Source organism: Anabrus simplex, chromosome 4, assembly GCF_040414725.1.
Source record: "Anabrus simplex isolate iqAnaSimp1 chromosome 4, ASM4041472v1, whole genome shotgun sequence".
Taxonomy (NCBI): domain Eukaryota; kingdom Metazoa; phylum Arthropoda; class Insecta; order Orthoptera; family Tettigoniidae; genus Anabrus; species Anabrus simplex.
Genome location: NC_090268.1, coordinates 426,905,218 through 426,977,306, shown reverse-complemented (window position 1 = coordinate 426,977,306; position 72,089 = coordinate 426,905,218). Strand labels below are relative to the sequence as shown.

Genomic DNA, 72,089 nt, shown 5'->3' with positions numbered 1-72,089 from the left:
GGTTGAGAGGGGGGTGAATTTTTAAAATGAGTGTATCTATATCTAAAACTTTCAAAGTTTACAGATGTAAAAATTGGTACTTAGAATCTACTTTCAAAATGAAGAAACACCCACTTTTTGTTTTCTGTAAATCCCAATAGGAGGGGTGAAAAGTGTGAATAAGTGGTTGAATGTCTTTAATGAGGATACTTATATCTCAGAAACTGAAGACATTACAGACCATACAGTTAGTATATGGAATCTCCTTTCAAAAATCACAAACATTTCTTTTGGAAATCTAATTATTGGGGGTTAAACAGGAGTGACAAATTGGGGTGAATTTTTAGAAAGACTATATCTACAGTATATCTCAGAAACGTAAAATGTTACAGACGTAAAAACTGGTGTTAGGGACCTCCTGTTAAAGTAAAGAAACAGGTATTCTCAGAAAATCCAATGAAGGGAGGGTGGGGGTGAAAAATGAATTGAATTAATTGTATGAGGATACTTACATCTAATAAAAACTAAAGTTGTTACAGACGTGAAAATTGGTATTTATATCTTCTTTAAAAATAAAACTACTCGTTTTGGGGGAGGGGGTCGGGGAATCATATTTGGGGGCGGGTGCGAAACGGAGTTGAATTCGTTTCATGAGGACACATATCTCAAAATCTGAAGATAATCGGTATTTATAAGACCCTTTACTATCAAAGAAACAATTATTTTTCGCCGCAAAATTCACTTAAGGGGGTGGTTGGGTGTGTGAAAGTAAGTGAAAAATATTTAATTATTTTTATGGGAATACTTATATCTCAAAACTGAAGGTAACCCACGTGAACATTGGTACTTCGAATCTCCTTTAATCATAAAGGAACACGCCTTCTTTTCTTGGGAGGGGTGTAAATCAACTTAACCGCGGTGGGGTGAAAACGGAGGTGAGACCAATTGATTTTACTGTTCCTAATGCACTTATAAGGAGCCTCTGTGGCTCAGGCGGCAGCGCGCTGGCCTCTCACCGCTGGCTTTAGTGGTTCAAATCCCGGTCACCCCATGTGAGATTTGTGCTGGACAAAGCGGAGGCGGGACAGGTTTTTCTCCGGGTACTCCCGTTTTCCCCGTCATCATTCATTCCAGCAACACTCTCCAATATCATTTCATTTCATTTCTCATTCATTAATCATTGCCCCAGAGGAGTGCGACAGGCTTCGGCAGCCGGCACATTTCCTATCCTCACCGCTAGCTGGGGGCTTTATTCATTTCATTCCTGACCCGGTTGAATGACTGTGGATTTTCAATGTACTTATTCTGATCATAAACCGATCATTTTTAATCTTTCCTGGGTTCGTTTTAAAGAGCCATCTTTTCCTTTAGAGTACCTTCTTAGATTACAGTAGATTCTTCTGGCATATAAATAAAAATTTAAACACATTTATAATAAACGATAGGTATAAGATTGACCGTGCAATTGTTCACTTCTATAATAAGGTCAATAATACACGGAAGTATGTCATTCGTATCGCCAGAAGTCCTGCGCACTTGTCTACGGGCGACAATGGTGCTGGTCATACTGTCATCAATGACAATGGCAGCAGATGTAATTTACCGCCAAGTAGAGGTCTTGCATTTTGCTGTGGGGTCCAGAACATCAATGATAATAATAATAATACCTAAATTCAATTAATTTCACCCACCCTAATAATAATGATAATAATAATAAGGATAATAATAAGAAGAATAATTTTCTGGACCGTCGTCAAAATGTGCGGACTGTACTGGAAACGGGTCCTGGACGGGTAATGACTACGATTGCAGTCCGGCCGCCGGTTCAGGACCGCCAAGGCACCCAAGACGACACTATGCTGGATCTCCTCAAGGATTTGATCCACATTAAGAATGCTTATAGGAAAAAATGGTAAAGATTTAGGGACCCAACTGACCGGGTGGAAGTACGAAATCGATTGCCGGAAGAAAGATTGAAAAATGGAAGGTACGTTGCCGTAATCTCTCAGAAAACGAGTCAGATCGCGAATATCGGCGGGTTATATATAAAACGATAAGCATTCAATTATAAATTTCAGTTTAATACCGTAGCGAAGCACGGGTATCTCGCTAGTATGAAGATAAAGTTGGAATTCAAGAGGACAAATTGGGGCAAATATTCGTTTATAGGAAGGGGAGTTAGGGATTAGAATAACTTACCAAGGGAAATGTTCAATAATTTTCCAATGTATTTGCGCTCATTTAAGAAAAGGCTAGAAATACAACAGATAGGGAATCTGCCACCTTGGCGACTGCCCTAAATGCAGATCAGTAGTGATTGATAGATCATAAATATTGAAGTGATTTTCATTTTATCGCAAATTAAGTAATCGTAATTGGGGAATAATACTGAAGAGGGATAAATATATTCGTCTGACTATAATACAGCTGACTGCATGGATGCAGATTATTTTACGCGTTATTTCAAGAGTCTTATGTTAAAAAGTATTGAAACTGTTTAAAATGCATTCATTAAATTTAAAAAGGTAAATAGGAGTGTAATGTACATTGAGAGTCCTTTATCAAGGTTACTAAATTGGTATGCTAAAAGCTCTGTAATCTACAGTTCTAGCACGATGCGAGGCACAACGTTCAACATGCCGCCTCTAGCTCTGAAATAGAGGGTCGTACACAGTCTATTTTTAATGCGTTCTTATGGAGGACATGGCTCGTATATGTTTTTCTCTGCACCCTCCTCTAATGCTTGTTATGGGCTAGTCTCATACTGAAGTGCTGGATCCAATACGTTGGTCACACAGTGCGATAGGTTTATTGCTCCCCTGCTGGAACCACCTGGTGCCACGTTGCGCACTTCCTCCAGATCGCTACGGAGAGGACAACGAACACGATCACGTAGTTCACACATGCTGCAGTACATGACAATGCAGCCTTCATATTGGCGCCGTTTCCTACCTGGAACTGCTTTTACAGCTGATTTACTACAACACATCTTTACAGCGTTCGTCCATTTTGAAGAGGAAAGATCTGTCCGTGTACTCAGAGAGTTATAAAGTTTTATATTTTCATCAAATACCTCAAGTCCTTTATCACTGATCTTGTGGGAAGACCACATTTCAAACTCTCTGTTTATGAGAAGTTGACGACCAGTTGGATTGTCCGTATCGCTATACGGAATATCCAACGCCCAAAATGCAATATGCCTCTCGGTTTGCATATATCGTGCTTGATGGATTTGTACTTCTTTCATAACACATTTAATTACCACCTATACAAACAGCTTTAACACTTTTGGCACGTCTAAATGTCTCAGTGTTTCAGTACATTTCTCCCAAACACATGGAATATTGTTTTTAATCTACTACTATAGACGGCCAAAAAATCTACAAGTTAAGTGATGGACGATGATGAAGTGAAGGCTTAAAGGAAGTACATACATGTTTCTATGGTAGTAGAAAATTTGTTTAGGAAAGACACCTTTGGCTTCTTATTAATTTGAATGAGTTAATTAGGCATGAAGGTGAACATGCATTCAAATTCCACTGTTCCAATGTCCTGCTGAGCTATTTTGTAGCAGTCAGCCTCGAAGATTACGCTGAATATATAGCTTAATTAGACATTTCCTGACTTGATCACACATCAGAAAGTAAGCTAAATTATTGTCGTTGTGAAAGAATTTCCTAAATTTGGCCATGGAAAAAGGCAATATTTCACAAATAATGACAGATCTCGTCAAACGCTTGACCCTGAGAATTACAGATCGTCATTCAAAATGTTAAACGTATTTTAAACTGATTTCACTCATACTCCGGATGAGAACGATTCCCTTAGGAACGAAATCTTTGACTTTTGACACTTTTAGCAGATTTGATAACTGAATGATGTCATATTGATATTTAGGTATCTGTAGTGATGGCTGTCACTGACGGGTTGAAAAAAATGAATAACTATTTCCTGGTTGTACGTTGATGTTAAAGATAAACGTTTTCATTTCGTAATGTGTTTTGGGAATGAATCATTTGTGATTTGATATTCCTGAAATATGGTAGCAACATTTTGTTATTTCTCACAATGTTACAAAATTGTTAATTGAAGCATATATCTTATAGATGTAACTAATATACTCACCGCTACCAGGCGATGACCTGTCTCATTCCTCCAACTGGACACTGAGAATTTCATACTTGGGGACCGGACACACTGAGCGGAGAGGGCCCAGGACTGCGCACCCATCGCGAAGAAAACTAGAGAGAGCAGCATAGTGTTGCCTGAAAACAAATATTTCACTTATCATTGTTCAGGAGGTGTCTGAACCCTACAACAGCGTTATTAGTAATACAGTTAACTATGAATATTGCCAAAAACCTTCTCGGCATTCACAAATCTCTGAAGCTGCCACAAACATCGTTCCTAAACACATACATTAGTGTGCACGTTTGTGCTTATACTGAAGCACATCGTGCGTTGTCGACCTGTGACCTTCTCACTGTCAAACTCTCTTAGACTGTCAGTGTTTAATGCACACCACCTGGCTAAGCTACGATGATGCATCACCGGTAGTGTCTGATTGATTATTACAAGTTTGCAGGTTTGATCCGCGCCGATGTAGTCGGTATTTGAAGGACGATCTAAACACTTGCCAACACTTATCATTGTTAATAGCATGTTAAAGATCTCTGGTGGCGAAATTTGTCACGTGACAAAATTAAATTATCTCAGATAAAGTGTTCGTTCCATTAGAATTCCGCTTGGGTTCATAGATTGCCACACAATCAAAAATAGGTATTTGGGTGGTAAATAATAGAAATCAATGTATTCTAACTTTCTTGATTGTTACTACGACTTGCATAGGCACTGAAGTATGAATCAATCAACCACTACTGATCTTTATTTAGGGCAGTCGCCCAGGTGGCAGATTCCCTATCTGTTGTTTTCCTAGCCTTTTCTTAAATGATTGCAAAGAAATTGGAAATTTATTGAACATCTCCCTTGGTAAGTTATTCCAGTCCCTAACTCCCCTTCCTATAAACGAATATTTGCCCCAATTTGTCCTCTTGAATTCCAACTTTATCTTCATGTTGTGATCTTTCCTACTTTTGAAGACACCATCCAAACTTATTCGCCTACTGATGTCCTCCCACGCCATCTCTCCATTGACAGCTCGGAACATACCACTTAGTCGAACAGCTCCTCTCCTTTCTCCCAAGTCTTCCCAGCCCAAAATTTTGCAACATTTATGTAACGCTACTCTTTTGTCGGAAATCGCCCAGAACAAATCGAGCTGCTTTTCTTTGGATTTTTTCCAGTTCCTAAACCAAGTAATCCTGGGAAGGGTCCCATACACTGGAACCATACTCTAGTTGGAGTCTCACCAGAGAAAAATAAGCTCTCTCCTTTACATCCTTACTACAACCACTAAATATTCTCATAACCATGTGCAGAGATCTGTACCCTTTATTTACAATCACATTTATGTGATTACCCCAATGAAGATCTTTCCTTATATTAATACCTAGGTATTTACAATGATCCCCAAAAGGAACTTTCACCCCATCAACGCAGTAATTAAAACTGAGAGGACTTTTCCTATTTGTGAAACTCACAACCTGACTTTTAACCCCGTTTATCATCATACCATTGCCTGATGTCCATCTCACAATGTTATCGATGTCATTTTGCAGTTGCTCACAATCTTGTAACTTATTTATTACTCTGTACAGAATGACATCATCTGCGAAATGCCTTTTCTAAATTTCCAACTTTCCACGCTCCGACTTGCAGGATGTTATATATTAGCAAAGGCATGCGTTATGACTTCTAACAAACAAAGCAGGTGGTGGTGGGAGTGATTTTTGTTTTAAGAGGTAGTACAGCAATCCAATCATCCTCTATTTGCACCAATCAGACGGAAAAAGGTTAAGGGGAGCGACACTTCGAAAAATGAAGGTATAGGACAAAGAAGGACAAGAGCCACGAAGGGCGTGAAAATGAATGACTCCTTAGGATTCGCGAACATAATGCCGCCGGGTTCAAAGAAGAACAAGGATTGACCAAGTGAGGTTCTACATGACAGGTGAAGGTGAAGAGACTTGAACAAGTAAATGGAAGTAATGCCAAGACTCAGCTAAGTGCCCTTGTTCGCCAACGACCTCTGACAAGTTAAGAGCTACTGGGGATAGAGGTGTACAAACTCCGCATTTAACTTGCCCATGCTTGCCTGCTCGGCTAGCCGCACGTAAACAACAGTACAGGCAGGCTGCTGCACTCCTGGCCAGGTCAAGCTCAGCCCAACTTGGGCAGGTTAAAGGTTAGCTTGCTTGCTTGATTTCTTCTTCCTGCTGCGTTAATCGATATTTGCTCGTTCATTGTGCTGATATGAGACTCGCGTGAATGCAGGCAGGAAAGGGGTTGTTACATGCCAGAATTTATATAGGATTCGTCAACACAAATATTGTTTTATATGGTTATTTAGTATTATGTTAATCATTACAAAGTTATGTTTCAATTTATTTCGTGATTCAGACGTCTTATGCAACTAATTAACAAATAATATTGCTCTCTATCAAATATCGTTACTTAATAAAAAGTAGGTTCTATGAACAAAATATTTGAATATTTAAATAAACATAATGACAGTTGATGGAAGTATGACCATAAATATAATGCATTATTTATGGAAAATGAAAATGAATGGAAACCTACAACCTGTTTTCCAGTCATTGACCGGGTCAGGGATGTAATGAATGAAACGTATATAGGCTGTTATTACAATGGGGTCGCCACTCCCAAGGTGATTTATTAATGAGTGATAAATGCTATGAAATGATAAAGGAGGGTGTTGCTGGAATGAAAGATGACAGGGAAAACCGGAGTACCCGGAGAAAAACCTGTCCCGCCTCCGCTTCGTCCAGCACAAATCTCACATGGAGTGACCGGGAATTAAACTACGGTATCCAGCGGTGAGAAGCCGACGCACTGCCGTCTGAGCCACGGAGGCTCCGCATTACTTATTATTCGAGAAAATTAGGCACAATGATATACATAATGTAGGTACAGGTCGTAAATATCTTTAGAAGAATAATTTTATAGGTAACTTTTTGAAATACATTTAATAATTTAGGAACCCCTTCCTCACAAAACCAAAAAAATAACTACATAACTAATCAGTTTAGAAGTGCAATGTTACCACTTGCTCTCTTAGTTTGTGGTCCCCTCATACTGTGCATAATGCATGGACACATTATCGCTGGTGTGTATTACTATGAGGTCATTAAATCTTTGCACACCAAGACGGGAACAGTTTTTTTTTTTTTTTCGCTGATTAAATTTCCCGAACAGCTGAAGACTCTCTCACTGGAGAGACTCGTAGCGGATATGTTAAGCACCTTTTTCGCTACACAGGCGAATTATATTTCCACCACCGCAGTATATTTTCGTTACTAATAAACCTTTCTTGCAAGTACCTACTGACCTCATCATGTCATCGGCGAATTTTCTGCCCAATCGTCAAATTTTGTCTTCTTACGTTGTACTGAATTTTCTTCATTTGAAGAAGATGGGACTTATTGTCTATTTTGATTGGGTAGCTGCTCTGAAAATATATCTGCCCAAGTTATTTATATTTTATGCTAAGAACAGAATATTAAGAATATCTAATTTGCATAGGTATAATACATAATAATAATAAGAAGAAGAAGAAGAAGAAGAAGAAGAAGAAGAAGAAGAAGGAAGAAGAAACAACCAGAGAACCTTACCTTCAGCACACATTTGGTGAGCTGCCTCGGAAACAGACATTTGTTCTCCTGCATTTAGTTTCTTTAATGTGCGATATTTAGGCACCAAAAGTGTTGCAATTTTGTGTAACATAGTGGCTTCCATTTTGTGCTCCAGGAAGACACTACCGGTTTGTTTCAAAAGCTTCATGTAACGAAAATTTTATTTAGTATGAAGACATGTTTACATTTAAATATCAGGAGACTCACATTAAAATTTAAAAGAAATTAAATATTAGCTGTTCATCGTCATCCTGTGGAGTACAATGGGTTTTTAAGACATACAACCACGGAAGGATCAGATGTAAAGTCGGGACCTCAGCACCCTCATGATCAATTGTGGATTCCTTAAATGGCTTAAGAAATGTTATAAGCAAGCTAGTAATGTCCTGATCATAACCGAGCATTTTATCAGAGGCACCCTCCTTCTCTAAAATAGTTCTCACAGCGTCTATCTGGGAGTGAACTGATTGCAGCATGTCAAAATAACTGTTCCCCCGAGTGGAAACATACGGTTTCAAAGATGATTGTAACCTCACACATAGGCTTCTTCTTTTAAAGTACGAAACCATTACGAACACATTAAGAACACTTTCTTTCAAAAAGGGTTCGCTCAGAACATGCTTCAAGACCGTATTATACCGTAATATGAGCCATGCATGGAAGACGCTTGCATATGCTGAGGGCCTTAACAATATTGCTTCCCTGGCCTGTTACAAATGAAATTTTGCAAATATCTTCATGAGAAACGCCATGTCATTTCAAACTATCGTCCAATTCAGTGCGAGTATTTTCACCAGTTTCTGGACAGTCAGGGAAGGCCGAACACATTAACACATACTTATTGAGAGATCAATCTGTATTTATATAGTGCATTGTTACAGACATATAGTGCACACCCTTGTAATTATCTGTCCACAGGTCAGTGGTACTCGCACAGATACCAGATTTAATAGTACGTACTATATCAGGAAGCGTTTTACTGCGCAATTTGTCCGCGAAAGTTTGTACCTTCCTACCAACTGTGACTCGAGAGAATATAATAATTTTTAATATCCAGCGAGCCATACTTTTTGCCCTTTTCTATCAGCGTTTGCCCTAAATTTAAAAATCCTTCACCCTCAATAGTTGTAAACGGTCTCAGGTCCTTGGCGCACATTTCCACGCACTTGTCAGTCACCAAGTCCTTGTCCTCTTTCAAAATATTTTTAGACTGTGGAAAATTTGGGTCAAATTTGAAGACATGTCGCAACATACTTGAGGTCCGTGAATGGGTGCTGAGTAGCTTCCGGCAAAAATTGCATTGCGAGTAACCTACTGGCTTATTTGATATCTGTTCATAAACACATGAAAATTTTTCCCAAATAGACTCGAGCCCTGCTTTACTACTAGAAAATTTCACCACTTTTTAATTTTTCTTCGACTTCCTTTACGGTTGATTTGTTCATTTTCCCTGCTGGTTGCACCTCTAACTACAACAGAGCTGCACTGGACGCAATACGTAGCTACACTGACATATAACGGCACATTCACGTCGGATCGATAGCAAACTTCACGTTCACTCTTGTCAAGTCCGGCAGACCGAACGGGTCCCAGGTAAAAGCCCACCCTACACTATCCAACTCGGTCCGACGAACCAGGCCGAACAAGGTTTGCTCGAAGTTGGGGCGCACAAATGTTCGGGCAGCGAATCTCCATACACTACCGAACATGGTTTGCCGCTCAAGGCCCCAACCTCGTACGTCAGATGTTTGTTCAACAAAAGTCTGGTGCGTCGCATTCTCACACACTGTCGTACCAGTATCGAACCAACCTTTGTAGAGTTACATACACGTTATCACTTTGTTTTAATTTGTGAGTAATAAATTGTATTGATTGCTACTAGTTTGTGAATTGAAGTAATGGACGCAAAGAAACGTTTGGCTACCGCAATATTACTGTTGGATGAAGCTGGAGTATTTGTTCCAAAAAAAAAAAAAGGAAACCTCGAAAGTGCTGGGTTAAAAGTTGGCTACAAAAAAGGAATGAATACTCACACATGAACTTAATATTAGAACTAAGAGAAAACAATCCGTATGACTTCAAGAATTATTTACGAATGACAGAAGATGAATATAAGTACCTAATTGAACTAGTGACACCTTTGATCCAAAAAAAAAATGATACAGTATTAAGAGAAGCTATACCAGTGGATGATAGGCTTGCTGCCACCTTGCGTTTCTTGACAACTGGAAGGAGTTTCGCAGACTTAAAATTTTCTGCAATAATATCGGCTCAATCACTTGGTAAAATTATTGGTAATAAGATTGTACTTTGGCAAGTTCTCTTCTGAAGCAGCTCCGAATGTTTTCTATTCTTTTCTTTACAAAACACAAAGTGGCCTCAGGAATTGTATTTTTTGTGAATTCTAGTATCTCTTGCATAAGCCAAATCCCTCTTTTGCTTGTTATGATACTCCTTTGACAATATCTGCCATAAACAGGGAGCGTTTCTGTAGGTTTCTATAAAATCTCTCAAAAACGCAGGGTTCATAACTTTAATCACCATCGTCTTATCTGCATCTCCAGCCTTCATTTTCTTCGATTGTTTTGACACAATATTATCTGGTGGCGTTTCTTCATTCACTTCCTCGTGCATAATGTAGTGTTAACAAAAACAACGAAATAAATGTAAACACAGACCACAGTAAGTCAGTCATTCGATTGTCTGCCGCGCACCTCAGGTCCGGCTCAAACCAGTTTGATGCGCACACACACACTGTCCGACTTGGTGCGCCGAACATTTGTTGCTCCCAGGTTGGCGCGTGTTTACGGCCGGAGTGGAAAACCTGAGGTCCGTCCAACCCGGTGCGGTGCGGTTCGCTCGCCACCACACACTATCGAACCGTTGTCCAACCCGGTCTGTCAGCCGACCAAGTTAGAAGAACTGACGTACCGGGTTGGAGAGTGTATGGGGGGCTTTAGGGAAACCCAGGTTTTGGTTTGCTACGACTAGCGCGCTCAGTACGCGTGCACTCTTGCTTCGCTGACGCTCAAGCTAAGCTGCTTTGCTTGTTGCAGAGCAGTTTGGGGCAGGCAAGCCTGAAGTATAATTTGTACACCTTTAACTGGGGACTTTTCCAGTCACCTCTTATTACAGGCAGGGGATACCGCAGTTGTTATTCTTTTGAAAACAAAGCACTGATAATAATTGCACAAATATAATGAATAAATGAAATTCCTGTATAATTGGTCCCTAAATACTTTTTTGCTCGGTTAATACAGTTAAATCTAATTATACTTCACTCACCAGCAAACTCCATGAAGTTGAGAAGTAAACATAACAAACATCTGCTAAATGTTATTTTATATAACGATGACAGAGTCTTTGGGATTCACTCAAGAAGCGAGACAGCATTGGATGAGCGGAATGTTTTATCTTAGTCATATGATAAGGAGGTCAGAGAGTGTTCATGTTTGCTATCCTTGACAGTCTATGCTTCTTGGTCATCTAAATAACCCGTTTACATTAAAATTGGCTACACAAAGGAAAGCGTACGGGACATGAAGGGGCTAGTTTTTGTTTATTAGGAGGAAATTTGCGCAAGGTGCATATACAGTAGGTTATTCTATGTTCAGTTCAGTCAAATACAAAACATCATGTCCTCATCCCGAGGTGGCGCAGTCCATTTTTCAGACACAAACCGAATAGAGGTGAGCTGCATGCACCATTTCAACCAAATACCAGCCTTCCTATCATTCTTAAATTTCTGGCAGTACCAGGAATCAAAACCGGGCCCCGAGGACAGCTAATGATTCATATACGCTCTTTGTCCACTCGATCACTGTTCCTGCATCAGCAGAAGTTTTCCCATATTTCATCCTACTTTCTCATTTATTCCAAAAGTTCCTTGTTGTAACTCATTGCATTGGGCAGATTCATCTGAAGTCCTAAGTATACCTTGTCATTTAATATATTCGTCCTCAACCACCCACGTATTTATTAACTCTGGCTATATTTGTTTCTCTGCTTGAAATTCTGCCTCTGTTTCTGAATATCGTAGCTACAGCATTATTTATATTTATTTTTAATTCATTTCTCCTTAGACCATTTGGTTAATTTATTCAAAGATCGATGTACTTTGTATAGATACTGTGATAATACGACCATGTCCGCATAAAGTAATATCTTGAATTGATCTGAGATCCGGGTGCTAATTGGGATACAGATTTTAGATCCTAGCATGGATACGCCTAAGAGCAGTTCAGAGTTGCAGTATTGTTAATTTTTTATACAACCTTCTGTAGTAGGGGAAAATCTGCCTGCGAATTCAGTTCTAACTGGATACATTTCTATTGTTTATGTTAAGCTGTTGTAATTAGGATAGAGTTATGCACAGTTTAGAGTGGCGTTGTAGGTATTTTATTAGATATTCCTTCGCCTTCTTTATTGTTGTAGAATCCCTGTGTAGTTCTTTTGATACTTCAAGGTAGCTTTCATTTCGGTTTTCACGTAATAATAAGAATAAGAATAAGAAGGAGAATAAGAATAATCTGTCTATGTATTGACGTATTTAATGTAACAACACATGTCTTTAGTTAGATGGTTTCCTATTTTATTTTTATGTTATTCCTATGAGTTTAAAATTTGGACGCACATAAGTAGAATCGTATTATAACTATTTTATCAGTTTATATATTGCTTGATTCATTGTCGTGAAATTCTTGTGTACTACACAGTATTTCTTTCCTCATATATACATTTACTAGCACCCGTGTGAGAAACCTCGCAAGTGTAAATCGACCACCTCCCTTTCCCCCACATCCGTCTGAAGGGCAAAATATTTGTGCGAAACAGGTTTATTTGTATTAAAAATATAATCAACCTCTCTCAATGCTCTTAATTATTATATTCCATAAAATAGTATCCATTCTGTTTCTCTGCTTGAAATCCCACTAAATCGAATTATGTGAGCCAATGTGTGTGTTGTGTGAATGGGTTTTATTTTACCTGTTATCCACTTCGGTCATCATTATCATTATACCTTTCCTTTTATTACTAGTACTAGCAAATGTACCCGTGCTTCGCCACGGAATTCTATATTGTATACGAATATCGAAGTAAATTACTGTACATCAAGTGAGTAAGAATTTTTAAATTGCATGTCTCTTGGCGTTATCCGATAAAAAGCATAGGTAGGTCAGCAGACGTTGTTTCCAATGTAAAGTGCGAGTTGCGGAGTTGTGATGATAACGACAGGTCCACTTGTCTACCGCAATTCACTATGCGTAACGTCAGTCATATTTTGATGGGTAAATTTGTTTATAATCGGGGGCACCCTTGCAAGGGGGCACCTATACCTAATGATAAAGAGAATCAAGTAAAAGAGTTTTAAAAAATTGCACGCTTCCTTGCCTTCTGCTAGTCAAATCGAGGAGGGAATTATTCATTACAATGGTACACAGGCGTTGGAGGAAGACCCCATTTCTACTGCCAGTTAAAGTCGATGTGGGGAGTACTGATTACAAAAACAGACGCCCTTCTGCTGACATTCACTACTGATTTGTAAAGTATTAATTACAATGTCAGACACCCCTTCTAAATAGCTGCAAATCGTCTTAAATGAATAAGTGTAGATCGGCATACGGAAGTATATGCATGTTCACCTTCATTTACAGAATAACTACTGCTAAACGGTGCATCATATCGAAAAACGGACTGTACGAAAAGACGCCTCTGGCCTCATTTAGCGATCTGAATGGTTTCCTCGTATCTCATCTATTAAAAGGTAAGATTGTTTTAGAAACGTTGAATCGGGTGAAATTTGTGTAAGGTTTTCACAGAGAGAATTACTTTTCAGGTACTTATTGGACAGGTTCAAAAATAGAATTTGGCTCACATATAGCTACTTGGTGGGCCAATAGTCGTGTAGAATTTGATAATCCCATCTTTCCCATAAGTGAATCAAACCAACAATTATACGTGTACGAAAAGCAAAATTTAGGTAAATCCAGAAATAGAGCCAAATTTATCCCATAAGGGATAGAGATACGATAAAAAGTCATAGGACCAAAGTTCTAGATCAGTCCAAATTGAACGGATATTGTGACATCACTTTTTGATACGATTTACCGTTTAGTCACGAAATACCTCGAAAGGAAGTTCTGCACCGTCATAAAAATTGCCTCGTATTTCGATATTTTTCGAGGGTAAAAAGTAAAGTGTTTAAACATCTCGTAAATTTTCCGTCGGTTACAGGCTAAAAGCTATAATTTAGCCAAATTTTAATTTTCTAACTCGTCTGGGAGATTATGCTGCCATCTTGATGTGGGAGAGGGGTAAAAAATTAGAACTTTCAGGAAACCTTTAAGCCCATGAACCCTATAGGATATGGTTCTGGATAAATATCACCGAATGTGTTGTTATGCAGATTTGAAACACCCAGCGTGTCCCCCTCAGAGAATTTTGAGAATTTTCGATTTTTATGAGGATCCTGAAATCACCAGTTTGTGTGGTACCAAGTTTTAAATTTCTGTGATGCCTGGAAGTGTCACAGTAATTCACGTCTGTTTTCATTTTTATACCTTGAGATATATATGCAGTACAGTATATATAAATCGCTCCATACTGACTTCCATTCATTCATATAGATTATATTTCACCCCCTTCCCTAGTGGATCTAGGGGCGTTTTACTCCCACAGTATATTTTCCAGGTAGCAAGTCATACCTGTAAGTCTTACCGGAATATACACACGTCTATTATCTCGGTCATTTTTGACATTTCATTTTTTCACCCTTTCTCACTCCGTGTGCCAAAGGGGGCTGAAGTTGGACTTTAAAAATCCGGAATGTTACTGTTCATCTCAGCGACACGGGAAGCTATGGATTCGGCAGTATATTCGATTACCGGTATTATTATATCTCACTCCCCCTACCCCACACTAAAGGGGGCTGATATTTAGGTCTAAAATATTTGGGAGTGTTACTATTAATCTCAGCTACCCCAAAAACTATGGATTCGACACTATTTTCGATTATTTTATATCTCAATCCCCCCCGCCTACCACCAAAAGGGGATGAACTTGGACTTATGAAATATCCGGAATCTTACTATTCATCTCAGCGACCCCTACAACTATGGATTGGACACTACTTTCGATGATTTTTATACCTCAGCCCCCGCGCCCCCCCGCCCGTCCCTAAGGGTTCCTGGGGTGTATTACCCTCACATGGTTTATCTTCTGATACTAAAAATCCGGAGTGTCACTATTCATCTCAGCGATCCCGAAAACGATGCATTCGACACTATTTACTCCCCCACCACGAAGAGGGCTGAACTTGGACATTAAAAAATTCCGGAGTGTTGCTATTTATTTCAGCGAGCCCGAAAAGTGTGGATTCGACACTACTTTCGATGATATTTATATCTCACCCCCTCGCCCCCCCCCCGCCCCTAAGCGTTCCTTTGGCGCCCTACCCCGACGTGGTTAGTCTCCCGATACTAAAAATCCGAAATGTACAATTCACCTCGGCGACCCTGAAAACTATGTATTCGACACTATTTTCAATCAATTTTATATATCACTGCACCCCCGCCCCCACCCCAAAAGGGGCTGAACTTGGACTTAAAAATTTCCAGAGTGACACTATTCATCTCAGCGACCTCGAAAAGTATGGTTTCCACACTATTTTCGTTAATTTGTGTATCTGACCTCACTCGCCCCCCGCCCCTAAGGGTTCCTGGGCTGTCTTACCCCCACGTGGTTTGTCTCCTGATGCTAAAAATGTCCGGAGTGTACAATTCACCTCGGCGACCCCCAAAACTATGTATTCGACACTATTTTCGTTTAATTTTATATAGCACTCCCCCATCGCTCCCCTACCCCAAAGGGGGCTGAACTTGGACTTTAAAAATTCCAGAGTGTCACTATTCATCTCAGCGACCCCGAAAAGTCTGGATTCGACACTACTTTCGATGCTTATTATATCTCAGCCCCTCGCTCCCTCTTCTCCTAAGGGTTCCTGGGGTGTATTACCCCCACGTGGTTTGTCACTTGATACTAAAATTCTGGAGTGTGCTATTCACCTCGGCGACCACGAAAACTATGTATTCAACACTATTTCCGTTTAATTTTATATATATCACTCCCCCCTCGACCCCACCTGTAAAGGAGCTGAACTTTGACTTTGAAAATATCGGGGGAGTCACTATTCAGCTCATCGACCCAGAAAGCTATGGATTCGACACTTTTTTCGATTATTTATATACCTTGCCCCCCTGACCCCCACTTCTAATGGAGCTACGGATCGCTTACCCCCGCAGTGCTCGTTTCCAGATAGTAAGTGGTAAGTGTACCAAGTTTGATTGAAATTGCTCCAGTGGTTTAGGAGAAGATGTGTTATTTACACACACACACACACACACACACACACACACACACACACCACATACATACATACATACATACACAAACACACATACATTATTATATAGGTAGATTATCACTGTTATTGCCTTTCTAATTTGTAACTTGTTCTTAATTGTTTATGCTTTCATCATGCTGTTCGGTAATTAATAACACACAATTGTATTTTATTGTTTCGGCTATCAATTATAAGAATTTTATTATAAATTTGTTTCACTTGACGATTTATGCAGGTATTTAAATAACAATCTAGGTACAGTATTAAGCATTTCATTTTAATTGTATTTATCTGATTATTATTATTATTATTATTATTATTATTATTATTATTATTATTATTATTATTATTATTATTATTATTATTATTATTATTATTATTATTGTTGTTGTTGAATAGGGCACGATGTTTCGGAAAGTAATAAGGTTAGCACGGTTTATATTAAACTGACACTATTTATTACATACGTAAATTACAGATGGATGCAGTGAAAACAATGGACATGGAGATTACAATCGTCACGTGTCAGAATGGACAAAGAAAACGTAGTGTGTAGGTGTCGCTACTTGATGGTGGCTCAGTCAGAGTCATATGAATATATATAAATATTTTCAACACCCCCTCTCGAAGGCTGAACCAGCTTCAAAGTTTCAGTCCTCTGACACCCAGACATTCTAAACACTTCCAGTGCTTATCCTTTTGTAGTCCCTTGGTTAATAGATCTGCAGGCATCTTCTCAGTTGACAAGTATTCGAGGTGAATGCACCCGATGAAAGAACCTCTCGTACAAAATGATATCGCACATCAATGTGCTTAGTCCGAGAGTGGAAAACAGGATTTCCAGCAAGCTTCTGAGCTCCAATGTTGTCGTTATATAGCTGCACAGTCGACACGCTGTTAATGCCTATCTCCCTTGCCAGTCGTAGTAAGTGCACTGTCTCTTTTGAAGCCTCACTCAAGGCCACATATTCAGCCTCCGTTGAGGACAATGCCACTGTCCGTTGTTTCCTGGATTCCCAAGATACGACTCCGCCATACATTGTAAAGGCAAAGCCAGTGTATGATCTGCGATCGTTGATGCATGCAGCCCAATCAGCATCTCCATAGCCAGTTAAATTACTGGTATCGCTTCCAAAGGTGATTCCCACATCAGAAGAACCCTTCAGGTACCCCAGTACCCTCTTTGCTGCTTGCCACTGTCCTTTGCTAAAAGAATCATTGTATTGGCTTAAGACACTCACTGCATGAGATATGTCTGGACGCGTTGCAGTTGATAGGTACATAAGAGCACCTGTGAGCTCTCTGTAGGGAGGGGGGGGGGCTCTCGCCATCATCCTTGGACCAAGTACTTGATCTTGATACTTTAATTCCAGCTTCAGTTGGTGTGGCCACGGGCTTGCAATCTGACATTCGAAAGCGATCTAAGATGTCCTTAACAAAACTTTTCTGTTTCAAGGTGATACCGGATTCATCTCGAGAGAACTCAATCCTGAGACAGTACTTAATGTCTCCCAGGTCTTTGACCTCAAATGACTTTTGTAGAAATTTGTGGACCTCGTCAATTTTTCTCGAGTTCCGTGACAAAACTAAAATGTCATCAACATAAACGATGATTAGGAGAGCATCAGCATCAGAACCCTTCACATAAACGCTCGAATCGCCGGACGTTGGTTTGACACCAAGCTTTAGTAGTTGCTCGTTCAAACGTTGATGCCAACAGCAGCCAGTCTGCTTCAAGCTATACAGAGCCTTTTAATACGGCACACTCAATCCTTGTTCAACATCTTCAGCATCCTCTTGACTTCAACTATGACCTTGGATGTTGCATTGCTTTCCTGTACGATGAATTCGAGTATTTCTCTGGTGTGAATTCTGGTGGAATCACTGTGAGGGTTGGTGGTACTGTTCAAGGATAATAATAATAATGATAGGAAATGAAATTGTTTGAAAGTATGGAAGAGAATAACTTAAGCAAAGAAATGGTTTCCGGTGGATTGTAAAACAGGTTATTAAGTGCTCAATTTCCTGGAGGTTTTTAAAAATATTGTAAATCTATTATTTCCTTTTTCCTTTTCGTTCGGCTGAACATTTTAAATTTTTACATCACTATTTTGATTTAAAGTATTTTATGGTTTCGTTTCTAGGTCGTTCATTCCTTTAATTTTATGCTAATTACGTCTCTCTTTTCACTCTTATTTATTGAATAAAATTATACGTACCTTTTGTTCTCAATGAACCTCTTGTTCTTTTTGGTAGTGTTAGAACAACTTATGTCATACCAGGGGTTATTTTGGGTTCATGGTCTCTGGGTAACCGTTGGATTTTGCTAATGTTGCGGTAAGTGTTTGATATTAATGTGTTATTTTTGGTGTTGACTTTAATTTTCTTGCCTATGTTTTAACTTCTGCTGCTGATAGTCGGTAATGCGGCGGAACATTTCATTTTCTAATACATCCAGTTAGTATTTACACGTCTGGACTGTCTGGCTGTCCTAAGTTATAATCCTATTTTTTTATATTTCAACTTTCTTCCTTAATTACTCCGTATGTATGCGAGTGCTGATCTCGAAAGCTGGCCACTCTCTCCTTTGAGGAAAATTCCAAGATATGCAAATATATACTGTAATTTTGGCACCGGAAAGTATCGAAATATGGATGCAATTTTAATGTCGGTACAGACCTTCGTTTCTGGATAAATCGTGGCTAAACGGTATTTGGAGAGATCTACAACTTTGGTCCTAGGATTGTTTCGTGCCTCGTTTGTAGATACAATAGATAGAGCTGCATTTCTCGGTTATAATCAAATCTTTCGAACTCGACTATTACTAGCATTACCATGAAAGGCCTGTCTTTATAATGAAAACTCTGAATATCTATTGAGAATGGTAGTTGCCAAGTGAACCTGCCATTAATCTAATAATTCCCGAATTGGATTGTGATTGGCATTAGGGAATGTGGCCAGTCATTATCCTCAAAACTTCCCCCATGTCTACCGTACATAGGAAACAACGTATTCCGTTCTCCCTGTTTTGTTTCTAGGATAGCGCTTAGAGGCATGCAATTTAATATAATGTTACTCACTGCCTTTAGGGTAGTTTACAGAAAAATCCGTATTAATTGTAAAATGCCGTAGCGAAGCATGGGTACATTTGCTAGTAGTGTAATGAAGTCTTTATTAAATGTTTCTTCAGTACAAGTATTCAGAAATATAACATGTCTTTAGTTCAGAGTACAGTTACATTTGCTCGCAGATTACCAGAAATGACTTATGACATTCTGTGTTGAACGTCCACTTATGGGTACTAGCATCCAATTTCATACAATTATCCTGTCCTCGGGGATATCCTGGGTGCCACCCAAAGAAGTCCGTCGAGTTCATCTGCTGACCTGTGAATAGAAGTATAAACTGTTACCACAATAGAAGTTAGAATTAGATTTTTACCTAAGTTGTACATAAATGTACGGGCAAATATATAATGCTGTAACATAACGAAGTGGTTTGAAACTCAGTGTAGGCAGAATAGTAAATAAAAATTGAGAATAATTTAACGTTTTTCTTCAGTGTCCGATTTACAAACGGCTACATTTTCTTTTTTGTCCTAAAACTGGAGAAAGGAATGGTAATGTTCACTATCAGTGTAATGTGACCGTATCGTCACTATGAACATTTATTACGAAATTAGTATGTGGGGAGTGTATATGCTTGGAGCTTATTTGTCAGGATGGAAGCTCAGTTTCATCATTTTGGGTAACATCCTCGCCTAACTCACACGGAAGACAAGAGGAAAAACAGATTTATCTGACTCCGCCCCTAAACCAAATGCCGACTCACAGTAGAGCCAACGTGAGAAGGTGACTTTAGATGTACTTTTGGCAAAATAACGCTTAAATTAAACATGAAGCGCACGTCGGAGTAACCGTAATAATATTTGGTCATTTCCAAAATTATAAAATAAAAATGTTATGGGGTTACCCGTGGACCAGCAGAGGTGAAAGAAGGTGCCAGGATGAATGGGTCTAACTACAGAGTCAAAGTTAATTTAAAATTTCAACAAAGGGTATATTTTCCAAAATAAAATAACAAAATCTTAACAACTTTTCACTTAGTGAAATAACAATGGCATATACATTTAGAAAGAAGACTTAGAAAGATCCAAAAATTTCAGAATTTTAACACAACACTCTTGGGCTACAAGCCCCTAGTTTTACAATTTTGAGCTCCTAGCTCAACTTTACAAAGCACCAATTAGTTCAAAGGGCAGAAATCCCATAATATATGGAGCACTTGCTCCCAATTACAATATTAAGCCTCCCAGAGGCATTCTTACAATACTGTAAAAGAGCAGAAGTGCTCTCAGTGTTCCCAGCCTATCCAAGACCACAATGCAAAAACCTAATAGTCACTGGCCTTACAAGGCAAAATTTACAAATAGTAATCTTATTACACAGAGGTATCTAGTACTCAGCCTACGGATCCTTAGTGGAAAAGAACAGGTTCAATAAACGGCCCGAGTACAACTGGAGTGGAGTCGGAGATTGAGCTCCACAAAAAAAAATGTAAAGACCAATAGGTTATTTGGCCCACGAAACAGGGGCTAATCCCAAACTACTCAGGTTGCTCGGATGGAGATAACTTTAATACATGGTAGAAACAAATGCGGTACCTCAAACCAAGATGAAGGGGAGCTCAAGATGGTGTATCACTCTCTATCCCCGATTTACAGTTAAAGATTTTATGAAGTTTCTATATAGGCCGGCAGAAAATTACATTTTGGAGAAGTTGGTTACATATTAAAGTTTCGGACCTATCCCTCGGGTTAAACTGCGGAGCTAGCAAAAGGTGAAGATGTTAAGTGGCCATACCTAGCTGAAGAACTGCTGCCTGATGAAAGAGGCGCCTCCCGCCCCCTGCTAGACGCACACACTTAGTTAGATGTTGATCAAATGGACAAGAGACGTGAAAATCCGCAGTTTATAAACCCTCGGGGAAAGTTCGAGAGCTTTTATGAATATTCAAGGCACTCCCACAGAGTTTTATTGGTTAAAATCAAAAGTTACACTCAAAATCGAAGAAGAAATATGGGATTGGTTGGAAATTAATTACAGAAATTCTTGATTGGCTAAATTCAAAACTGGCGGAAAGAAAAGATAAATATTGCTAACCCAAAAATGAATGAACGAAATTTAGTAAAGAAAAACTTAAGAATACAAAATTTCTTCGAAAAAGGTTCCTTCACTTCGCACCAGCGTGCGTGATCGAAGTTTTTAATAGTGACATCTATGAGAGAATGTCCAAATTTCTTGATGAACGGAAAACAAAAACAAGTTGAAATTCACACAGTGCTGAAAACTTCACAATCACAAAATTAAGGTAGTGACATCTTCTGAGTAAAAGTTTAAGTAGGTCTAGTTCCAAGTTCAGTGTTTCTCCTGTAGAGGAGTTCAATTGGCGCAAGATTTAAATGTGCGGCGTAGAGGTGTACCTCCCGGTACAGACCTTCTCACACCCCCAAATGTCCTTCCAAGGGGTGGCACAGAAGAATTTTCAAAAAAATATTATTATTTAACTCTGGAGAGAAAAACACATCTAATTTTATTAAGTAGGTAGGTAGCAACTAGTTAAACAGTTTTTGGAGTGTCTTTGTTGTCACGGAATGTGAAATACATATGAATAATTTTGACGCCGATATCCAGTTGAGGTCGCCCGGACCCATCAAGTACCCACAGATACACCTCTCCCGCTACTCAGATACACCTCTCCCACTACTATGAGAGGGGCAGTCGTCCTGAAGGGCGCCGCAGATCAGAAGTGTATTTACACTCCGTAGATGAGTTGGCGGTAGGGGCGCCGCACTTCAGCCTTTGCCGGTAGATGGCCTCCGGCGCGCCGTACACAGGTAGACATCACGGGAGTGGAGTGGGCCCGTACCCCACGAACGGCTGCGGGGACACTGAAACTTTAAGATCTCGGCGAGAGAAAATGATATTGGTGAATTGTAAAGAGAGGGTAAGATCTGTATTGGTGAAGCTGAGGACCTGGCGTCGTGGAAGGTGTTTTGTGCCACGGTGTGGATATGCAGGAGGCGGGGGCTTGGTCATGGCCACTCAGGAATGGACAGCAGGAAAACCGGAGGGAAAGATCGTACATTTAATATACATACAGGTAAGACAATACAACCAAAGTGCAGAATGCCTTAGATTTAAAGAAAATATAACTTTCTAAGCTCCTGCTAATGTTTAGCGGCTATGAACAAAAAAAAGCGAATTACACAGGTTTAACCTGGGAGATGTGGACCCTAAAGATCCTCGCGGTGGCTGGATTGCTCACCAATAATGTAACAGGAGTCAGGAAATCTAAAATGATGCATGGCCCATGAAATTTGGGGGCAAGCTTGCCCACGGGAATAAAGTTTTAACCATGACTTGATCTCCTACTTTTAACTTGGTAGGCCTCCGTCCAAGATCATATATTTCCTTAACCTTTTCATGAGAAACTTTAAGATTGGCCTTAGACTTCTTCCATAGATCTCTGATGTTATCGGGATCTATTGTCTCTGCTAGAATATCATTAAGTGACCAAAGATTAGAGAGCGGCGTGTTAGGCACAAATTTAAACATCAAAGAAGCTGGAGTGAAGTTATGAGATTCATGAACCGCCGAATTTAAAGCGAAGGCCAAACAATGCAGGGATGTATCCCACCTGGAACGATCATCATGATGAAATGAAATGAGCGCCGATCTCAGATTACGATTGACCCGCTCAGCCAGAGATGGTTGAGGATAATACGTCGAAGTAAATACATGAGAGATGGACAGATCAAAACAGAATTTACGGAAGAGATTTGAGGTAAATGCCTTAGCATTATCAGAAATTAAATATTGATACGGACCAAAAGAAGCAAATATGGTATTTAAACAAGCAATAGTTGACTGAGAGGTTGCCTGCTTAGTCGGAAATAACCAGAAAAATCTTGTGAAACCATCTACACACACAAGAATGAATTTGTTGGCATTTCCCTTTGATTGGGGGAAGGGTGCTACTTAGTCGATAAAGAGGCGTTCCATGGGGCACGACGCTTGATGAGAAGATAGTAGCCCTAGCTTAGTGGACAAGGTGGGCTTACTATGCAAACAAGATTTACAAGCTTTTACCAATTCACGAATTTAACCATCCATACCTTTCCAGATGAACATCTCTCGGATCTTTTCTCAAGTTTTGGAGATGCCTAAATTACCCGTCTAATGGCGTCTCATGGTAGTACTTGAAGATCATAGGTACAAAAACAGCTGGAACCACAACTTTCATCTTTTGATCATGCCTCAAGGGGCAACACAAAAACCCATTCCTCAACACATAAGGGAGGACATGTTCCCCAGAAGAAAGGGTTTTCATAATAGAGGCCAGCAGAGGATCTTCACGTTGATATTTTTCCATATCCCTAAACAACATGGGGGCATCAGTTAAAATGGCATTTACACCTGAAGGTATTGACGTGGGAATAGAAGAGCTATTCTTCAGTTCGGAGGTCTCCACATCATGAGCAAACATGCGGCTTAATTCATCCGCAATAACATTTTCCGATCCTCTAATATGCCTAACATCAAACTGGAAGGCAGAAATCCTGATGGCCCAGCGGGCTATACGACCAGTACGACGCGGCCTAGCTAAGACCCAAGTTAAGGCTTGATTATCTGTTTCCAAGCCGAACTTGACTGTTCCAGATAGGGGCGGAACTTCTCTAGTGCAAATAAGACTGCCAAACCCTCAAGTTCATAGATGGAATACTTGTCTTCTTGAGCCGGTAGTGTGCAAAATGCATAGGCAATGGGTCTCCTTCCGAGTTCAGTCTCTTGAAGAAGCACAGCAGCCACCGCCGACGGCGACGCATAGGTTTGAACGAGGAATTTCTTCGAGAAATCAGACATCGCAAGGACAGGGACGTTACAAAGGGCTAATTTCAGGTCTTCGAAAGCGGCTTGTTGGGAATGGCCCCACTCAAATTTGACGCCTTTCCTACGAAGTAAGTTCAAGGGCGCCGCTCTGTTAGCGAAGCTTGGAATAAATTTCCTGAAGAAATTCACCATGCCGATGACTCTGGCAATGCCTTTGATGGCTTTAGGAGGTTTGAAATCACGGATGGCCTGTGTTTTAGAATGATCAACAGAAACACAATCGGGCGACACAATATGCCCTAGAAATGACATGGAAGGCTTAGCGAAAGCAACCGTAGATAACTTCACACTTAACCCTGCCTTACTAAGGCGATTAAGGACCTCTTTTAGATGATCTAGGTGTTCTTCAAAGGTCTCAGAAAATACGACGACATCATCAAGATAACGGTAGAAGTATTCAAACTTGATGTCAGAGAAGAGCCTATCTAGCAGTGTAGTGAGCACAGCTGCTCCGTGGGGATCCCGAAAGGCACGCGGTTGTACTCATACAAGTTCCAATCCGTGGCAAAAGCAGTGCGATATTTGGATTCTTCGGTTAGAGGGATTTGATTATACGCCTGATTAAGGTCTAATACGGTGAAGAACTTAGCTTAACGAAACCATGAAAAACAAGAATGAAGGTCGGGAAGAGGACCAGATTTTAACACCACCTTTCGATTTAATGCCCTATAGTCAATCACAGGCCTGAAGCCGCCTTGGGGTTTCGGAACCAGGAAAATAGGCGTTGAATACGCCAACTTAGAGGGTGGAATTTTACCGTTTTTTAGCATTTGATCGATGATCTCCTTCAGAGCCTTCATTTTAGGAGAAGATAGCCGATAAGGTGGAAATCTAACGGGGATCGAATCAGTAACCTCAATCTTGTAATGGATAAGGTCAGTAACACCAAGAGTACCGGTATCGGAGAAAACAACTGGAAACGACTGACACAACTTACGAATACTCTCAGCCTGCTGCTCAGGTCGATCTCTAAGGTCTAACAACATCTCATCCTGGGTAGGCGAAACAGATGAACATGACACAGAATTACATTTTAGCAACGGAATTTTACAATTATTAGCAAATTTGAAAGTGCACGACTTGCTCTGAATGTCGAACACTAGCCCGGTGTGAGACATAAAATCCGCTCCTAATATAATGGGGCAAGACAAGTGATTAGCCACAAACAGTTTAACTCTCCAAGTAAATTTAGAAATCCTAGTTTTGTCATATAGGAAACCTAAAATTTCTAAGAGAGAGGAGTTAGCCGAAACACATTGAACCAAAGACGAACAATAATCAGAAAGTTTACAAACAGACTTTAATTTAGAATACCAGTCAGCCGAAATAATAGAACAAACGCTCCCAGAGTCTAATAGAGCAGAAAGCGGTTCATGATTCAACTCAATTTTGAGAAAAGATACCAGTTCGGGGCTCTCCGCCGCAATCCTAAGACATTCCTTGGGGCATTCAAGTGCGGAGTTAGAAGAACTTTTGCCTTGTTCCGAGCCTGAGCTTTCGGAAGATTTAATAGGGTCTGAGACTTGAAGAGATGAACACACTGACTCAGCCGGAGATACTAGTCATTGCCTATTATTCGAGTTGGTGAACGTTTCGCCAGAAGTTGAACAGGAGGGGTGTATTAACATTCGGACGATTCTTGGCAATATGATAATACGAGACACATTTGAAACAACCTTGGGATGACCCTGCTCCATTGTTTGCCCCATTGGATTTAATCAAAGGACACTTGTTCCGGAGATGATCTGCCGACCCACAAGCATAACTTTTGCGGCTTGTGGAAATTCGGCGAGGCTGGGGCCGAAAATTACTCGAAGACGGAGGGGGCTCCTTAGCGACACGTAAGGTGTCGGCATACCGCACTCCTTCGGCTGAGACAGCCATAGCCTCTAATTCAGCAAACGTTTGAGGACGCGATGCAAAACACAGATATGACCTATAGGGTGGTGAAATTCCTTCCACAATGGCCTGCACAATTTGAATCTCAGGAAAATGAAGAGCAAATAACCTAGTGTAGAACTTAATGTCTTGGATGAAATCGGCAAGATTTTCATCCAGTCGCTGTACTCTGTGATAGTAGCTTCGAATTAAGGAAGACATGACTCGAGCCGGAATGAAATTTGCCAAAAGGTGTGCATGGAAGTCTTCTATAGAGGATTGCTCAGCGATGGTTCTAACGATCTTGTCCGAGAGGACACCTATGGAGTAAGGGTAAATAATTTGAAGAATTTGACACGGCAAAAGAGAAAACATTAGAGCGTGATCTTGGAATTCAACTAAAAACCTTAAGAATGCAATGATATCATTAGTGGAATTAATGGAAAACTTAGAAATACCCCTAAGCAACGTCGCCAAACGATGAGGCAAACTACTGAACCCAGGAGACATAGTAGGTAACGGCCTAGGGGACGAAGAAGCTTCAGACACATCGTTATTTAAGAAGAAAGGTGGAATGCAGGTACGACGATCAGACTCATTTCCAGATGAGCCAGACGTTTGTTGAGTTGCCGCAGGTTTTCTACCTTCTTCTCCCTTGGAAGAATCGTCCTCATTAGCCATGTTTACCACAGTGGGCTGGTCAGTTTTGGGAGCAGCTACCCCAGTTAACAATTGGCTAACTTTATTGGAACTTTTTGATAGATGATCAATTAAATTGCTCGCCTCGTTGGCATGACTTTCCTTTAATTTTAGAGACAATAGATCGCTAACTCTATGGTAAAAATGGAACAATCTAGCCTGTATTTTTTAAGTTGGTTTGGAGATGGATCACTTGCTTCAAAAACACTTACTACAGAAGCTAGCTCAGGAGTGTTGTCAGTGATGGTGGACAGAGCCTCATCAATATCCTTCTCTCCCAAGTTTGGGAGACTAATAGGTAATTCTAATGACTCTTTGAGGTTAGTGGTATCTGCCGCAACCGTGCCTCCAGATTGAACATTTGTAATAGTTAATTCATAAATCAATTCCTCCTTGCGCAAGCAGCCGGGATGGATGAATTCGCGAGACCGGAAATGATGACAAAAGATTTACAAATTTAGAAAAGAGGAAAAGAAATTTCCAGCAACTGAGAAAAATTGTTACAGTACAAATCGAGTTTTATTGGCGCAAGATTTAAGAGTGCGGCGTAGAGGTGTACCTCCCGGTACAAAAATAATATAATATTGTTTATGAAATTACGCGTCAATGGAATTACGTAATTCCCCGCTGCACCCTTGATATATACGGCCGAATTATTATTATACTACTGATCGTTTTGCGTTCCGCGTTACATCAAGTATTAGTGATCGGTGAGCCACACAATCTGACGCATCGCTGATTTCCATAGTCTTAATAGATCTGGAGATTTAAAATTTGGAGTAGGGACCGCGTATCTGTTCACTCCCCCACTACATGTGAGACCATATATGCTTGCACTTCTGAGGGTGGCAGGTCAGTCGACTGAAATCTATGAGGCAACCGTACGGCCGTTCTGTGGTAGGCCTTCCTTTTGTGTTTGTGTAGAAAATGTGGATATAAACGAGAGTGAAAAAATGTGTCATTTCTCATACGAATTGTCGGTAGAAAACTGTAATTGAGCGATAGTGCTGTGTGAATTGCGGATCGGTCGCGACGCGCAACGTAATTACGTGAACTATGTCGTATGTGCGCATCGCGAAACTGTGACGCTGTGGTATGCTGAATATCGGACGGGGAAAACTGTCCTTTAGTTAATCTCTCGTGGTAGAGAGAGAGACCGTGGTTTGTACGTCAGTAAACTGAAAATTGCGGGAATAGACAGGTGAGAAAGTCGAGGTCCGTGTAATAAAATATATACATAATCACAGGTCTAAATTATCGTGCTAAACGACGGTGTCATTGTAGTTGAGTACAGAGAAACAGACATACGAGGCAGGGTTTTAAAAAACATAGGAAGCCAATGTCACGTTAATTCAGAATATTAAACTATCGCAGTGACAAAACAGTGATTTCTGTACTAGCTTGGACTGACTGAGGTAGCCTAGCTGTGACCGGAATCAGATTAACAAATATGTAACTTTCATTCTGCGGAGGATCGCAGTCATAACAATATAAAGTAATTTAACTGTGACGAGTGAGGGAGTCTTTTTGAAACCCGGTGTGAGTAGTATCTTTCCAGTGTTCACGACCCCAAGACGATGGATTCTGCTAGAGTCATCGAGGGACATCTGGAACCCGTGACCTCCCACCGAAGCGACATGGAATAGACGCATCCTGTGGATCCTTCTGGACTCCAACCAAGAAGGACCAAACAGCTGTTGAGTACCCAGTTATGACTTTGTAGTGCTAATATTCCCTTTGTAAATAGATAGTGAATGTAAGAATAGGGTTAATATAATATTATAAATGTTGAATTGTCAGATTAGTTTTGCTTCGAGTGGTCAGTAGGATCCCTTTCAATTTAACTACTTGAGGTTATTTGGGAAAGAAACAAGTAAGGAAAATTGCATGTATTTTAGCCCATTTTTCTTAATTGCATGAGCATGTACTGGGGTTATTTGTGATCAGGGGTGCTGATAGGAAAAGGACGAAAGCCTTTTTTTAATTTAGGTGAGTTAATGTAGTAACTTTCTTCTGAATTAATTATTCTACATGAAACAGGATAATATGACGGTAGGATCTTCAATATTACCTGTGGATAATATTTTAAATGTGCAGATAGTAATAGCACTCTTTTATAATGTAAAGTTGTAGAGATTTTGGATGTTAGGTTAAGAAGTGGCTGTATGACCTCTGTGCGAGGAGTTCGTCATGCCCGGGGTTCAAGAAACCACACTCCTAACACTAGCTAGGCCCCTGTGTAATATTTTGTATTTTATTTTTACTTAAATTAATTTATTTGATTTGATATTAAGTGCCGATTTACTGAAAGTAGATTCACATCATTTTAAGTATACATTCTTATACCTCTGTTTGAGGTAATGGTAAATGTTTGCCTGTGAGATGGGGAAACCATGTTAACTATGCGATGTATGGAACTGTGTCTGTACTCTGGCCTTCTGTGAGTTTGAAATGTATTGAAATGGTATAGTGGCTTGATACTGAGAAGTATTCATAGAATATGATGAACGCCCGAGCTGATTTTAGCATATTAATAAGTGCATCAGTATTATTGCGTTAAAATAATGAGCCGCTGACGATGCAGTGAGAATGTTTTTATTTGTGAAGAAGTTTGTTTTGAATAGGTTCCCGTCCTGTATTGTGAGCGCTGTCCAAATAGATTTATGGCCGTCCGGGCGAGGGTTTGCAGCGTTTTAAAAAGAAGCAGGCGAGCCGAGATCTCTGCACTGACTGGGAAAGAAAAGGAGAGTTCTCAGACACAACGTTCATCTTTAGTAGTCGACGTATTTTTAATTGGTTCCCACATTTGTAAAAAGTTATCATGAAATTAATGTAGAAATATTTAATTGTTACCCCTACTGATGCGATAGATAGGGCTTTGTTTACAGGATACCTAATGATGGCGGAACCGTGGTCACCACTTCAAACCTTGTGGGCACAATGACGATCTTTAGTCATATAGCAACGTGTAAAGAAAACGCAGACATTATTTGTGTTACATGTTCTTCCTCTTCGAGGTGGTAGAAGTGTTTGAATATGATGTTTAAGATAATTATTATTTATTTAAAGCTAGATTTCGTGAGAATCCATTGTTAGTTTTGTTCAAGTGAAGGGGTTCAGACACTTGTGATGGCTGGTCATCAATGTGGTGATCCGTATTCACCAGAGTTCGGCTTACTTTTATTATTTGTGTAATTATGTTGTGATTGCGTGGAGTCTGTTTATTGCTTATCTTATTTCAGAGTTTTCATATAATTCATCGTGTTATATTTAAATTAGGCGGCCACTCTAAGACTAATCTCAGAGTAAATCAGTGTTTTGAATATGTGGAGTTTTCCCGGCGGAATATTTCGCATTTGCAAGGTCGTAACTTATCACTGTAAATAGTCAAATGTTTTATTATGATATTATGAAAGGTACTAATTTTTGCCGTATTGAACAGCTGAAATGAAATGTAGGGTGGATCAACAACAAAACCAGTTATATAAAGTTAAAGTTTTAGAAAGGTAATTCAACCTTCCTCAAATTGTTTGAATCGAATGAAGGAACACTCAAGTGCTTAATTAAAATGTGTGTGGCTTGTTTTGTCATTCAGTGAAATTCGACACCGTGATTTCAACAGTCCGCATAGAGACACTTGTAAAGTTGTGGTCTTAATGTTTACTGAAATGACGGCGTGGAATTGGTTTTCCGTTGCTTTATTGAGTGTCAAATATATTTATATAAATTAATGAATTTAATTATTAATGTTGTAAAGTGTTAATTATGTGTTGAAACGAGAGTGAATTAAACCTATAGAATACTTTTGCTTATCTTTGCCGATGATCGCATCCTTCCCTCTTCCGTTCATTTATGCCTGTAAGTTAGATTCAAGTTGGTTGTAATTTGTACCCTCGGACGCACCATGGCCATGAAAGGCTCTTGCTCATATCTCGGAACGGATGGGTAGCGGTTGACCTCTCTATGTCATAATGTCATTTGTCATCTCATGTGTTCGGATTAGTCATTTCAATCCAAATGAGGCGGCGTTGGTCACCGGACAGAAAATGTTCCTTGACTGTTAAATCCTGTGGCGCGTGGTCCCGTGTGTTCATGACCCGGTTGGGGTAAATTTGCGTCGTCACATGGTCCCATGAGCTATAGGGTTAATGGGAAAGGTCCCAGCAAGTACTCCAGTTTTTGCTCAATTGAGTACTGAAGGATTTCAAGTGTGAGCTCAATGTTTCATCCTTCTTACTCTCAACCAATGATCGAACACACCTTTACAAAAACTCTGTAAACACCTCGCCCTGCTTGCTCAACATTGAACTGTCTCTATAATTTCTTATTACACTATGTGCTCTTACTTAGAGTCGAATTGCAATTACTGTTCTCATCCAATCAGAAGACAGCTTTCTAACATTCCATGGTACTCCTGCTAATCTATCAAGCTGTAGCATCGACGCCTTTCCAATATATTTCAGACTTTCAAGTCCAGTTTCATCTACTAATGCAGTTTTGTTAGGTACAGTCGAGGGAGGGCCACTTTACACCAATATATAACAAATGAAAATAAGTTTTATAAGATAACGATCGTTATAAACAACAGTATTGAAACATATCACATATCCTCCATGAATATTTATTTGAATATTGCGTAACACTGTGAGTTCGTCATATTGGAAAGCTTTGTGTGAGAGGCGGTTATCCAACGGCTTGATTCTGGACCGTATTCTGTAGCAGTATCGCCTGCTGCACGCCGAGTTTAAAGTAGACCAATCGCAAGTTAGATGGTGTGGCTTTCGGTGACGATGAACAAATATTTTTCTACCACCAACTTCGTACACCGCAGTGCTGACCTACCAGTATCTTAAGGGAGAAATCTGTTAGTAAACCTGTGCTCCACGGTTTTGACATGATTGCTAAGTTGTGGTTGAGTTTGCAAATACGTATATGTTTATATTTCGGCTACTTACAAACGATGTACCGAACTGCTATTTGCCTTCAGAAAGCGGTTGAGCCCTCAGGGAACCCCTCTTTTGCATAAGGCAATTGAAACTATAAAGCAACGAGCAGCAGGGGAAGGTCTGTCATTTGTTCCTCAGTGGTGCGACAGTGTCCACGTCAGTCGTGACTGCCGTGTTCATTTTTTGTAGTATATTTCAAAAGTGAAGCTGTAACCACTTTAACTATGAGTACTAAATATAATGAACATTGAGTCTATCTTTGAGAACAGTGTTAATATGCACGATCCTGGTGCGAATTAAGTCAGGTAAATTCAGGAGTGAAAAGTCCGTTATCGTGGCGGTTACCTTTGCCTGTGTGACGAAGTATAGTATTGCCAAGTGCGGGAGGCCAGTATATATTGACAATTCGGAAGAGGATAGAGGACGGTAAATGCATATAACAGAATAAATCTCGCAGACTGATCCAACATTTATTATATACATAAACATTTATCGGGTCGCGTATCGTGATCGCGGAAGTAGCGTGTGTTTTCGGTACGATCACTGATCTTACATGTGGAGTGGTATGGGATTCGCTCCTTCAAACAGTAGCTTTGAACGAAGCTCAATTTCCTATTAGCTTAATTATAATAATAGCAAAGTCTTTGCATTTGTAAAGTACGTGTATATTCAGAGCAAGTGAAGATTTATTAACTATACATTCATTCTAGGAGTGTTACCTTACAAGGATTATGATGGCATCACCCAGTGTCAACCCAATGTATTGTGATAATATCCAACGTGTGTTGTGATGGTAGAGTAAATCTACGGACGCAGCAGTCATGTGACTGGTGTGGAAGCAGAGATCGGCATGCCAAACTTATAAGCATGTTCTTAGACAGAAGAAGTCAGCTTAGTGCCATCCCAATAAATTTCATATTAACGTGAAATGTCAGCTCCCTAGAGCTGAGCTAGGCTTTATTTCATGTTACGTAATTGGAAATCCAGGACTGTTGCATGCTAGTGCCCTTTATTTTGTGTTTATGTTAGTTATGGGAAAGAGGGATGTAATTAGGTGTGGAAAGGTGTGTGTTTCATTTGTTTTGTTTCAGAGTATTGTATTATGTGTGTTCATGATGTAAAGTCGCGAGGTACCGAGGCTATGCGCCCTTAATGTTGTTAGGGACAAGAATATTCAAAGCAGTGCAGGTTTATTATTTAATATGCAAGCAGCGCGTTTTCAGAGCTATTTTGGCCACCGATCGTCTGGGAGGCTACGTTGCGATGTTAGTCATTTATTTGAGCAGGGAAGACAGGCGATTCGGGTAGGAGAGCAATCAAGGTGATAACGAAAGGCAGATTTCACATAGAATATAACTAGGGTATTGTAAAAGAGGCTTGTGAAAATTTCAGTGAAGGAAAGAATATGAGTGATAGCTGCATATTAGGAGATGGGCTTGAATATGCTTGGATATTCGGTGATACAGCTGAGATTCCAAATCCTATGCCGCGTGTGAAGAAGGCCTGAGTTACGTGTTATTTCATAGGGATTTGCGCAGTTATTAAGCTGAGATATTGAGGTCTAGTTATTCTCTTAAGACAGAGCATTTCTGTGAATGGGAGAAATATTTATTTTTCTGTAGGGCAGCGGCTAGAGAAGTGAAAAGAATGGCAGTTGAAGTTTCCATTGAAACTCCCCTGGAAGTGAGGTGAATGACCTTGATGAACCCCTCGAAACAATAGCCCTTCCACCCCGCTCGCTGTATTCGTCTCTCTGCTAGTTAGAAATTCTTGGGATGTTTACAGCTGACAGACAAGAAGTAAAAGTGGAAACCCACCCGCAGTGTCAAGAAGGCGTAACCTACCTAACCCAGGTGTTTACTGGGTCATGGATTATTTGGACCTCATTTATGAAGAAGTGTATTTCCTTGTGTATTTTATTTCAGGTCGCCGGTGACTTTTGCCTTCATTTTTAGATTTATGATTGTTTATTTCATTTATCGTGGGTTACATTGCTCATTTTTCTTTGTTCATATCATCGTGTCAACTTTGTTTTAAACATTCGAATTTTAACTTAGCCCAGAGCTAATTTCTAAGGGAAGCCAGCTTCAGTGCTGGTCCATTTATGGCAAAATGTTTTGTCGATAGAAGTGGTGTAATTTGTAAGTTTTGTGAGACCTGGATTTACCTTGTGGTGTTCTACTACATTGATTATGTAAACTGTAAATAGTGGATCGAAACTAGCTTGATTTTATTTTGTCGAGGAACATCCTATTGGACGATTGCGAGATCGCAACCCCGTTGGAGATATCAGAATACTTACTTACATATCGGCGTCGATTTGCAAGATGTAGATTTACCGAGATTTATAATGTTTTTTATTGGTATCCATTTTTTTGGTATTTGGTCCGACTATCATTTTATGTGTTTTATTGTAATTAATATCAGATGGGCTCGGCAAATTGTTGTATTTTTAATGACCGTTTGAGTCTAGCTAATTTTCTTTCTCTTTTATTTTCAAATTTAGTGAGAATAATTCATCATGTGTTCAGTTTAATAAATCTATTTTATCACCAAATTTGCTACTTATTCACATAATAATGATACTGTTACCCATTCATATACCATTAGTATTTACTTCTTGCGAAGTTATCGTTAGTCTAAATGCCATAATTTTTGACAAACGAACCATAAAGCTCTCCGATTTAGCCTGGCATGTTTTTATTTGGATGGGAACACTTCAGTATTAAGTTTCTTCATTATATTAACAACAATGATTATGTAACAAGAATGACAATTATATCAGGCAAGAGTCGGTTGCAGAGTTAGCAAGAAGAAAGGTCATGGGTTGGAAAGGCGGAAGGAAATGGAAGCCTGGAGAGTGTTTGAAAGTGTTTGTGTGATGTAAAGGATGTGAATATGCCGATATCGGGTAGTTAGTTACGAAGGGTAGGGAGACGGCGGAGGGTAAACCGTTGTTGTAAGTTTAGGTGCGGACGGGACACGTGATGTGTATTCCGGTTGCGTGTAGTGTAGGGAACGTCTACATGGAAGTACGTTGGAAGAGCATTATATTTCGTATAGATATTGATTATTTTGTGTACATAACAGATACCGTAGAACTGTAACTGGCTTCTCAGTCAAGTATACCCAGGTATTTGAAGATGATGTATTCAGTTGTGTTCTTAAGGAAGGATTGCGAGTCTTAACAATGAAAGTGAAAAACTGAATAGACTATTTAGTTGAGATATGCTTCGTACAGAGATGAGGTCCAAATAGGGAACAAAAGTCAATAATACGAAAACCATAGGGGACAAATAATAATTTTAAGGCCTAAATATCATTAATTTCGGTGAACCTGTAATGAATGCCAAGGCTACTCAGAGCTCGGAATTTTATTGACTTCATATGAGCAGAGAAGGTTAGTTTACAATCAATTGTAACACCTGAGAAGCCGATTTTAGTGTATTAGCTTGGATGGAACAGGCAGTGTTCATTCCTTGCTTTAGCAATGAAAAAATTATTGCGTTACACTGCTTAACATCGGGAGAAAGATTCCATTTCTTAAACAAGTCATTACCCGAATTGAGAACTGTTTGCAATTCATGACTATCATCAGGCGTGGAAACACGCGCTAGGTTTTGAGGTCGCCACCGCACAGTAGGAGGGAACACTAACGGTTTTGAGGGCAAAGAATTATGTCATTGATATAGAGAACAAAGAGTAGTGGTCCAAGGATACTGCCCTGAATTACACCTGATAATACTGATAACCATGATGAGGCAGCTTCAGGGAGTATCACCTTTTGCTTTCTGCTGGAGAGGAAACTAGTTCTCAATGACAAGATGGGGCCATGGATATTAAATGTTTTAGCGAGATTATGAAGAAAAAGTGTGTGATTCACAGAGTCGAATGCTTGGGACATATCTATATACGTCTTCTTCTTTCGGTGCCTATCCGTTTCGGATGTTGGCGATCATGATGGCTATTTTCGTCTTGTTTGTGGCAGAGCGGAACAGTTCAACTGATGACATATTGCACCAGCCTCTAAGATTGTCAAGCCAAGATATTCTTCTTCTTCCAGGACCTCTTTTGCTGTTGATTTTCCCCTGGAGTATTTTTTGGAGTAGGTTGTATCTATCTGTGTTGCGCATTATATGTCCCAGATACTGCAGCTTTCGGCATTTCACTATCTTGATCAACTGAGGTGTTGTGTTCATCCTTCTCATTACTTCCACGTTTGTAATTCTCTGGGTCCAAGATATTCTCAGGATCCGCCTATAAAGCCATGTTTCAAAGGCCTCCAGCTTCTTCTCTGTGTTTTTATTTAAGGTCCATGTCTCTACACCATATAAAAGAACAGAAAATACATAACAGTGCAGAAGTCTGATTTTAGTCCCTAAAGTTAGATTGTGGCTTTTAAACACATTACTCATTTTCTGGAACACACTTCTTGCTTTTCCAATGCGTACCTTGACTTCTTGTGAGCAATCCCAGTCTTCATTTATTATGGTTCCAAGGTATGTATATTGTTTTACCCTTTCTATACTCTTTTGATTTATAACCAAGTTTATTCGGGAAATATTTTCCTTACTTATAACCATGAGTTTTGTCTTTGCGGTGTTTATTTCAAGCCCGTATTGGCTGCTGACTATTACAATTCTATCCATTAGTGATTGTAGCACTTGGATAGTATCAGCAAATACAATTGTATCTATATACGTATCCGAATCAAAAATAAGATACACTACCTCGCCGCGAGAGCGCGCTGTGTGTCGTGACCGTGGCCGATGCGGAGCAAGCTACAGTAACTGCTGACACGTCCGATAGGAAAGTTGATGTGGTATCCCATCGTGTTGTGTGTGCGGAGCGGGCTGGGCTCAATGGTGCATCAACTGGATATTCTCTCCAAACTGGAGGTGAGTGCAACGATCAGATTTTTATGGGCAAAACGGCCCAGTTCCACGTACATCCGTAGTGAAATCACTACTGTACACAGTGAGCGTGTAATTTCTCGCCCAGGTGTTTTAAGGCAGTGTAAGCAAGTTGACACCGTAAGGCAGGCCCGCAATGGCCAGTACCGTTGTAAATGTTGACCGTGTGGATGGGATCCTTAGAGAGTATTGATGCATAACACTGCAAGGAATTGTCAGCATATCGAACATTCCCTATGACAATGTGTTCACCAGCAACTTGGATTTCGTAAACAGTGTCAAAAATCGGTCTCACTTCCGCTCACCGATGTTCACAAGGGTCGTTTCCAATCGCCACTGGCATTTTGCAACAGTATTCTGCGGAGGACAACGCGTTTCTGCGAAAAATCATGACACGGGATGAAACGTGGGGTCCACCACTTCACCACTGAAACAAAGAAATTATAAATTAAATGGGTGAACACCGTATCACCTACACCAATATAGGCCAAGGTAAAACCTCCAGCTGTAAAGGCAATAGCGACAGTGTTCTTTGACATGGAGGGTGTGGTGCACGTGAAAGTTACGCCGAAAGGCACAACAATCAACTTGGCTTCGTACTGTCAAAGGTTGAACCGGTTGCGTAAGGCAATTAAAAAACACCTCGGGGAAAGTTGAGCATCGGTCTGAATTTCTTGCACAATAACTCAACACATCACACGGCCTACCAAACGTCCGATCTGCTGCACCAATTCAAGTAGGAGGTATGGCAACACCCTCCATACAGTTCAGACTTAGCGCCATGCGATTATCGTGTGTTCGGCAAGCTGAAAAAGGATCTCAGTGGAGGACGATTCCGAAATGGTGAAAGAAGCTGTCTCGAGGTTGTTACATAGCGCTGGAGGTGATTTCTACGCATCCGGAATCGAAAAGTTGTTTGACAGTTCCGAGAACTGTTTACAGTGTCTGGAGAACTATGTGGAAAAGTGAACTTATATTGTATGTTGTCATAGCCTTGTTGCCTATATGTAGGTGGTTTTATAAAAGCCCATAACTTGAAAGTGGAACTTAATATTTGATTCGCCCTCGTAGATTACATTTACTGATATCGTGGTTCTATTCCCCATAAAATCGGTTGTTCCTGGCTTTGATAGGAAGATTTATTATTACTTTGGGAATTTGAAAAAATAATTCTTCGGTATTTTCAGCGATTCCTTGAAACCTACAAGGAGTTATATTTAACTAAAACGCTACTCAATTCCACTTTCCATAACATTCTGAGATTCTTTACTTTTGTTCATAAATATTTTCCTGGCGAATGACTAAGCCTTTCCAGTTTATTAGCAGTAATTGTCTGAGTTTCATTGTAGGACTCAGGCTTTCCTTACACGTTTACAATCTGCTCTCACTCAATCATTCTTTCAAGAAGTTTTCCCATTTTCACACACAATGATGTTCCGGACCATATCTCACGCATGCCACTTATTATTTTTCTATATCCTGATGCTGCTGAGACATTTTTTTGATTATTTCGATGTACAACTGCGTGATTTCTCTCATCTGGAGGTCACCTACGCTCACGCCTCTGCAGACATATTTCACTTTGGGGATCATGATAAGTACCTAGGTGTTAATATAAAGAATGATCTTCAATGGGTCAATCGAATAAATTAAATAATGGGTACAGATTTCTGCACATAGTTATCAGTAGGGCCCGGATGTTTATGCAGTTGCAGGTTAGAATGCAAACTTACTGAAGCGAGTAACAAGTAGAGTCTACCTGCACGACGGTAATGCTATAAGGTTTGCATAAACATTAGGAGTTCGGCCCATTAAAATCCCTAGAATTTATGTTACTCCCATTACATTACGTTAGAGCAGGCTAGTCAACATTTCCTACTAAGTAATTTTGTTACTAAATAATTTTGTTAGTAGGACATGTTGACTAGCCCGCTCTAACGTAATGTAGTGGAGTAACATAAATTCTAGGGGTTCTAATGGGCCGAACCCTTAATGTTTATGCAAACCTCATAGCACTACCGTCGTACGGGTGAACTCTACTTATTACTCGCTTCAGTAAGTTTGCATTCTAACCTATTACTGTATAAACATCCGGGCCCTGGATACCAGTGTATTTAGGAGTTGTAGTAAGGATGTAAAGGAGAAGGCATAAAAGTCTCTGGTAAGAACCTAACTAGAGTATGGCTTCAGTGTGTGGGACACTCACCAGGATTACTTGATTCAAGAAATGGAAAAAATCCTAAGAAAAGCGTCTCAATTTGTTCCGGGCGATTTCCAAAAAGAAAAAGATTAGCGTTACAAAAATATTGCAATGTTTGGGCTGGGAAGACTTAGGAGAAAGGAGACGAGCTGCTAGACTAAGTGGTATGTCCGAGCTGTCAGTGAAGAGGTGGCGTGGAATGACATCAGTAGGTGAATAAGATTGAGTGGTGTCTTTAAAAGTAGGAGAGATCACAATATGAATATGAAGTTGGAATTCAAGAGCAAATTGGAGCAAATATTCTTTTATAGGAAGGGGAGTTGAGTATTGGAATAACTTACCAAGGAAGATAATCAATAAATTTAAAATTTATTTGTAATCATCTTAGAAATATCTAGGAAAGCAACGGATAGGGAATCTGCAACCTGGGCGACTGTCCTAAATGCAGATCAATTAATTTTTACATTTCCTAAACCAAGGCTTAATTGTACATGGTTCCCTGAAGCCCAGACAGAGGTCTGTGTAATCGATTTGTATGAAGAACACTCGCACATTTCTAAAAGATTACCAGAACTCAAATTCTGTTATGGTATAGTTCATAGGTCTGGTTCCCCTACTCTCCCCTGTGAGCCAATGAATAGACCCGAGATCTAAAATAGAATTTGCAACAGCTAGAGATCGGGCCAGCTAGGAAGACATCCGGTGAGGGGAAGTGTGCGAGTGAGAAAGCAGAGCCGTGGGAGCGAGAACGCTGACTTCCCCTTCTCGCTCAGTGTTGTGGTGACGTACAGTTGATCCGAAATATTTGTTATAACTGACATGTAACACTCCGCAGATTTTCAGTTCGTGGAATTCCCTTCCGGCTGTAAATTACAAACATACCAAGCCGAAATGAATGCATTTAGAAGTGTTACATATGACAGATAGATTGAAGGAGTTACAACATAATTTAACCTCTTATTACAGTAGCTGTCAAAATCGTTTCCGTGTATCAATTTGCGTAATCCTTATTTTTAAATTATAATTTGATGTAAAATTAACTTTACGACGCTGTAGATGTACAGTGTAGAATATGGTTTGCGATAACACCAGGCTTTATAACCTGAGCCACGTCATGTAAAATAACTCAATGATAATAATAATAATAATAATAATAATAATAATAATAATAATAATAATAATAATAATAATAAGCTACAAGAAAATTGAAAAACTCTCAGAAACTATGCGAAGAAGGAGGATAAACTTTTACGGTCATCTTCTCCTCAGAATGAACTCTGCGATTAACCGAACAAATCTTGACTTCTTCCGTAACCCAAAACAAAACCGAACTGGTTTAAAGAAATTGAAACCGAGCTCGATAGCTGCAGTTGCTTAAGTGCGGCCAGTATCCAGTATTCTGGAGATAGTAGGTTCGAACCCCACTATCGGCAGCCCTGAAAATGGTTTTCCGTGGTTTCCCATTTTCACACCAGGCAAATGCTGGGGATGTACCTTAATTAAGGCCATGGCCGCTTCCTTACCACTCCTAGGCCCTTTACCGTCCCATCGTCGCCATAAGACCTATCTGTGTCGGTGCGACGTAAAGCAACTGGCAAACAAAAAAAAACTGAAAAAGACATGGTAGAATTAAAAATTGCAGAAAATTCACTATTCGGTCGTACAGCTAAAGTAATAACTAAAGAAAAACGTTCCAAAACAAATGTACATTAAAAGCCAAATCTATTATCTCGGAAGACGAGAAGAAATGAAGATCAGAAAGAATGAAAAAATAGTGGGCACTAAAAAAAGAACAACACACAGAGAAAGAATTGATTCAACATACCCCAAAGAGGGTGAAACGAAATAACAATAATAATAATAATAATAATAATAATAATAATAATAATAATAATAATAATAATCTATATATAAAAAAATTATGAAAACTAAAGTCTGTCAGTCCGGCCATTCTATCGGGTCGATTTCCTTCATTTTTTAAACTGAAAGGTATTCATGCACAGATTTGTCATCAGGTACTATAAATCACTTAACTTCCGCCTTCCTCAAATTATTTGATTTTTTCAATTTTTTGTCTCTTTTAAGCGATCATATCTTTGGTTCTAATTAAGGTACGGAGTTCATTTTGGCCCAAGAACACTCAGTGGATCAACCTCTTTCATTTCAGCTCTTAATTATTCAAATTGGTTGAATCTGAGGAAAGTTACGAGTGCACATTCAATTTGACGTCTCATTTCTTCAACATTTGTTCTCAGGTACAGAAACAACATCGAAGAATTCGCTTGAGACTAGTATTGGGTCCTTTGAACTTTAAGTCTTTACCTAACTTTGCACGAATTTTTGAAACTGTAGGTAAACATTTTTTCATCTAAATAAAAATTGCTAACAATACGACGTACGGCACCTTTGTCAAAGTCATCCAATCCAGTAATATTCTTTGTGCGCATTCTATTTTTGTTTGGTGTTTCAAACAGACTATCCATAGGTTTTCCTAATTCTTTCGTTTTTAGCTCCTAATCCGTACCAAAGAACTTTCTGACACTCCAACAACTGCAGCTTCTTTCCTGCACTTTTTTACAATCTATCGCGAACTTTTCTTCCATTGCCTCCCTTTCCATAAAGTCTATAACGTTCAAGATTGCTGCACGAGTCTGACTCTTTAGCACCTTGCGATGCACATTATTTAACGCCTTCCATACACTCACAGATAGGCCTAACGTACACCACCACTAACCACAGTTACTACTCAACGGGAAATTAGAAAGCAGAGCACGGCAGCTGAGTGTAAACTTATGCACTGAACTGTCCTTGTAGCAGGAGCTCTGTTAGGAGGGGATACGCTACGCGAGACAGTCCAAAGTGCGCATGCGCTCCCAGATGTGTTCCTAGCTGGCCCGATCTCTAATACCACACTAGCACAGATGTCAAAGAAACGCTTCCCGTTCCCTTTAAGATCCACATCTTCTCCAAAATTTACCCAGCACCTTCTAATATTCTACACTTTGATTTCAACATGTCGCATTGCAGTCGTCCATTATGACTGTCCTATCCATGCTGTTGATTCTGGTTTCAATATAAATGAGTACTTCTTATGATTTGTCGACCTCGTCCTCATTTTCATCCTCATATATTAAAGAAGCTGAAACAATTCTCTTACTATTTCCCCCAACTGACGGATCAGAGCGTGCTCCATAAAAATTGTGGGTAGATGCCCACACGGAACCAATGATAATCTCTCCCCTAGAGGTTAATGACTCAGAATATGTCCGAAGTGGGCAGTCTCATTCGACAGCCACTGGTACCCCCGACTCTCAGTTCACTCAATAGGCCACGCAGTCATTGGCTCTGGTTCATTCCTAGTAAGTGACTACAGTAACCCACACTATAAACAACATTAACTTAAATGAAACATTCCCCAAAAAGTGTGTATACAACGACTTATTCACCATATATTATCGTGTAACGCAATGGAGCAGATTCTGACTTACCTGAAACATTAATCCACGGTCCAGAAGAACTCTCACGATGTACTCCAATCCATGGATCACATCCACACCACCCGTAGACAGCGTCAAGCTCTTGCTGAGACTCCAGAAGCAGCATACGCGTACCTTCCTTCCGACAAGCCTCGACCCCATTTTCCCACTTCATTTTGTTGGGAAGTTTCTTGTAATATCCAAAACCAGGAAGATGATGGTAGCCCGGGAGCGGCAGAACTATTACCAGAGAGAAAGTACATGAAGGCTTGGGTGGTGGAACAGACACGGAACTCATGTGAAAAGGCGGTAATTGCTGGGCCAACCTCCTGGTAACATGAAAGCATACTGCCACGTGACTTATTGAGGTCTTCCTCCATATTACCAGCAATCGGCGGTACACCACCATCCGTCTTATTACTACCAGAACCCGATATACACAGGTTTACCTTACCAGATAGAAAGAAATTACAGCGCACAGGAAGTCAGCGGATTTTCGACAATCGGTTTATAACCTGAGAGAAAATAGATCCCCAATTCGATTGTAAAAATTAAAGGCACGTGCGTGAATACGTTTAAGCTGATTAACAGGAGGCTCACCAATTTCTGGAAAAATAATTACTGATGTGAGCTCCGCAATACTTGATTAGAACAAGGACAGCAAATCCCCAAATATTTTTACCAAAAATTCAGGAAACGTACTAGTCTATTCAAGACCTCCTTATGACTGGGTACATCAGCATAAAACTTCCACCTTCCTAATCAGAATTTCATAAAAAAGCTCCTTCTTATGGAGTTACCGGGGAGCCTTGTGCTAGCGATGGTCTGAAATGTTGAAAAATTGAAAACATCAAACTTCTCAGAGTTCGAATTCCAAAATACGTCAAAGTGGTCAAAGGGTGCTTTGTCTAGGCCTATTTAAACACGGTGTGATACCAATTGTCAACAATTACAAGGGAAGTAGAGGGATAAACAGCTATGCCTATGCTACTGGAAAAATGGCCGTGCAAAGTACTTTAAATTTTGGTTCTGGTATGTATTTTCCTTTAAAAACAACAAGAATAAAAATTGGAAAGGAATTTACAGTAGGAAGCTTTAGAGCGTAATCATATACCGGGGAGAAGGCGCTACCATTTTACAACCCAATACCTGCTGGTCACAAAAACATCTTACACAATAAGGAAGGTTAAGCTTTCAATAATAAATTTCCCTTCAGTGAAATATCGAAAAATTAGATTCCACTTACAATGACCTCATGTGCTTAGAGTTCACATCATGTAGATATAAAGACATATGAACAAAAGCCCATATTACACGGCCAAAAATGGCAGAGAAAAAACTAAAGAAAAGCCTGGGATGCCGTACCCACTCAATCAGTTCCATACCATGACTTGCCATAAAACCTAATGGGGCAAAAATCCCGGTTACTAGTTCGTTGGTGACAAAGACAGTAAGGAGAAAAGAAGATAGAATATTTAGGAATTTAGGAAAGCTTAGTCAACAGAAGGAAAAATGAACGTGGTGAAGAGGGACCAAATTCGTACCACCGTAAAACATGATACGCACTAGCGTGTGCTACACTTCATCCACAGATTGTCCATTAACCCACATATTACAACACTAACTTAATTAGAAAACCTACATTTAAAATTAAGGTAAGCGTTGCTCACACTGACTGTTCTAATCTAGAGAGGAACGCCGGTATCTTGCCATCGCCACTTGCAAATAAGTTCACTTGTTAGAGGAAAATCTTGCCGCCTACCTTGAATGCTGTCCCTGCTTGCCCGCATCCACCTTCGAGAATAACCTTACGTGTTGCTGCCTGACCACGATCAGGACAGATCCGTAAGGTCCTAGTTTGACAGTATTTATAGGGGCGATCTGGGCGATAATTGGTTGGTTTAATTTAAGCTGATAGTACTGGCAACTTAGAAACAGATTAATTAAGGTATCGAATAATCAGTACATATTTCAAGCCCATAGGTGGCACTCCAAAATTAAGATAGTGACATCTGTTTACAAATTAGAAAATGAAGTGATTTTCATTAAGTTCCAAAAATCTTCGGCGGCCTGTCTGCATGAAAAATCATCTTTACTATTATGTCATAAAAGGCTTGTAAGAGGGAAACAACCAATGAATATGGACTTGCTCTCTCCTGTTCCTAGTCCTAAGACATAATATCCATGGTACTATGCCTTTAGCTGCAGCGCGGAAGTTTACAAAGGAAGAGCCCATTGCAAGAATGATGGATGTCACTAAGACACACTTCTTCAGGGAATGATTTTCTGAAAACAGATATTCATTACTGCAACAAGAGGCACTTCAGTGATCAAATAAGCCACTGACTTATTTCATGCATTATTAGTGAATACAAACACAAGAGAACGAACAAATCCAACTAGAAGAAACATTATGAAATTTAAATACATATTTAGGAATACCAGATTATGTGACCTTCTTATTATTAATGTGTGGTGTGGCTGCACAATATGTGTTGCTTAGTGGGCAGGCATTGAATCAGTGTAAACACGTAATCATGGCTAATATCAGCACAAGACCGGGTCGCTCCGTTATTCATTATAACCTTGATAAAAGGGCACACAAACAAGAATGTAGCACTATATGATACTGACAGCCTCATGATGGCATTATTTTTATGTAAATATAATTCATTATATCTGGCCTATAAGACGTTAAAGATATTAATCTTTCATCAATGTTTATCTTAGCATGCTCGTAATCTTGGGATTATTTCACCACCGTATAAAATTTCAAGTTGGTTTTAGGATATTTACACCAAGAACAGACATATCAATCTATATGGATCATACTGAAAATATTATAATTAAGATGAGTGTATTTTAGAAATACGCTTTTTAATTATGTAACAACACGTGATGATCGAGTATAATTTGGTCTTGTGTCCTAAATGTAAGGATGTTGGCAGGCATTTTTGATATCGCTGATGAAGAGAATGGTGGAATTATCTCGAAACAAGCATGATCCAAATAATAAATAATGTATAACAACTATGTTTTTTATGAATATTGACAGGGTGGTACCAGTAAAAATCCACTGTTTTTTAACTTGACTCCTACCTGTTGGCGCTACAGTAGTGCTGTTTGTCTCTTGCTCCTCGGGTTGTCCGCTGCTGCTCAGTGTCTTTAGGAAGACAGCGCTGCTATCACCACACTTCTCGGAGGACAGTTCCACGGCCAGGGAAACGCTATCCTTGTATGACACATCAGAATGTAGCTCGGCCTAGAATAGAGATAAAGAAGAAAGCCCTGTGACTATTATTACATGGCATAACAACTGGTGATGAAATAGTCTATCCAGGTTAAGTAAAGTCGCGACGAGTTGTTTGTTAACGGTCTGGAGGGGAATGTGGTGGTGGTGGTGGTGGTGGTGGTGGTGGTGGTGGTGATTATCGTTTCAAGAGGAGGTACAACTAGACAACCATAGACAGAGCTCTGCACGGATACGGATATCCGAGGATTAACACGAAGTTAGTATCTTGGTGGATACAAACTCTATGGCTGTGCCGATCATTTTGCGAATAATTTCTAAACAATGACGCTTATTGGTTTTCAGTCAGGTATATTCTTATTTTTGCTTGTGGTTAGGCGATACTTGGAAATGGTACGGGAGGATTGTGATATATAAAGAGCTTTAGACCATAAAGTCGTAAATCTGACCTAAGGCTAACTCTCTCCTGCCCGGGATTATTGGAAGAAAGGAACAAAGGTCAATACGTCGGTAGTTGTAGCAATAAAAATTTTCTCATAAACCTGTCACTGTAGGGGGTTTGGTGCCAAGCCTATTGTATTATGTTAACAGTTCTATCCATTTCAATATATTTGGTGTAATACACTGTAGTTGAATATTTACAACATCCGCGCATAAACATTTTTCGCGTGCGGATGAGGGTGTGGATATTATTTTGTAAATCCACGCAGTCCTCTAACCATAGAACAGAATTTTGAACCATCTGACTCTATTGACAAAGAGACTGCTGCCCAATGAGCGATTTTTTTCATATTTTCGAAGCCATCATCTTCATCATCAGTATCATCGGAACAGGTACCAGGCCATGTGGCCTGTTTTTGGGCGTCCAATAAAGCGCCCTGCTCTGCGCCTCTATCGTAAGATAATCTTTGCGATTCCTTCCCTTCAAATTCTACTCCCAAGATCCTCTCTGTTCTTCCGGTACCTTCCTACGAATTTTAACGTTAGTTCTACCTTCAGTTCTCTCATCATTTGTATTGTGTTATAAGTAGACGCTACATAAAGGGGCTTTTCAGCCTCAGTGACATGTATATCATCATTATCAATAAATTCAAATTCAATCACTTCGTAGTTACCCTTGGGGTCCAATCAGGTGTATCCTGCTGTTCATCTCAGCACCGACGATTGGAGATTCACATGTTTTATTTTTGGTTTTGCATGCTTCACTCCCGTACAAGGAACTGGTCTCGCTAAGTGTTATGTGTAGTCGTGTGCTTCTGTGGACTGTGGACGGTTTCATGGCTGAATTGCTAGTACCGAAGGTTTCGTTAAACTTTTTCGGTGTTGTTATAGAATTATTTTCATCTTTAGTATCTTATTCGGCTTCACTACCACTCATACCACCTTCTCCTCAGTTGAAATGTGAGACAGATTTCAGTCAGCATCTAATTTGTTATGATCCGATACTCGATATGTATCAGCTGAAATCAATTGTATTTGATGCGATGCGATATATACCGATAAAATAATTCATAGTAATCATTACTGTCTATTATTTATGTGATAGTTAAATATTGTTTGCTAATTTATGAGATAGTGATATTATCCTGAGGACAAACCCGAATGTAAAGCCATGGACAAACGAGGATATTTTTCATACAACAGATGGTCCCCATGTTATGGTACAATTTATTGCTCCAATTCCTTGTATACGATCTCGTAAGGGTGCTTGTACAAACTCTTACAATTTCTTGCAATTCCCCCAGTTATTTCTGTCGTCGGTGGAGATAAAATCTCAACTCAGAATCTTTCGGGATTTGAAATTCAGTATTCCGCGCATTCCCGTCACAATACTTTTCTAAAAAATGACTGACGTCGAAATGTTAGCTGCTTCCAATGTTATTGCCGCGATTTCTCGACATCGCAGGAGAAGAAAATTACGATGGTGCAAAAGAAGTTGATGGACTTGACCATGGATTTGGAAACGGGATGAAGATGGTAGAGAACAGAACGGTTTATTCAGTCAAGAGTCGTTAATTGAAGACCCAGAAAGTTTAGAAGAACTCTTGAGAATGAATGAATGAACACCAATATGAGAGAAAATCTTTCGTCCTCAAGGAGATAGGTGTATGATATTTAAAACACCCTACTAATAATATCATACACTTACTTATTTGCTATAAACAGTTCTCAAGTTATTTACTTTGGAAGCATCACGGGTTCTCGAGAGATCTGATCTGCTGGTTCCATTCTAAAACTTTAGATTTTCGAAGAACCGAACGGAAGATTTGTATACTTCGTTCATTTAAGCACCACTTTTATTGAGATTTGGCACTAGCGTGGTAAGCATATCTTTCATTTGATTAATTAGGTGACACATTAAATGTGGATTGTTCGTGGTGTTTTTTGCTTTAGTCGCGTCCTAGTTCGTGAATCAGTGTCAACGCTGAGTGGCCTGCTAATTGGTCCTTAGAGTCAAGATACAATTTGCCATTGGGTAGGAGTTGGGCAATTCGGAATTTCTCTGAGTCCTCCTGATGGCAAAACTATAAAATTGTGGTCCCTAAGCCGTTAGCGGAGAAATAATCACTGCGACAATTTTGTAAGTAGATTTGCTATCTGCTTCACGGAATATTTTAATCAGTCCTTGGACCTATAGGAGTAATGGAGTCCCACTTCCATCTGACAGGCCAGGCACTCATGGCAAAACAAGTTGGCGAACCATATGGCAACACTGGTCTTTGGCTCGTCTCGGCGGGTGTACGCAGTCCATTCTGCCTCCTTTGGAATCAGATGTTCGCCGTCTCCTGTGATGCCAGCACTGGTACACTGCATTCTCGTAATATAACTTGAGCACATGTACTACAACGTTTGATGTCTAAAGAAAGATACAATTCCCGGTATCTGACGGGCATAATCTTAGTTGTGCAAGATCAATTTAGTTTGTAATTTTGAGAGTTGATAACTTTAAATTAAGCGTAACAAAGTTCAATTACTGTTCATCTAAACATCCATGTTCCTAATCTCTGAAGGTACGCCTAATACATTCAAAGTTCAAAGTCACAAAAATTCTCGACAATGACGACACGACTGAGTAATTATCACTCTCCTAGTCGCGAAATATTCGGAACTCGTTACGCGAGAAGCAGCACACGACTTCACAATCTCCTCATTAATATTCCTTCATAAATTAAGCCTTAACAACAATACCTTAATACCTTGCGTATCTCGATATTTAATGACATATTTCTGATAAACAAAGTTGCGTATTTTTTTAAACTCTTGCCAATCTAATATAAATACAGTTGTAGGGGGTCCGCTGTCTGTAATTTCTTTTGTTTTGCCAATTTTTCAGATATTCATTCGTTTTAGGTCTACTCAAGACCGAATCGGTGGTTTTTACTTTTCGTGCCTGTTTGTCTGTCTGTTTGTCGGTTTGTCTGTTCCACCATCACGTCGAAATGGCTGGATAGATCTCAACCAAACTTCACATTTAGAGTATACTTATCCCGGAGAAGGTTTCGATATGCATATCGTTTTTAAATCATTGAATAGACGGGGGGTTTATAGGAAAACCAGAACGGTTTTCATCCATTTTCTCTTATACTATTGATTTTCTGTAAACTCCGTGGACCGTACGTGAAACGTCCCTTCATTATAATCAACTTTCGTTATGTTCAGAATTTACCTTACTCTTCACATGACGTAAACATTTACTATATTCTGCGGGTATCATGCTCTGCATTGAGTGACCGACAGACCGACAACGAACCTACAGGTTACCATGGCAACGTCTCTGACTGCTTGCCAGCAGAGAAGTAACGTATTGCCATTCTCCTTATCATGCATTTAGATTCGTGGTTTTTCCTTGGGTAGAAAGCAAGAGAGGCGTCAATCGGCCTATCTGCGGGATATTGGCGGAATATCGTTGGAGGTTATAACCGCCCTCGAATAGATTAAGTAATAACGACATTTGTCATCTTCTTATCTGTTTACGTAAGAATCACTGCCCCTAAATTTCTCCTCTGTCACCTCTTTATTATATCCTTATCTCACACCAGCATAATTTTTGAGGGGCATTTCATTTTCCAATACATTCACTTGGCATTTACATATTTGTCGTCATCCGGCTGTCCGCAGTTATAATCCATTTTCTATTAATTTCAGCTTTCTTAACTCTATTATTTTCTTCCTTAATTACTCCGTATGTACGCGAGTGCTAGAATCTACTGGATATATTTCCACCAAACTTCATATTTAGAATCTACCTGTCCTTGGGTAGGTTTTAGGGCAAATATTGTTTCTAATTCCCTGAACTGAGTGGGGGTTTATACGAAACCGGCACAGTGATTTTGCACTCCCACGAAATATACACAACGAAACTTAATGGAAATATACCTGCCTTAGTGGAAATTAATTTCAAAACCTTCTTTCTCATGTGCATCATTTCGATACTAGGATTAATAAGGGAGATATCATTAACGGACCGTTTTTCGGTACAAGTCCCATCGGACGGTAACTCAAAAGCGGGTGCGTGTAAAGCGTATTCCTTACAACTTGAAAACTACTGAAGATATTCGAACCAAAATTTATATTTAGCATCCACCTGTCCAAAGGTAGGTTTTAAAGGTCAATAACATGTCATGTTCCTGAATGGACTGGCGATTTATAGGGAACCGAAATGGTGATTTTACTCTCCCACAATATATACAGTACAAGACCAACCTGACTGGAAATCGACCAAACGTGATGTAATTCCATCTCTAAAACTTTTTTCTCATGCATTTTTTCGCCAGGAGGATTAATAAGGGAGATCATGAATGGTCAGTTTTTCAGGTTCAGTCCAGCGGTCATAGCCCAAAAGTTGTTGTACGAGGAGCAGATTCCTTATCTATATAAATAAAATCGTAACGACTGTGTGCCTCTACATTGACTATTTTGGCTAAAATTCGTACAGCTTTCCGTTTAAGGGGTAATGATGACCATCTGCATAATTTTTGGTATAGTTTCCTGAAAGTCGTAATTTTTACCCTCCTCGCCCAAAATCCAGATTGCGGCATAATCTGCCAGACGAAAAAGAAAATTGAAATTTGACAAAATTATACGTTTCAGCCTGTAACGGGCGGAAACATCCAAGATCCTTAAATTTTTCACTCTTTATCCCCGAAGAATATCGAAATATGGAGGCAATTTTAATGATGGTGCAGACCTTCGGTAAGTCCTATCACACAACGAATTGCACAATCTCCGTTCAATTTGGAATAATCTACAACCTTGGTCTTATGACTTTTTGTCGTATCTGTATCCCTTTTACTTTTTATTTTTCTCTATTAATCGATGTTAAGTAAATTTGGACTTTTCACTTGCATAATTCATACTTTCAATCACTTATAGGAAATATAGAATCATCAAACTCTTCACGAAAATTGGCCCACCCAGTAGCCATATGTGAGCCAAATGCTATGTATGTAGCTGTCACATAATTATCCGAAAAGTAATGCAATGTGAGATAATCTTACGAAAACTGTACCCTGTTCAACGTTTTTAACTCACCCAAGAATAGATGAGATATCATAGGACTAGCCATTTAGGCCACTAAATCCGGCGTCTTATGGTATAATCCTTTCTCGATATGATGTACGTTTAGCAGCAGTTAATCTGTAAATGAAGGTATGCAATATTGTAAACACGCATATACAGTACTTTCATATGTCGATCTATATATATTCTCTAATGTCGATTTGTAGCGATCGAGAACGGGTGTGTCTGCTATTGTAATCAGTACTCCCCACACCGACTTTGACTGGCAATAGGAATGGGGCCCTTCTCCAACTCCTGTATAACTGGCAGTAGTAATGAAGGCCTATCATTATAATGAATAATTCACTTGTCGATTTGACTGGCAGAAGGCAAGGGAGCATGCAGTTTTGTTTAAAACCCCTACCCAATTGTGTTTGGCAGTAGGCAAGGATGCCCGCAGTTATACATAAATGTCCTAATCGAAAATGTGACTGGCATTTGGCATTTGATTGAAACTCACCAACTTGGTGTGACTGGCGGTAAGCTGGCTGGCAGTAGGAAAAGGGGTCTGACATTATAATGATAACTGCACAACTCAATTTCGACTGATATTAGAGTAGTTGCCTGCCATTATAATAAAGACTCCTCAAATGTTATCTCTCTGGAAGTAGGCAAGAGGGGCTGCCATCGTAACGAAAACTCCCCAAATCGATTGTGACCGCGCAGTAGGCAATGGAGCCTGTAATTATAATGTAATCTTCCCAACTCGATTGCGAATGGCACTAGGCAAGTGAGCCTGCCGTTATACACTTAAGAAAATGAAAATTGGAACACCATGAAGGCATTGATCATTTGTGTTGATTTTCAAGGTATGGAACGATGCCATGTAGGTATGTAAACGATCAAAGTTTCAGACCCATTGGATTGTTGCTACAGGTCTCCCCACGTGATAGGTCGCGGAGGAATCAACTCCAGTATACGGACTCTGGTGTAGCGTAGTTGACTTGCGGTCTGTGCACTGCAGTGTTCCCCGTCAAACATGCCTCGATGACAGAGAAGAGCACGCTATCAACAACTGTCGCCGTTTGAGAAGGCTCGGATAATTGGGCTGTGTGAGGCTGGATTATCGCTAACCCGCCAATGCACGGGTTGGGTCTGTGAGACCCATGCGCTGGTATTTCCAACATTTTCTGATAGACGGTGATAGCTGCATACTTCCGGCTTCTGCTACCTTCCTTTTATCACCGGTGTAGTATTCCTGCAGACGAACATGGAAGTAATTGCTTTAGTACGTGAGCAGTGGTAAGTTAAAGTGCTCTGTGGGCCTGTGAGACCCAACCCGTGCAGTCGTGTAAGTTTTTTTTAAATCATAAACATTTTAGTTTTTCAATATTAACCGTGTACATAAAGAAGATTATAGGGTGATTATTACTTAGCGTCTTGTCCATATCCGTGGTTTAGCTAGCCTGGCTGTCTTTCACCTTAGTTCCTTGGGTTTTAAGTACAGAGGTGACACTGAAAATGGGTTGACCTAGGCTAATGAGTTCGTTTCTTTGTAGGTCTAAGAAAAAGGAGTGTTATGATGTCAGCAATCCACGTGATATGGAACGAGTTGCCGCATTATTGGAGGAACCATTATCAGATGATGAAATTTACTATGGTTTTCCTCTCGTCGATGCACAGCGACGATAAAACTAGGAAAGTATAGAAGGAAAGAGGAAGCCTGTAATAGTCACATTCTATAATTCAGGTAAGGGTGGTGTAGCCTGTGTAGACGAAAGGACGGCTCGAAACACCATAAGTTGGACAATGGTCGCCTTCTGTGCGTTGCTGAATATTACAGGCTTTAACGAATATTTAATATTCAGAGCCAACAACACTAACTCTCCAGACGCAAGGAACAGAATCATTTTATTTGAAGAAACTCTTGTTTCTTCTAACTGAAGAACAAATAAGAGAAAGAGGTGTCTCAAGATATCTTCCTAAGAGCATTCGCGATACTGCAAGAAGGATATCTGGCTTGACGGCAGAAGCAGGTCGTGAAAGTACAGAAAATAAAAGAGGAAATCGTGCATACTGTAGAGTCAGAAAAGACCCGCTACTCGTGCTGTTTGTGCAGAAAATAAATGTATCTTGAACCCTCCGTATTTGTGTGCAATGAATGTAAAGCTGAAATTTGAATGTTCCAGTGAACATTCTGGATCGTGAAGATTAGGTTATGACGATTTCATAAATTTTGACCTGATAAGTTCTGAATTTTGTGATCAAATACAATATTGTGTGTAAATTTGCAGTGGTTAGAGAATTGCTTTGTAAAATGTTAAGTAAGTGTTAATCATCAAAGGTTTTTGTGACAGCAATGTGTTTATGATATTATCGGAATAGGAGGGAATGAATATTGAAAATAAAAATATATTAGCATACTATAAAAAAGAAATATGATGATGGGTCTGTGAGACCCGACCCGTTTACTCATGTAACTTTTTGTGACCCGTGCACTGGCGGGCTAAGGACTGTCGCTGCACGTGTTGGCCGACAGGCATCTACGGCACAACGTGTATGGCAGCAGTGGTCAAATGAAGATACCCACACTCGTAGACCTGGCACAGGCCCAGCGCGACAGACAACTGTCAGAGAGGATCGCCGCATCATTCGGATGGCCCGGATGGAACCCTATGCAACAGCAGCGCAAATTCGAGCAGCTGTGGCACCCAACCTTACACAGCAAACAGTTGGTAATCGCTTGCGTGCTGCTGGCTTACGAGCCCGTGTCCCTGCAGAAGGTGTTCCATTGACCCCACAACAGCGACGTGTAAGGCTAGCCTGGTGTCGAGAAAGATCGATGTGTGTCGACGAATGGCATAGGGTCGTCTTTAGTGATGAATCGCGCTTCTGTCTTGCCCGCAGTGATCGCCGGAATCGTGTGCGCCGACGTAACGGGGAGAGGGGCCGACCAGATCTTATTGTCGAGAGGCACACAGGGCCAACACCAAGCATTATGGTCTGGGGAACTATTGGCTTTAATGTGAAATCACAATTGGTGCTTGTTGAGGGCACTATGACTGCTCGACAGTACGTTGATAGGGTACTCAATCCAGTGTTTGTCCCTATGATGGCGAACATTGTTTCAGCAGGACAATGCCCGGGTTCACACTGCACGCATCTCCAGAGAAGCTCTCCACGACATCACAACCTTAGAATGACCCGCCAGATCCCCAGACCTCAGTCCTATTGAGCAGGTGTGGGACATGATGGGTCGACAACTGGCCAACCGTCCTCAGCTACCCACAACTCTGGAACAACTGACCCGTGCAGTACAGCAAGCATAGGCCACAATTACTCAGGAAGCGATCCAGGGCCTTATTGACTCCATGCCTCGACGAATTCATCAATGTATTGCAGCTCGTGGTGGGCATATCCTGTATTGATTGTTGTCCAAACATGTGGTCAGAGGGACCTGGAAGTGTAATAATCGAATCAAAACCGAACACTCGGCCTGCATGTTCAATTGCAGCAATGTAGCACCACTCCTTCTGGGTGTTGCAATTTCCATTTTCTTCAGTGTATCACAAATCCGTAACAAACAGTTTACATTGGAAACGGCGTATGGGGACTTCTCCATGCTATTTCTAGGATAACGCTAAGAGACATGCAATTTTAAAACAATCTTATTTACTGCATGTAAAATATTCGAATACAGTGCAGAATACCGTAGCGAAGAACGGGTACATTTGCTAGTCATAAATGTAACTATCACCATTCTGACTAGTCCCTTTTTATGCCTGCCGAAGCACTCTCCGTAATGTAGGCACAGTTCATCTCAAAATTTCCGGATCATAAGACACTCACAGAAGTTTGCGCTGCCTGTTTATTACTTTCACATTGCTCTTACGTCTAATGTTGAATTGAGGGCTAATTTTTTACTGAAATATCGAACGACACTACTGTTCATCGGACGTAGAAGAAGTGCTCATCCTCCCTCTACAGGTCAGCGTGTAAACTTTCCTGGTAGCGTCTAACAAGACATAAGTAAAAGTGAAAATCCACCTTTTCAATACTAATATTAAACTAAAAAATTATAACATTTACTTGGAACTAGTTTCGACGCTGGTGAGCGTCCTCCTCAACCAAATATGACCAAATATGAGAACATATTTAGCTGAAGATAGTTCCAAGTAAATGTTATAACATTTTTAGTTTAATATTTGTGCTGAAAAGATGGATTTTTAATTTTACTTATCTATTACTCTCGGTTAAGTGCGGACTTAAAAATGAAATTCTTAAATTTAAGCTTCTAACAAGCCATTAAAATCTATTTCCATGGCCCTTGTCTTCCAGTATCTCAGTAAACGGTTCAATGTTTTCTCCAAGTGTGCGCACCTGTGTGTTTTGCCGTTTCCCTGCGACTAGAACAACAAACTTATTTTGTTTCTGAAAATCTCTAATCGCCACTTTGTACTCCACATGTCGGTAGCTCCAATAGTCTTCCCTGCTTTGTACATTGTACAGGCTTGTAAGGTATAATTACTTCATAATATTTCTGATTCCACATTCAATATTACTTACAACTGTCGAGCTCGTATCTAAAGCCGAGTTGTGTTCATTACTATAGGTGTTGTCTTTATTTCTAAACAAGTCTCAAACATTGTCATTTTATTAACAGCCAGATTTTCTCTACATTTTACCAAGAGTCACCAACCAACAGATTCACTGTTCACTCACCGCTACAAGCCGATGACCCGACTCATTTCTCCAGCTGGACACGGAGAATTTCAAACTTAGAGATCGGCCACACTGTTCTGAGATGGCCTCAGATCCCAGAATCATGGTAGCGAGAACGAAAGAGAGCAGCATTGTGATACCTGTAAACAACATCCACGTAGTTTTACTGGAAATGGTCAGGATATAACTCAAATCCTAGAAGGCAGACAGTCAGGTGGATGTTTTTCAACTGGACGCTGGTGATGGTACTAGAGGTAGGTATTAGTGAGATCAGCATTTTGCAGATACCATAGCTTTAAAGCTACCTTGCAATACAATAGGTCATTTCGCTAACTCTAAACATTTGTAAACAATTTATTTGAAATCGTTTTAGAGTTCAATGTGATTTATCATCCAGAGGATACGCTAAATAATGAGAAAAAGAGGAAGAAGTCACCCGAACGGACGGAACTACCTGACAGCATTCTCTGGGGCAGGTTCAGGCGAGGTAGCATTCTTACGGGACTTGTGGCATCCTATGAATAACCCTACATTATTTGTGACAAAGAAGTTGTTCTTTAGAAATCCTCTCCATCCCCCTCATTTGTTACTTAGTATGGATGATCTTATTTGAACTTGTACATGATAACCCTTGGGTGAAATTTCCCAGTAGCCACTTTCCCTGTTTGAAGGAATCGTAGTCTTAGTTCGAATGTTATATATTAAACTCGTCTTTAGTAGCGCTGGTGTATCTCTGCGCTTTAAAATTTGAAGCCCAACAAATTCTTTACCTTGCAGAAATATGTTTACACGAATGTTAAGCAAATTCATTATGGAATTTACTTCAGGTGTTTATCTTGCATGGACTGTTGGCCAATAATTTCTCCGTGTGTTTAGTACAAGCCATCATCAATCGACATATAGTCTGTGACCAAGAGAACAATATAAAGTAGAGGATATTTTCTTGTTAGAGCCAGAAATCTCACGCTAGTTATCTGTCCAAAGCTGGTCATGTTTCTACGAGAGTAAATGTTAATGGTGTGTAATATAAACCTGAAGGAAGCGCAAGACATCTATAGAATTGAATTCATCAGTCTTATTAGTGGTTTAGACAGTTACATTTTTTTTCAAACCATTAAGTATTTTTAGAGATTAGAATATCATGTACAGTATGTAAAGGAAAAGAGCTCTGACGCTATTTTATTAATAGTTCTGAATGTATCAGCCAATTGTTTAGTTACTCGGGAGAAATTGTGCTTCTAAAAAGTGCTTTTGTGGTGAAAAGTGTGTATTTGTGTATTATTTTACTGAACAAGACATATACTTTAAACTAGCAAACGTACCCGTGCTTCGCTATGGTATTCTACACTGTACACGGATATCGACGTAAATTCCTGTACATGCAGTGAACAAGATTTTTTTTTAATTGCATGTCTCTTAGCGTTATCCGAGAAACTGCATGGGGAGGTCTCCATACATTGTTTCTATTGTAAACTGTGAGATGCAATGTTGTGATTATAACAGCAGGCTCACTTGCCTACTGCCACTCACAATCGGTTTGGGAAGTTTACATTATAATGGAAGGCCCCCTTTCCAACTTCCAGACAGATTACATTTGAGGATTTTTCATTATAATGGCAGGCAACTTCCCTACTGCCAGTCAAAATTGAGTTGTGCTGTTATCATTATAATGACAGGGCCATTTTCCTACTGCCAGCCAGCTTAGTGCCAGTCACACTGAGCTGGTGAGTTTCCATTAAAATAGCAGGCCAGTGCGCCTAATTCCTGTCACATTTTAGATGATTACATTAGTTTATAATGGCGGGCATACTTGATTACATTCGAACACAATCGTGCAGGGGAATTTTGAACAAAATTACATTCTCCCTTGCCTTCTGCAAATCAAATCGAGAAGGGAATTATTCATTACAATGGCAGGCCCTCCTTACTAATGCCAGTTACACAGGAGTTGGAGAAGAACCCCATTTCTACTGCCAGTCAAAGTCGATGTGGGGAGTACTGACTACAATAGCAGACACACCCTTTCTCGATCGCTACAAATTGACATCAGTGAATATATATCGATCGACATACGAAAGTATATGCATGTTTAAAATATTGCATACCTTCATTTACAGATTAACTGCTGGTAAACAATGCTTCATATCGGCAAACGGATTGTACCATAAGTCACCGTATTTAACGGTCTAAATTGCTTTTCCTATGATTGTTTTTCGTAACTCATCTATTCATGGGTCAGATAGGTTTACAACCGTAGAATAGGGTGAAATTTTGGGAAGTGTGTCTCACTCATTCCACATTGCCCTGAAACCACATGCTCTGATTAAATATGTTTTGAAATCTAGTACTGGCATTACATTCCATAAATGCGACTCCATATAACGTGGCGATAACTCCAACTTCCGTAAAAATAGATCTGCTTTGCACTTGTCTTTGCACGTCCCAGTCACTTCACTGAGCAGTTGCATGCAGACAGGCTCGTACACACGTCTGTTGACAATAGCCCGACTCCAGACAAGGCCGATAATTATTACAACCAACGCACGCGACTGTTCTACAAACCTAACTACTTAACCCTTATCAATCGACAACTCAACTGCGGCCGGCACTATCCACTCGACATTTCAACAACATTTATTCATGACGAACCTGCTTTTATATATCTGGTGATAAAGTTGTAGAATCTTCGGAGTGCGGCAAGAGTAGGAACGTTCTGTGTCCTCCTTCCTGAAATTCCACCGACATACCAGATTCCATCATATGCCCTTAGACCGGCTGGAAGTCCCCGACCTGACTCATTCATCCCTTCCAGAAAATATCGGAGGGGCTTCCGAGGTACTGGCAATCGCATGACTACGTAACAGTACTAATGGTGCTGATAATAGTCATTGTAACTACTTACTCGCTCCCTTTCATCCCACATACCTAAAAGAGCGAGAGTCCCCACTGCTGTTAAACACAGGTGTCCGGATACTTTTGTAAATCATGAGAGCAGTTTTGTATGTGGAATTAAATAACTCAGTTTCTCATCTGAGAAGTTTACTCCGTCACTATACGAGAAAAGTCTTTAATGTAAGTACTGACATACCTGTTCCTTATCTAGCCGAAATAATTTCGCTAGGCCTGCTTACATAATACAAATTTATGACAATAATATTATCCATGGAAGTGTTAAGTAAATATTAAGGCAAAATATAAAATTAGTTAAATAAATACTCACCGTGAAACTGAGTGATGGTTACAGCGCAACATTACAAATGTCCGCAATGTCTTATGTTATATATTGCAGGCAGGGGGTCTTGGACATTCCCCGCAGCACGCGAGAGAGAACATTATTAGTTGAACTGCTTATCTCTGCCGTTCGATAAAGAGGTCATAGTGTGCTAATCTTCTGACACACGAGTTTCTATACATTTTCTGCCATAAACTAGTACGAGAGAAGTAAGGGTAATACCGATCAGGGAATCAAAACCTCTGAAGGTGTGGAAGGTGAAGGCTACCACCAGTTATCAGCTCTATGTACTTGCCCCAGTATTGTAACGAGAATTAATTTCAGTTTGACATGCAAAATCGGCATTCTCATTTCGAAACTGTCACCTCTGCCTGACCTGGAATTAGACTGAATTCTTTCCGGGTGGTACAGGAAAGGGTATGACTTATTACCCGGCTTCTAACAGAGGAAAGAAGGTAGTGGTCGACCCTCGGAAGAATAAAAATATAGGTAAGAAAGAAGACAAGAAACGCAATCACTGTGAAGAGGGTTTTGGGTATAAAGTACTAATATCCAGCGATTATAATTTCTTTCTCGAATTTTACAAATATTTTGGTCGTTACTTTAGAAACTGGACCGTTTGTTGATCCATCTTCGTATTCTTCACCCTCTCTTGGGGGTGGTTATAGGTATTTGGGTGGCGGGGGGAATTACACCGAAATACCCATCTCTTCTAAATACGACAAGTGAGGAATCTGGTAAAGGATCAAATCTTTGCGAATTATATACACCGTCGTAGTGTAGGGAGGGACACATATGTATGAATGTGTATGGCCTCTTTCAAATGCAGTACCGTCAGGATCGCAATAACAAGTGCCGACGAGGGAATTCCGATAGGAGGGTTGAGAGTGGGTTGTATTTATATTTTTAGGATTTCTCTCAAATTCATTCCTTGAATATAGAGATTGCACCTAAATATTTGCAAAAATTTCTGAAGTGAATTCCCCAACTATATTATAACAATATACCTAGTTTTGGAAATGCTACAATACTGGGTAAAGATCAAAGCCGAACCGTTTAACAAAAGTAGCCCCATTCGAACAAAAAAGAATTTAGTTTTGTTGAAATTTCTATTTCCCTTCAGCACGTCCTGGTGGCTAGAATTGAAGTGAGATACTTCTCACATTTATTATTCAGTATGTGTAACGATGTTGTGCATAGATTGGTGTTCACAAATCAGAGGGAGGGAATGAAAAGGGATCCGACGCTTCGAAACATGAAGGTATCGGTCAAAGAAAGGCAAGGGCCACAAAGGGCGTGATAATGAAAAACTCCCTAGGCCTCGAGGCTTAATGCCGTCGGGGTCGAGAGGATAAATAAAAGGGAGGAGCCTGAAACAGGTAATTGGAAGCAATGCCAGAACTCAGCTAAGGGCACCGTGGTCACTAACTCACTCTCCCAAGTTTGTAGCCCCTGGTGCCCTAGAATTTTTAGGATAGCTGCAACATACATTCACATTCAGTTTGACACAATTTCGTTATGGCGAACATTGATATTAACTACTGACTGCAGATATTTAAAGAAAGTGCACAATTGACCAAAGCATGCCTGGTAACCGCAAAATAGGCATACAACATTTGTGTCAACCTTCAGTTAATCAGTAACCTTGCACGATTTCTAGTGACATAGCCCCAGTGAGAATATTCATCGCCGATTATTGCCTTTAAAACTTGGTACAATTCACTGAAATATTGAATACAGTGCGCTTGGACGACTCACTGAAAAACTTCTTAATGCCATTAAATCAGAAATAAACAAACGTATAGTATTTATTTTATTGTTTTGAACCTAACGAAAACACTAGATTGAACTGGGGTGCGTGACAGTGAATAAAGTTCACGTGAGGGCAAAACAATAATTTGTACACCCCTTTGATGGCCTGCAATCATCCAGCAACCATCGTGAGTTTGGCTTTTGACTTTATTTTTATCTATATTCCACTGTTACAAAACCATACGAATGATATCTACCAAGCCTGCGACACTGTCATCTAAGATATCGTAAAACCTACGAACGTTTCTTCAAACACATGTTGAACACAGTACTGGAAAATTATGCTTAGATGGCTGTTGCAAGACACGTCTATGGTCTTCACTGGCCTTGAGAGAAACAAAATAACGCCCATGAAATTTTTCCCATAACAACAGAAATGATGACTTCAATCATTTCATTTTGAATATCTGCTGAAGTCCTTTTGAATGTTGATGCAGACAGTAAATGGTCTGAGCAAGTAAATTTAGAAGTTCTAAATAATTACTCGTGTTATTTGATTTAACATCTTCTCGATGACCACATAAATGTATTCTTGTTTGAATTATACATCCAAGAACTTGTCTTTTTATGTTACCTGTTCATTATGCTTTATTGCGTGAAGACGAGCAGCTTCTGAAAAAAACATGCTCAATCCGGTGTGTTCTGATAAGCTGTAATTTATCTTTATTTAATGAATGCACCTTTGATCCTTGATCTCTGATTGTTTTAGTAAAGTTAGTTATATCAGATTTGTCTTGTGTACACAACTCTAAATAATTTCACCGAACATGATGCGAACGTAGCAATATATTTTGTTTGTGTCACAACTACCTGTAAGCCAGGAGAAACTCTCATTCCATGTAACTGAAATCGGCGTGTTTTCTTTTTGTTAAGCCCGATATTTCATTTTGGAGTAGTCCGTTTCGCCTTAAACTCAAATCGTTTTTCATAAATGCAATTTGATAGAGGGTTCGACCTTAATGTGTTTGACAAGTCTCTTATTTCAGCTATGTCACTCATGGTTATCAAAGAAAATAAACATAAGAAAGGAAATTCAAACATGCTGAAACACTAACACAAAGAAGCTTAACAGCACCACGGAGCGCAAACCCGGCCAGACTACTTGCTATCGGGGGAGGTTGGTGGTATGTGAGGGGTTCACGTAAGTGAGCGGAGAATTCATCCTTGCCATATCGCACGCAGGCAGGGAAACGCTGGCATTTCCCGGCGTATGCCGCTGTTTTCAAACGCAGGGACTGGCTTGTAAAACTTGTGTTGCTAATTAAAGTAATTATTGCTGGCCCAGTAATATGGTTTATGAAAAAACACAAAAAAATGGGTATAGAAAATAACTGTCCAGCGTCAAATCTACTATAAAACAATTAAACGCACAAAAGCGTGGATGACTTCCAGCGTACGAGAGTACGAGCGTCTCGTGAACGTACACCACTGGTATTCTGATGTAAACTACCTAAATAGGCATTGCAGACCATAAATTCGCTGTGAGCGCTATCACCTGTTCTCCAAGGGAACGATATGTGCAAGCGAAATCATAAATCGCACGAACAATTTGGATTAGGAGACTTGAAACTGCTGGGTTCGAAGTCCATCACGTTCAACAGAACGGTACTTTCAGTACGGTAGTGCCACGATCGAGATCATGGGAGTGATCTCTAACGATTACATAATTTTTTAATGTAGTAGAAACATCACGCCAGCGCTGATCGAAGAAATAAAACATCGCTAATGTGGGACTCATCTGCGTTATGGAACTCGTGGTAACTTCAGTGATCATCATCTGCCAAATGGAGAGCTAAACTAATGGAGTGTTCAGTCTGTGTCCGGCGCCATCACAAATGGGATTTGGGTGAGTACCTGCTATAAAATATTTGTAAAATGTAAGGAAACACAGCCCGCATCAATCATCTAAATATTTTCGTACATGGGTAAATTTATGGTGAATATACAGCACCTTCTTCAGGGTTGAGTGAGACGTAGGTTTAATTTTCATGGGTTTCTTTTACGTTTGGAATGCCTTAATTTAAGAAATGCTAGTTAGTTTGGTGTAAATAAAACCATCATTTAAAGTTGAGAGGGTGATTTTCAAGATATGGTAAAGACTCGAACTAGGAGGTTTTGCAAAGACAGAAAAGCCAGTCATTTAATAGCGGGGTATTAACATGGTTGCCGGATATTTCAGGTATATGTATGAAGAGGGTTTTCGTCTGACACGAACCCCATGACTCCCGACTAGACGAATACTAGGAGATGTAGCACGCTTGGGTCGTGTTATACATAATTTACGTGGTTATAGATTTTCTTCGTGCCTTTGCTGGCGGGACCTAGTGTTTACAGTGCACTATGTCTTCTGGTATGGGCTAGAATAAACTTGTTACTTTCATTGACCTGTCTCAGTCTCTTCCTTGGCTTTGACAAAATGAAAGTGACTGAGGTATTGCACCCTTGCAGAGCTCCTTCGGTATTTACTGGATGTTGAAATGTTGCCTCGGCTGCCCCTAAAAAAAAAATACTTACCGAAGGTGTGTGAGATCCTCTTCTCAGGCGCGATCAGTCCCCGTCGTCCAATAGGGATGCATAGGGATAGTGCATTGGGAAAACTACTCATTATGTTAATTATGACACAGACTGATTTGAATTTAAATGTGTATATAAAATTTTTATTGATGAAATAAAAAAAAGTGAATTTTTTTTTTTTTATAAAATTGTGAAATAAATTTTGCTAACAGCATTACGTTACATTAGGAGACTATACAAATTAAAATCTTTCTTAATAACACACATGACCGCTTCATTTGTTAATTAATAAAAAAGTATAATTAATTATTTAATTTTATATCAAATAATAATAATTTCCAAATCTGTTCACCAAATTCCTTGTTATCAGTGTAACTGTATACATTACCAGGATAGTAGCGTTTATATAACAAGTAGATCAATAGATAACAGTATTAATAACAATAAGAATATTTGATAGTAATAATAATAATAATAATAATAATAATAATAATAATAATAATAATAATAATAATAATAATAATAATAATAATAATAATAATAATGTGAGTGAAATTAAATGTGGCAAACACAAGTTAATAGTCGGAATACTATTTGTCATCACTCGAAATAATAATAACAAATACTTCTAAGATATTAAAATAAATAAAATATTGATACTAATTAATTAACAAAAATTTATGATAACACTGAAATGCATTATAAACTGTTTAAAAGGATTCAGAAATATCTCTACAATGTATCACAAATGCCTGTATAAAGTTGTGGAAAGCAAAATGAAAATGTGATAAAATAGTAATACCAATCTATATATATAAAAGCAAGTCGGGCTGGAGCGATGTATATATAAATATTTAAAAATGAAAAAATACGTGAATTAATGATGCACTTCCAGAAATCTCAGAAATTTGAAACTTTGTACGGAGGAAACTGATGACCCCAGGATCCCTAGAAAAATCGGAAATTCTCAAAATTCCCTGAAGGGGGCACGCTGGGGGGGGGCTCAAATTTTGGGCTCAGCATAAGAACACAGTCGTATAGTATATCCAAAACGATAACCTATAGGTTTCGTGGGCTTAAAAATTTTCGAGAATTTCCTCATTTTTATCCCCTATCCCCCCAAATCAAAATGGCGGCACAACCTGCCAGACGAAGTAGACAATTGAAATTTGGTGAAATTATAGCTTTTGGTCCCTAACCGACGGGAAAATTCCAAGATGTTCAAATTTTTCACTTTTTACCCCCCTAAGATATCGAAATATGGAGGCAATTTTAATGACTGTGCAGACATTCCTTTTGAGCTATTTTTTGGCTAAACGGTAAGTCGTATCACAAAACGGATGGCACAATGTCCCTTCAATTCGGAGTCATCTACAACTTTGGTCCTGTGACATTTTGTCGTATCTCTCTCCCTTATACGTTAAATTTGGCCGTATTTCTGGATTGTTCGTAAATTTGGTGATTTTTACAAGTATATTTCATTGTTTGACACACTTATAAGAATGATAGGATCATCACGTTGTGTGCGCACATTGGCACGATTATGGGACATGTGTGTACCAAATTTCATGATTCTAGCTTATACATAAGTAGGCAAAAAGTAATGCTAAATGTTAAAAATGCACCCAAATTTCACCCTATTCCAAATTTGATCTCAATTTACCCCCTTAATATGGGAGATACGAGGAAATGGTTTAGAAACAAACATGTAGAGCGATAAATGAGGCGTCTGATGGCGCAAACCGTTTCTTAATATCATAAACCGTTTAGGAGATATGAATCTCGAAGTGGAAGTCTGCACTTTTCAACGTGCTCATGCTTATCTGTCATCTATATATATAAAAGCAAGTCGGGCTGGAGCGATGTATATATAAATATTTAAAAATGAAAAAATACGTGAATTAATGAGGCACTTCCAGAAATCTCAGAAATTTGAAACTTTGTACGGAGGAAACTGATGACCCCAGGATCCCTAGAAAAATCGGAAATTCTCAAAATTCCCTGAAGGGGGCACGCTGGGGGGGGCTCAAATTTTGGGCTCAGCATAAGAACACAGTCGTATAGTATATCCAAAACGATAACCTATAGGTTTCGTGGGCTTAAAAATTTTCGAGAATTTCCTCATTTTTATCCCCTATCCCCCCAAATCAAAATGGCGGCACAACCTGCCAGACGAAGTAGACAATTGAAATTTGGTGAAATTATAGCTTTTGGTCCCTAACCGACGGGAAAATTCCAAGATGTTCAAATTTTTCACTTTTTACCCCCCTAAGATATCGAAATATGGAGGCAATTTTAATGACTGTGCAGACATTCCTTTTGAGCTATTTTTTGGCTAAACGGTAAGTCGTATCACAAAACGGATGGCACAATGTCCCTTCAATTCGGAGTCATCTACAACTTTGGTCCTGTGACATTTTGTCGTATCTCTCTCCCTTATACGTTAAATTTGGCCGTATTTCTGGATTGTTCGTAAATTTGGTGATTTTTACAAGTATATTTCATTGTTTGACACACTTATAAGAATGATAGGATCATCACGTTGTGTGCGCACATTGGCACGATTATGGGACATGTGTGTACCAAATTTTATGATTCTAGCTTATACATAAGTGGGCAAAAAGTAATGCAAAATGTTAAAAATGCACCCAAATTTCACCCTATTCCAAATTTGATCTCAATTTACCCCCTTAATATGGGAGATACGAGGAAATGGTTTAGAAACAAACATGTAGAGCGATAAATGAGGCGTCTGATGGCGCAAACCGTTTCTTAATATCATAAACCGTTTAGGAGATATGAATCTCGAAGTGGAAGTCTGCACTTTTCAACGTGCTCATGCTTATCTGTCATCTATATATATAAAAGCAAGTCGGGCTGGAGCGATGTATATATAAATATTTAAAAATGAAAAAATACGTGAATGAATGAGGCACTTCCAGAAATCTCAGAAATTTGAAACTTTGTACGGAGGAAACTGATGACCCCAGGATCCCTAGAAAAATCGGAAATTCTCAAAATTCCCTGAAGGGGGCACGCTGGGGGGGCTCAAATTTTGGGCTCAGCATAAGAACACAGTCGTATAGTATATCCAAAACGATAACCTATAGGCTTCGTGGGCTTAAAAATTTTCGAGAATTTCCTCATTTTTATCCCCTATCCCCCCAAATCAAAATGGCGGCACAACCTGCCAGACGAAGTAGACAATTGAAATTTGGTGAAATTATAGCTTTTGGTCCCTAACCGACGGGAAAATTCCAAGATGTTCAAATTTTTCACTTTTTACCCCCCAAAGATATAGAAATATGGAGGCAATTTTAATGACTGTGCAGACATTCCTTTTGAGCTATTTTTTGGCTAAACGGTAAGTCGTATCACAAAACGGATGGCACAATGTCGCTTCAATTCGGAGTGATCTACAACTTTGGTCCTGTGACATTTTGTCGTATCTCTCTCCCTTATACGTTAAATTTGGCCGTATTTCTGGATTGTTCGTAAATTTGGTGATTTTTACAAGTATATTTCATTGTTTGACACACTTATAAGAATGATAGGATCATCACGTTGTGTGCGCACATTGGCACGATTATGGGACATGTGTGTACCAAATTTCATGATTCTAGCTTATACATAAGTGGGCAAAAAGTAATGTAAAATGTTAAAAATGCACCCAAATTTCACCCTATTCAAAATTTGATCTCAATTTATCCCCTTAATATGGGAGATACGAGGTAATGGTTTAGAAACAAACATGTAGAGCGATAAATGAGGCGTCTGATGGCGCAAACCGTTTCTTAATATCATAAACCGTTTAGGAGATATGAATCTCGAAGTGGAAGTCTGCACTTTCAACGTGCTCATGCTTATCTGTCATCTATATATATAAAAGCAAGTCGGGCTGGAGCGATGTATATATAAATATTTAAAAATGAAAAAATACGTGAATTAATGAGGCACTTCCAGAAATCTCAGAAATTTGAAACTTTGTACGGAGGAAACTGATGACCCCAGGATCCCTAGAAAAATCGGAAATTCTCAAAATTCCCTGAAGGGGGCACGCTGGGGGGGGCTCAAATTTTGGGCTCAGCATAAGAACACAGTCGTATAGTATATCCAAAACAATAACCTATAGGTTTCGTGGGCTTAAAAATTTTCGAGAATTTCCTCATTTTTATCCCCTATCCCCCCAAATCAAAATGGCGGCACAACCTGCCAGACGAAGTAGACAATTGAAATTTGGTGAAATTATAGCTTTTGGTCCCTAACCGACGGGAAAATTCCAAGATGTTCAAATTTTTCACTTTTTACCCCCCTAAGATATCGAAATATATAGGCAATTTTAATGACTGTGCAGACATTCCTTTTGAGCTATTTTTTGGCTAAACGGTAAGTCGTATCACCAAACGGATGGCACAATGTCCCTTCAATTCGGAGTCATCTACAACTTTGGTCCTGTGACATTTTGTCGTACTCTCTCCCTTATACGTTAAATTTGGCCGTATTTCTGGATTGTTCGTAAATTTGGTGATTTTTACAAGTATATTTCATTGTTTGACACACTTATAAGAATGATAGGATCATCACGTTGTGTGCGCACATTGGCACGATTATGGGACATGTGTGTACCAAATTTCATGATTCTAGCTTATACATAAGTAGGCAAAAAGTAATGCAAAATGTTAAAAATGCACCCAAATTTCACCCTATTCCAAATTTGATCTCAATTTACCCCCTTAATATGGGAGATACGAGGAAATGGTTTAGAAACAAACATGTAGAGCGATAAATGGGGCGTCTGATGGCGCAAACCGTTTCTTAATATCATAAACCGTTTAGGAGATATGAATCTCGAAGTGGAAGTCTGCACTTTTCAACGTGCTCATGCTTATCTGTCATCTATATATATAAAAGCAAGTCGGGCTGGAGCGATGTATATATAAATATTTAAAAATGAAAAAATACGTGAATTAATGAGGCACTTCCAGAAATCTCAGAAATTTGAAACTTTGTACGGAGGAAACTGATGACCCCAGGATCCCTAGAAAAATCGGAAATTCTCAAAATTCCCTGAAGGGGGCACGCTGGGGGGGCTCAAATTTTGGGCTCAGCATAAGAATACAGTCGTATAGTATATCCAAAACGATAACCTATAGGTTTCGTGGGCTTAAAAATTTTCGAGAATTTCCTCATTTTTATCCCCTATCCCCCCAAATCAAAATGGCGGCACAACCTGCCAGACGAAGTAGACAATTGAAATTTGGTGAAATTATAGCTTTTGGTCCCTAACCGACGGGAAAATTCCAAGATGTTCAAATTTTTCACTTTTTACCCCCCTAAGATATCGAAATATATAGGCAATTTTAATGACTGTGCAGACATTCCTTTTGAGCTATTTTTTGGCTAAACGGTAAGTCGTATCACAAAACGGATGGCACAATGTCCCTTCAATTCGGAGTCATCTACAACTTTGGTCCTGTGACATTTTGTCGTATCTCTCTCCCTTATACGTTAAATTTGGCCGTATTTCTGGATTGTTCGTAAATTTGGTGATTTTTACAAGTATATTTCATTGTTTGACACACTTATAAGAATGATAGGATCATCACGTTGTGTGCGCACATTGGCACGATTATGGGACATGTGTGTACCAAATTTCATGATTCTAGCTTATACATAAGTAGGCAAAAAGTAATGCTAAATGTTAAAAATGCACCCAAATTTCACCCTATTCCAAATTTGATCTCAATTTACCCCCTTAATATGGGAGATACGAGGAAATGGTTTAGAAACAAACATGTAGAGCGATAAATGAGGCGTCTGATGGCGCAAACCGTTTCTTAATATCATAAACCGTTTAGGAGATATGAATCTCGAAGTGGAAGTCTGCACTTTTCAACGTGCTCATGCTTATCTGTCATCTATATATATAAAAGCAAGTCGGGCTGGAGCGATGTATATATAAATATTTAAAAATGAAAAAATACGTGAATTAATGAGGCACTTCCAGAAATCTCAGAAATTTGAAACTTTGTACGGAGGAAACTGATGACCCCAGGATCCCTAGAAAAATCGGAAATTCTCAAAATTCCCTGAAGGGGGCACGCTGGGGGGGGCTCAAATTTTGGGCTCAGCATAAGAACACAGTCGTATAGTATATCCAAAACAATAACCTATAGGTTTCGTGGGCTTAAAAATTTTCGAGAATTTCCTCATTTTTATCCCCTATCCCCCCAAATCAAAATGGCGGCACAACCTGCCAGACGAAGTAGACAATTGAAATTTGGTGAAATTATAGCTTTTGGTCCCTAACCGACGGGAAAATTCCAAGATGTTCAAATTTTTCACTTTTTACCCCCCTAAGATATCGAAATATATAGGCAATTTTAATGACTGTGCAGACATTCCTTTTGAGCTATTTTTTGGCTAAACGGTAAGTCGTATCACCAAACGGATGGCACAATGTCCCTTCAATTCGGAGTCATCTACAACTTTGGTCCTGTGACATTTTGTCGTATCTCTCTCCCTTATACGTTAAATTTGGCCGTATTTCTGGATTGTTCGTAAATTTGGTGATTTTTACAAGTATATTTCATTGTTTGACACACTTATAAGAATGATAGGATCATCACGTTGTGTGCGCACATTGGCACGATTATGGGACATGTGTGTACCAAATTTCATGATTCTAGCTTATACATAAGTAGGCAAAAAGTAATGCAAAATGTTAAAAATGCACCCAAATTTCACCCTATTCCAAATTTGATCTCAATTTACCCCCTTAATATGGGAGATACGAGGAAATGGTTTAGAAACAAACATGTAGAGCGATAAATGAGGCGTCTGATGGCGCAAACCGTTTCTTAATATCATAAACCGTTTAGGAGATATGAATCTCGAAGTGGAAGTCTGCACTTTTCAACGTGCTCATGCTTATCTGTCATCTATATATATAAAAGCAAGTCGGGCTGGAGCGATGTATATATAAATATTTAAAAATGAAAAAATACGTGAATTAATGAGGCACTTCCAGAAATCTCAGAAATTTGAAACTTTGTACGGAGGAAACTGATGACCCCAGGATCCCTAGAAAAATCGGAAATTCTCAAAATTCCCTGAAGGGGGCACGCTGGGGGGGGCTCAAATTTTGGGCTCAGCATAAGAATACAGTCGTATAGTATATCCAAAACGATAACCTATAGGTTTCGTGGGCTTAAAAATTTTCGAGAATTTCCTCATTTTTATCCCCTATCCCCCCAAATCAAAATGGCGGCACAACCTGCCAGACGAAGTAGACAATTGAAATTTGGTGAAATTATAGCTTTTGGTCCCTAACCGACGGGAAAATTCCAAGATGTTCAAATTTTTCACTTTTTACCCCCCTAAGATATCGAAATATATAGGCAATTTTAATGACTGTGCAGACATTCCTTTTGAGCTATTTTTTGGCTAAACGGTAAGTCGTATCACAAAACGGATGGCACAATGTCCCTTCAATTCGGAGTCATCTACAACTTTGGTCCTGTGACATTTTGTCGTATCTCTCTCCCTTATACGTTAAATTTGGCCGTATTTCTGGATTGTTCGTAAATTTGGTGATTTTTACAAGTATATTTCATTGTTTGACACACTTATAAGAATGATAGGATCATCACGTTGTGTGCGCACATTGGCACGATTATGGGACATGTGTGTACCAAATTTCATGATTCTAGCTTATACATAAGTAGGCAAAAAGTAATGCTAAATGTTAAAAATGCACCCAAATTTCACCCTATTCCAAATTTGATCTCAATTTACCCCCTTAATATGGGAGATACGAGGAAATGGTTTAGAAACAAACATGTAGAGCGATAAATGAGGCGTCTGATGGCGCAAACCGTTTCTTAATATCATAAACCGTTTAGGAGATATGAATCTCGAAGTGGAAGTCTGCACTTTTCAACGTGCTCATGCTTATCTGTCATCTATATATATAAAAGCAAGTCGGGCTGGAGCGATGTATATATAAATATTTAAAAATGAAAAAATACGTGAATTAATGAGGCACTTCCAGAAATCTCAGAAATTTGAAACTTTGTACGGAGGAAACTGATGACCCCAGGATCCCTAGAAAAATCGGAAATTCTCAAAATTCCCTGAAGGGGGCACGCTGGGGGGGGCTCAAATTTTGGGCTCAGCATAAGAACACAGTCGTATAGTATATCCAAAACGATAACCTATAGGTTTCGTGGGCTTAAAAATTTTCGAGAATTTCCTCATTTTTATCCCCTATCCCCCCAAATCAAAATGGCGGCACAACCTGCCAGACGAAGTAGACAATTGAAATTTGGTGAAATTATAGCTTTTGGTCCCTAACCGACGGGAAAATTCCAAGATGTTCAAATTTTTCACTTTTTACCCCCCTAAGATATCGAAATATGGAGGCAATTTTAATGACTGTGCAGACATTCCTTTTGAGCTATTTTTTGGCTAAACGGTAAGTCGTATCACAAAACGGATGGCACAATGTCCCTTCAATTCGGAGTCATCTACAACTTTGGTCCTGTGACATTTTGTCGTATCTCTCTCCCTTATACGTTAAATTTGGCCGTATTTCTGGATTGTTCGTAAATTTGGTGATTTTTACAAGTATATTTCATTGTTTGACACACTTATAAGAATGATAGGATCATCACGTTGTGTGCGCACATTGGCACGATTATGGGACATGTGTGTACCAAATTTTATGATTCTAGCTTATACATAAGTGGGCAAAAAGTAATGCAAAATGTTAAAAATGCACCCAAATTTCACCCTATTCCAAATTTGATCTCAATTTACCCCCTTAATATGGGAGATACGAGG

General features: G+C 39.5%; 1 protein-coding gene across 1 annotated transcript; it reads right to left on the bottom strand.

The window, feature by feature from the left end:
* Positions 1-19,295: 19,295 nt before the first annotated feature.
* LOC137500594 (uncharacterized) lies at positions 19,296-58,925 on the bottom strand. Its single transcript, XM_068227536.1, has 5 exons — positions 58,908-58,925; positions 55,688-55,827; positions 45,316-45,478; positions 42,229-42,456; positions 19,296-19,538 (listed from the first exon to the last, which is right to left on the bottom strand). Exons 2-5 carry the CDS (start codon positions 55,817-55,819, stop codon positions 19,387-19,389), a joined length of 675 nt encoding a protein of 224 aa, XP_068083637.1. The 5' UTR covers positions 55,820-55,827; positions 58,908-58,925; the 3' UTR covers positions 19,296-19,386.
* Positions 58,926-72,089: the final 13,164 nt, after the last annotated feature.

Coding starts and splice junctions, on each gene's coding strand:
- LOC137500594 (XM_068227536.1), bottom strand. CDS start 55,819: ATGCTGCTCTCTTTCGTTCTCGCTACCATGATTCTGGGATCTGAGGCC. Junction 45,479..55,687: donor CGGGTCATCGGCTTGTAGCG/GTGAGTGAACAG, acceptor TCTCTATTCTAG/GCCGAGCTACATTCTGATGT. Junction 42,457..45,315: donor CACTACTGTAGCGCCAACAG/GTAGGAGTCAAG, acceptor CTCTGGTAATAG/TTCTGCCGCTCCCGGGCTAC.